Here is a 71703-nt window from a genome sequence, read left to right as displayed (position 1 = left end):
TCTTGATATTTCAACATATTTTAGGAATATATATGATATTTTTCTTATATTAAAGTCCATGGCATTTTGTGAGAATTTCTATAATTTTTACTTTTAATTTAGATATCAATATTTCTTTAAGTCTATTTTATAACAATATTGATCAACTATCTAATTAATTTGGAGAATAAAATTATAATCTAAATCTCTAAAAAATACTAGATATTAAGTCTTTTAAAATTATTAATAGATTATAAAAAAAGAATTATGATTTAGAATTATTTAATTTTAATTATTATAATATATGTACCTTAAAATAAATTATTTCTACAACTAATAGAATTTAATCTTGTGATATTCATTTCTATATATATTTGATTATAGATTTATAAATAATTAGTTATCCTAACTTAAAGAGATATTTTTATCTAATAGAGACAGAAAATATATTTAAAAATAATTTTTTGATGTAAATAAAAACTATAACATCTAAAAATAAATACTTTACTATAACCTAATCTAATTGTGGTAGTCAAATATGTCTTAGAAGAATATTTTAATACATTATTTTATCTTATAAATTATTGAATTATATTAAATAAATTTAAGAAAATATAAGATTAAATTAGATATAAATATTTAATTTTATCATGATCTTAGTACAAAGAAATTTCAACTATGATAAAAAAGTAAAAGAAAAAATTAACAAAGCATTAGAAGCAAGTTTTATTATTCGAATAGAAGAAACTTTATAGCTATCATCTATGGTGGTAGTTCTAAAGAAAAAAAATGAACCAAGGATCTGCACTAATTATTATAAGGTAAAAAGTAAAACCTAGAAGAATCTATCTTTTATACTATATGTTTAGAAGAAACTTAATTTTAAAAAAATCTTTTCTTTCATATTTGGATAGATGGAAATATTGAATACAATATAAATAAATATTTTATAAAATATTTATATATAAAAATGAAATTAAATTTAAAATTATGTTTTTAATTTTTTATGTCTTTTTAATTACAAAATACTATTTCAATGTGTAAAAGATCATCAAAAGGATTTCTTAGAACTATCTTTAGGATTTTATAAAATTTTATTTAAATAGAGTAACATCGTACTCCAAGAATTATTAGAAATGAAATAGTAGTCAAAAAACCTAATACCTATCTATTCTAATTTATTTAAAAGATATCTTAGAATATTTATTTTCTTAAAATCATAAAATAATAAAATTTTAAAAATTCATAAAAAGTTTAAGTATTACTGAGATTCAAAAAAATATATAATAGAATGGCCTAGTTTTATTATTTTTATAATTTCAATAATATTTAAATTATATAATATATAATAAAGTTGTTGCAGAAGTCAAAAGTACTTAATTAAATTAAAATTTTAATAATATGTGACAAATCACTACATAATAGTATTTAGAAATTTCAATTTTATTTTTATTCTATTGAATTTTAGACTTCTATTCGATTATTAAATATTTTTATTGTGTAGTTAGAAAAACATCATCTTAAAATATGGATAATAAAGGAGATCAACTACATATTTATGTACTATATTTCTATTTATTGTAGCCTAGATAAAGTACATCACAACCAAAATAAAATCCTCGAATATAGTATATGCTTCAGAAATATTATATTATTATTTATTATATTAGAATTTTCACTTATATATTATTAGATATTATAATACATAACCTATTAGTTAATATTAGTTTAAAATTAAATATATAAAAATATTATTTAATAAAAATTTAAAAATAAATACTTATGTATTGAGGTAATAATGCGTAAAAAACCTCTAATATGTATCTTGGCCAAAAATAAATTAATATGATTACATTCTACATAAAATCAAAATATATATATATATATATATATATATATATACCTAAAATTTCATAAAGTATCTACAACTATGAAAAAATATGAACATAGTAAAATAGCTAAAAAATCTATATTTTTTTAGATTCTTTAATAGAGCATTATATTTGTGAAATATAAAATTGATTCTATATTAGATATGAGAGTTTATTGAGATAAAATAATCTATTTAAATGATAAATAATAGATTTATTAATTACTATTTATACTTTAATTAATAATCTTTTGATATTCAAAATATATCATATTATAAGTTAATCTTATTTAAAGAAATATATGAATGATGTTGCATATGTGGCTATTGCTTGAAGTTATAAAGAATGATACAAATAAGACTTAATAATTTAATAAAAAAATTATAATAAAAATTATCTATTAAATATAAACCTAAATTTATTCAATCAATTAAATGTACCAAAAGGTATTCTAAAATCTACATATCTTGGTAGCAACTCACTACTTATAAAGTGATTATTGGATGTAGTCTTATAAGCAAATATAGTGGCTAAAATCAAATTTTTGTATGATTACATTCTTACTTGGATTGGATGTCTTTTTCAATAATAGATGATTATAGTGAAAAATGATTAAATTAATTATTTTACAAATTAAAAAATTAACAAAGTACTTTATATTTTTTAATTTTATATATAAATTATGTATTACATAAAAAATATAAAAAACAGATAACTAAGAAGTATATATATATATATATATATATATATATGTATATTTATAAAAAATAATAAGAACCCAATAGATTAAGTTGAGAACTTGCTAAAATTTTAGTTTTTTTACCTAAAAAAGAAAATATTAAAATCAGATGCATGTACAATTTTGATTGACATGTGGATTACATACAAAAATATTATATATATATATATATATATATATTTATATATTCTCAAGTAGTGGTAGAAAAAATAAATTATTTATGAAATAAAAAATTAATTGGACCAATCTGAAAAATTATTATAAAGTCTTTAACTAATATTAAATGATTGAAAATAAAGACATAAAGTAACCAATAGTTGCATAGTTTATTTACTTGTTCATAGTTTTATATAATTTATTTAATTGTAGGTAACATCAAAAGTTTTTTTTAAAAATTTATACCTTTTTATATCTTTTTATACCTTCCAAATTTTTGTACCTTCCAAATTTGTATTATTCTTGTTGTGTGTTGCATAATAAATTATCTATAACTATAAATAAAGTAAATACATAAAATATTTACAACTATGAATAAATAATTACATAAAACAATTAATACTATGTTTTGTAGCATTAAATTAATTATAAATTTAAGATTTTTGTCTTTTAGATCTATATATAGTAGTTTTTGATAAGAAAAAAATAGCACATATGTATAATTAAAAATACGGAAAAAATCCAAATTTGATTTAATATATTAAAATTATAGAAGAAAAATAATAAAATAATAAAATAATAAAATAATTTGAAAAAAAATAATTAGATGATTTTAATGGAATATGATGTCATAAACATACATTTTTATTTTAATAATTATTTAGATAATATAAATAGATGGAAGTGGATAAAAATATATTAATTTAATAATATCTTGTATAGTAGCTTTTTAGAAGCTTTATAGATGTGATTTCACCTTTATACATGTCAAAATATAATTGATAGGTTGGATGCTTGGCCAACAAGTTAACCACATATCACATGAATTGGTAGCTTGTGGTATAAGCTAAACATGTAGCATATATATAAGAAACTTATCTTGCAAGTTAAAACATGTATTTCATAAGTTAGAGACATGTTTGAGGCCCTGTAGAATGCCATTACATAGCTCTTAATTAAATAGTATAGATGAAGCCCTCTTTATTCTTGTCAACTCTTTTTTTTGTTTCAAGAGTCTCTAGAGTTCTAATCTTTGGCAAAAGCCATTCTAGTTTCTTCTTAAGTATATTTATTTTCTTATTATCATATTGTCATTTTTATTTGCTACTTATCTCAATTATTTACATATCTTTATTGAATTTTTATCCTTGATAGATTGATAATAATATACTTATAATATTAGTACTTTGTCTTTTTTTGATTAAGAATGAATAATTTTTTTTTCTTAAAAGTAAATATTACACATGTTCCTAATTTTTTTCAAAATATCAAGAATATCCTTCAATTTTTGATAATATCACACTATGAGTCCCATAAATTGATCTTAATTAGTGGATTAGTTAAAAACATAGTTTTAAATTATTCAATTATATTTGTATTTTTCTTATTGTTAAGTAATTAAGTAGTTAAAAACATAGTTTTAAATTAATTCAATACCTAACTCTTAATACTTAACAATAAGAAAAATACAAATGTTAAGAAAAGAGAGTTTTTTTTTGACTATTTGAGTATTCATTATAATTTAAAAGTATTTATAAGTTGCAAAAGTGTTATTAGAAGAAAAATTATAAAAATGGAGTCTTAGTAAGTCTTGGAAGCAATTATCTTAGTTAGTTTAGTATTTTTCTTATTGTTAAGTATTAAGAGTTAGGTATTGAAACCAATATCTTCATTGACCCCTATCTACATGTACTACTTATAAAATCCTATCAATGATTAGTTAGTAGTTAGAAGCAGCATGAAAAAGAGCTTCATGTCTTTTTAGTTAAATATATAAAAAATAGGATTTTTAGTAGATTTAAATTGATTAAATTACTATAAAAAATCACCAAGATAGGAAAATACAGCCTCATGTGGATACTAGTATTATAGAAATATTATAGGATTTTTTAGAATTTATTTAGAATTTATTTAGAATTTATTATGAATTTTTAGAGAAAATTTTAAGACTTTGGTAAAATTGAGTTTTATCACCTTGAGAGCCATTATGAAGAAATGAAGCAAGATTTGAAGACTATTCAAGGTTTCCAGGCTAATTGGGTATTTTTAAACACTATGGTGAAGTCAAAAATGCAAAAAAAGTATTTTTACTAGTAGAAAATAGGAGGACCAGCAGCTAGTATAGTCCTTGTGGGAAGAGAGGTGCACAATTCCCACATGGGTTGTAGCACCTTGGGTATAGGTAGGAAGATAAGACTAAGTCTTCAAGGCCACTTGGGGGAGAGTATACACTACTTTTGAGCCTTGGTGAGGCTCGAACTCCTGATTTCTTAAGCAAGTTATCCTTGAGGTAAAAATTATTCACTTAACTTTTCTATTATTTACATTCTATCTTTAATCTATCATAACTTATTCATAATAACTTGGAATTGCATGATTTTTATGTCAATGGAAAGATAAAAAAAATTATCTATCTAAAAATATTTTTTAATTTTTTATTTTAATTATTTACTAGGTGAAAATCCAGTGAACGGACTGTGACTTTGTTTTGGATGTTGTGATTACTTGATTGCATCTCTTTTACCTGTATTGTGGTTGTTCCTCCTTGGTATTTTACCAATTGCTTACTTCACTTCACACCACCAATTACAAGCAATTCTTAATTGAGGCCATCTTGTAATTGGGGTTGAGGAGTGAAATTTACACTCACATATACATACCTCCAACTTTGTGATAATTGCAAATTTGTCCTTTGGGCTAATAACCTTTTTTTTCTTGTTCTTTTATAGTTTTGACTTACACCTAAAGCCTTTGTTTTTTTGCCGTATATAAGTTCTGTACAAACTTCTTACTTTTATTCAATTTTAGCAAGTAAAGCTCTTCTTGCAACTCCTCCACTTGCTATTACACCTAATGTTGCTAACTTACCTATTCCAACAACCAACTCTATTGAACAAAGTATTGTATCTTAGGCTCTCAATTGGACCAAAAATTTGACTTAATATCATTTGTACACTAGTATATTGGTAAGAAGAATAGACAAGGATAAATTCTTGTAGGCTTATAAGGAATTGGCAATGTAAGAGAAGGATTTTGATGAGGTGTGTGTCGATTCAATTGAGGTTCAAAATCAGACCTCGAGGCACAAAACCATGCACCTACAATGATTCTAAAGTTCTTTGGTAGATTGGAGGGTGAGATTTGAGAGTAAACTTAAGAAGAAATTTTTGAGCATTAATTTAATGTCAATCGAGTCAATATTCAGTTTTTGAGGAATTTTCAAAGTTAGTAATGTTCTCCATTAGTTTAGATTTTGAAAAATAAAAATATGTTCATAAATTTGAAGGTTTCTTGAATTTTTTAGTGTATGTATAAATATAATTTAGGCAATGTGTTGGTATTTTAATTGTTAATATGTGTGCAAATTTTGAGGTCAATCAAAGATTTAGATCAAAGTGTGAGAAGGTTTTTGTAGGTTAAGGTCTCAAAAATTCGAATTTGAGAGTCAGTGAGTATTTCTTAGATCTTCAGCGATTTATTGATTAGATTGAAGCAATTTTTTTTGTATGGATATTAAACTTGATTTCTAAAATTTTAGGTAAAATTTAAAAGTAATTTAATAATTGAAGAAGGAAATATTGGTACTAGAAGTTTAACATTCAAATTGGAGTAGAAAGCTACTTAACATCGAATTAGATTATCTTGCTTATTTTTCAATTATTAAGTATAATTGATTTCATTGTTTTTGTACTTATTCCTAACTAAGATATTAAAAAGTGTAAAAAATTTGAGTTGACATCAACGACTTAATTATTGGTTTTTAAGATTCTTTTTGCTATAGAGTTTGTTAAGAATTTGTTTAAAATTTAGGGTTTGTCTATGATTTAGGATTTCATTAGGATTTCAATTACGATTTGACCTAAGGTTTGATCCAAAATTTGATTAAATTTAAATTAAGGTTTTAATTAAGATTATAATAAGATTTCTATTTTTAGTATTTAAAAAAGATTCTTTATTATTTCTTTAAATATTTCTATTTTTATTATCTCTTTGGAATTATTGTCATTTATTTAAAAGTTTATTTTTATATTTCTTTAAGATTTCTTGTTATTTTTCTTTCAGGTTAGTTTGAAACTTCTTTGTATTTTTTTATAACTTCTTTTAAATTTATTTTTGATAAATCAAAGTTTAATAAAAAAAAAAAATAAGGTCTACTTATAATTAATTAAGATTCTATTAGATTTGATAGGATTGTCCTTGCATTTCTATTTATCTTCTATAGCTAGGTACTTGGTGCATTTTTAAGCAAGAATACACATTGTCGTATTACGTGCTATCTTGCTTGAGAATGAACAGTGCGTCTAACTATGGAAGATAAAATAATGTTTTGCAAGTATCCAAGTAGTCTAGTGAGTTTCAACCATCTAAATAAAAACTATTTCGGATTTCAATGTAAAAGCTTAATCCCAATACAAAGTGCTTAGAAACACTATTTTAAAAAACTTTAAGCTATTATAAGTAAAAATTCTTTTATTACTTTGTTGGTTTTATTTTATTTTTTTATTAGTATTATTCTCTTTTTTAATTTTTAATTTTTAATTTTTTAATTTTTAAACCCTAACCCTAATCCTAGACAACAAGCTTCGACAAGCTGTAATTTCCAATTTGATCGTCCGATTGTTATAAAACTTCTACCACTAGTGTCTTTACAAGTCTTCTAAATGCTCAAGAAGTTTCAATCCAATCCAACTTATAGATTGCAAGAAAACACCATAAATCTACACTGATGTCCCTTGACTGCCGCCTAGAAAGTTGATGATGAACTTTGAATTGCAATTTCTCCTTTTCCAACCGTTAATTCTCATTCAAACTTTGTGTGCAGCTCCGCCTTTAAGTCCTCGACTTATTAAGCTAAAATTCACCTTATTCCAACTAGTAGGTCTCCAGATATTGCAGAAACTCTAAACAACCCCAATGTGCCAACTTCTAATATCTCTTTACACTAATGATCAAATATCCTCTATCCATATTATTAAATTAATACAAAATTTTGCATGCACTTGGCATACTCAACCATCTAGACATCTCTAAAATTTCAACTGTAGATGTTTCTCCAATTTCACAAAACAGTCAAGAGTACTAGCCCTAACTTTATTGCAAAAAATCCAAATCACCAATACAAACACTGACTTTGAACAATTATTGCAAAGTCTTCCCAAACTCTATGAAACTAAGTCTTACATCTTTGAAAGGAGCTTAAAGCTAGCTCTCCGACCCCAAATCCCGATCTCCAAATGCTCCCCTACAGGTCTAGTTTCGACCCCGATCCACAAATGGTTATCTCCTCGATATCAATCCTACTTATCCTAGAGGTTTTTCAGTACTTTCCTGTCCTCAACTTCACTTTATTATCTACCATATCATTTTTTTACTTCATCTACCTTTTTTTCTAATTTATGGCCTTTCTACAGTGGTAAAATAGTTTCTACAATCTAGAAAGAAAATTTAATGACAATCTTTTATCTACTAGCTATCAAGACAAGAAAATACTCTAAAATCTTTTATAAAGCCTTTCTAAATTGTATTGAGCTTTTATCAACTAAGATGACTAAATATTAATAAAATCTTTTTCATTTATATTTTCACCATATAGTCGTGTTACAATACGACATCCATCCTCTCTGAACTTGTGCATCCTCTAGTATGCACCAAATAACCTAGTTGTTGTTTGATTCATAATATGTTCTCTAAGTCTTCGTCTAAATCTTCTTCATTATTTTTGCTATCCAAGTCAAATTCATCTTTCTATTGAAGAATATCTATATCTTCAACAAAGTCGTCTTTATTTATTTCTCTGTATCTTTGTTTAAATATTTTTACTTGCTTCCTTGTAAATTGTATTTTTAACCTTGTTCCATCTAACTCTTGCAATGAATAAGTTGCATTATCATGAACAATTGTTACTACATACAGTCCAAACCATCATTTAGAAAACTTCCTTAAAGTACTATGTTGATTGTCCAAGCTGCTATCATAGACCAAAACCCAATCACCTTCTTCAATTGCTTTACGCCTCAATCGATGTTGCTTATCAAATTGTGCCTTATTTTGTAACCTTGCTCTTTTTAACCTTTCTAATGCTATTTACACATCTTCCGATCTTTGCTCTAATTGTTGAATTCTAATAGCTAGAAATTCTTCTCTTTTTAATCCATCTTCCCATGGTAGCACACTCTAAGTAAGTACTTTTTTTTCAATTAGCATAATTGGTTTTTGACTTGTCATAAATTCAATAGGCATATATCCCATTAATGAGCTATGAGTTGTTCGATTAGTCCATAATGGAAATGACAAAAATCGTGGCCATTCTCTAACCTTTCCATTACAAGCTTCAACTAATGCTTTCACAATCGGTGGGTGATCATGTTTATTTTTTGCATTTCCTTCAAGATTATAAGCAGTAGTGAGTGATAGTTTAATTCTACATCTTTTATAAAATTCACGAGCTTCTTGTACATTTAATTCTCCACAATCTACAGTGATTTTTCCTACACATCTGTAGCGGCAAATAACGTCTTTAAGCAAAAATCTATAAATTCCTTCCATAGATTTTATTCTCAATGCTCTTCTTTCTACTTAATTTGATAAATCTTCACGAGCTAAGACCAAATATCTCATTTACTATAACCTGATTGAGATAATAACCAAATCAACAATCCATTTAAAATGAATAGCTAGAAGATATGTAAGATGAAGACCATCTCGATGTTGTATATTAGAATACGCTTGAAAAATTTCACATGACTCTACAAATAAGAACACATCTTGATACATATTTCTCTACCAATATCGTTCCTTAAGTTTAGCAAAAGTAGCCCAAATTCTCCTATGTCATGCCTATAAACTATCATGAAATCCCTTTAATAATTTTTGTTTCTCTTCCTTATTGCCTATCACTCTTTGTCGCATTCTAATCCCTTTCTTTGGTCTCTTCTATAAGAATCCTTCTTGAAACGAAAATCCATATGCTTTTTTTCTTATTTGTTTAAATTTTTCTGTAGACCAATTTTCTTGCTTAGTCTAGATATTCAAGTAATGATCAATATCGAATAATTCTCCTTCATAAAATTCTTCAAGAAATAGCTTGTCTTCTTTATTAAGATTTAATATTGAATAGAATTTTGATCCAACATCATCAATGTCTTCAACCATTTCATTTTCTCTTTCATATCTTGCTCAAGATAGCATGTCTGCTACTAAATTGTCTTTTCCAGCAACATGCTTAAATTCCAAATTTAATGACTTAATATAAGCAATCCATCTTAACATTACAATATCTGACGTTGAACAATTAGTAATCATTCCAAGCAATGGCAAGCAATCTGTTTCAATTACTACTACTGCACCAATCAAATAATCCCTTTCAGCTTTCATAGCCAAAACAACTCCTCAAAGTTCTCTTTTGACTTGCAAATATGCACGTTGACGAGTACTGAAAATTTTAGCTCCAAATCGAACTACAAATCTATTTCCACTTAAATCATCTTGATCCACAGCCCATCCAATAGCAATAGGACTAATATCCACAGTAAGAATTACTTGTCTATTATAGTCATAATCAATTCTTCTTAAAATTGGACGTATCATCAATAATACCTTTAGCTTTTGTATTGCTTCAGTATACTTTCTTTCCCATTTAAATCGTTAATCCTTGCATAATAATTCATACAATGGATCTGTTACATAAGCATAATGAGGAATCCATATACGATAAAATACACAAGCCCCTAAAAACCTGCGTACTTCTGTTAAAGAGTCACATGAATCTTTCATCCTTCCAATTGCATCAACTTTGCTTTGATCTGGCTTTCTCTCATAAAATCCACACAAATGTCCAATAATAAGAACTTCTTATACTCCAAATATAGATTTTGCTCTTGAAAGTATAAGATGAACATCTTCAAGTCGAATTAAAATCTTTTCACAATCTTGTATATGATCAACAACATATTTGCAACACCCTCTATCATCTAAAGTTTCATCTTTTTTTCCTTCTTTACATCCTTTGATAGGAACATCATCTAAAAAAGGCATAGTTTTTTTAGGAATGAAGTCTCTTAATACCTTGTTCATCTCATTCATCATATGTGCAATTGAGTTAGTAGCACCTTGTGGGAGAGTACACATTTTATGTAATCCAAGTGGCGTTTTTATTGTTGTTAGATCTCTACTCCCATGCAGAAATTAAAATTGATCATAACTCGAATATAAATCTCTCATTGAATAAATTACCCTTCCTGTAAATACTTCTGCAAACTCATCTACTAAAGGTCTTATATCTATATTTCTTATAATTACTGCATTCATTGGCTGCATATCTTGAATAAAACGTAACAATCCATTTTTCTTAGGCACCATAAATCAATAACTAGAATATGGAGCAAAAAAAGGCTCCAAAATTTTCATTCGCATCTTTTCTTTTAATAATTCCACCAATTTAGGTAAATATGCCCTCAGTATGGAAATTGGCCTTAAGTTCCAAAGCACATGAGATACTATAAAGATAACCATAGGAGCAAAAATATTAGGATCTACACATCTTATTTCACAAGACCCAAAGGCAAATGATTGACCTTGTTTCACAAGTATTTTTTTAAAATATTCAATTTCTGTTGGAAATAAAGAACCATGACATCCAATCTTCAATTCTTCAAAAATCTCCTTTGCAAACTAATGTCCAATCTTCTTTGGATCTCTTAAACTCTCTTCTTTTGATGCTTCTTCCATCTGTTCTTTAGAATCTTCTAGTAAAGGTCCGGCAATAGGTTTTACCTTTTTATCTACTGTTTTATATTTTGTCTCTACAATAACTTTTGGTGCTTGAAGAGATTTAAGTAGAGTATAAACCTCCGTCAAATGAATTTCAACAATTTTATTATTATCCCCTAATCCAATACATGCAATTAATTCTAAAGAATCATCTAATCCATTTTCTTCATAAACACCTAAAATCCTCTCATCATCTTCTAATATCCCTAACTTGCATAATTCCCTTTCAATACTATATAATCTTTTTTTTCTTTTCTTTTAAAATCATCAATTTTCTTATATATAATATTTCCATTCTCAAAAATATCAATAAAACTTGCATCAAAGGCACCTACATCTCACGAGAGTATCTCCTCTTTTGTACTTCCATAATCCTGCTTTATAGTGGTACTTTCTAAAATCTTTAAATTCTTCAACAATCCTTGGCAATGGTTTCTCCCTCAACCTATCTTGATTTCGTTCATGATTAGGAGATATTGTTAGAAATTATATAGCTTTCCTTCCATCTTCACTACGTACCCTTACATAAGGAAAATCATCGTCAAGTACTTTTGTTTCCATCCATGTTGCCGTAATATAAGGTTGTCCTAAAATCAATGGAAAAGTCGTTGTATCTTGAACAAAGAAATGTTGTTCTGTCGCAACATCTCGAATCCGAATTTTGACATCTAGACAAGCTCCATATAATTCACCTCATGTATTATTAGCTGCTTGTATTGCCCATCCATGTTCCATATCAATTGGCCATTTCTGCTTCTTATAAAGATCTTTAGACATAAGATTTATTTCAGAAGCATGGTCAACTAAAGCAACAATTGGTTCTTCCATATCTCTTACTTTCACCAATACTTCAGTAGTTGCCCTTGCCCAATGTTTTCAAGTATAATGGCTTGAAGCTTCCATTTTCTTATTACTATAATCTTCGAAATGTACTCGTTGATTATACCCATTCTTTTCATTTGTTGGTTATTTGTAACCATTATCAACCTCTTCTTCATCTTTATATAATCTTGCATAAATAGCATGACTCATTCCAACTTCATCCATTAATTGCCTCTTTCGCTTAATGTTATCAATGATAACATCATGAAACTCCTTCTTTGCAATTTCCAAAATTTCTTTCAATGTAAATTCCACCTTAGCATTTAATATACGTTCTTCCAACATCCCTTTTAAATTTTTTGCCACTTTAATATCAGAAAGTAGCTTATAAGCAATTATTTTATTCTTATCTTTTGTCTCTTTTGTTTTTTCTTCCAAGGATGCTGAAGTATCTTTTATAGGCAATTCTTGTGAAGCCGCCTCACAAGCCTTGTCTCCTCAAGTTTGCCTCTTAGAAGAATTTCGTTTTCTTGTATCATCAAAATTTTCTCATCTCTTTTCTTCCATCAAAGCTTTATATTAGCTCTTAGCAATATATGCATGAACTGAAAGAGACTCAATAGGATCTTTCTAACCTGTTGCACCTTATATTGTAGCTGCAGTCGTCAATAATGCTTCTCGAGGCATTTTTCCTTTTTAAATTATAGAAATGGCAAAAGCCCAAAATTCACTAGTTTCTATACTTCCACCAAAGTTATCATCTATTCTAGCACCATAACTTGCACTCTCTTATGTTGCTATTCCATATTCTATTAAATAATCTTGAATCAATGCTTTCATACATCCCTTGCCAAAATTGGTTTGAAGGAGACCCTCTGTATCCTTTAATACAATCTTTCTATTTTTCCAGTAAATAACTCCTTTTTGTACCATATTATTAAATTCATTGTAATCCTTCCTAGTATGTGAAGCATCATCACACTAAATACATCTTTGTACATATGCTTTTTTTGAAACATTCTTCAAATTATTTGTAGAAGTATTTTCTTCAAGTCTTGCCAATTTGATTTAAAGATCTCGCATTCCTCGTATAATTTCTTCAATCCTCATATCTCCTTTCTTTGATAAAGATATTGAAGGTTGAACAGTAGGCATTGTTGGTCGTGTTGTATGTACTAGAATTTTAGATGCTTGTACTGTTTTTGGAATATTACTCATATCCTTTCTCCTTTCTCTTTTTGCAAGCAAACCCATTGTATTTTCAACATTTTTTCACTTTGTTGTCAATCCTTCATCTTCTTCTTTGTCTTCAAGAAGCAACTCCAATTTCCCTTGTAATTCTCCATCAGCAGCTTGAAGAAATAATTCAACCTTGTTCGGCTCTAATGTCAATTTTTCTACCTTTGATAATTGAGAATACTGCCTCTCAAATTCCCTTAGTAGATCTATTGCTTATAAATTCTTATTAGGTCGCTCAATCCATTTTAGAAATAATTTCTTAATAACACAATCAGTGTCCTCCAAGAAATATTCATCTTTTAATGTATGTGAGAAAATCTCCCAAGAATTTTTATAATGCTCCATAATTGATGTTTTAGGCTCTCTTATCTCCGGTATCATGGCATGTCCAAATAATTCAATCATCTTCTTCTCAGAAACTAGATTTAATTCTATTTTTTGAACATAACATCTTAAATACTTTGAAATATTCCTTCCATCAAATTCATCAATTTTATTGACCACTGCTTGCAATGCTTTGGTTGCTAAATGTCAAGGACAAGAACTCGATGAAAAAATAGTTCAGACAAGTAAGCCTTCACTCAAAGAAAAGTAACAAAATATGAATAATAAGTATGTATATTGAAAAGAGAAACTAGAATGGCTATTGCCAAAAGACAAGAAAACTAGAGACCCTTGAAACTAGACTAGAAGCAAGAAAGGAGTTGACAAGAGCGAAGAAGCCTTCACTCTTGTCTCTATATATACTATCTAACTAGAGGCTACGTGGCGACGTTCTATAGGACCTCCAATATGTGTTGACTTTGTAGGACACATGCCTTGACTTACAAGGCAAGTTTTTCTACGTATGGCCCACATAGTTAGCTTGATCTTCAAGCTAACAACATGTGTGGCACATGGCCAACTTGTTGACCACGTTTCTAATCCAAAAAGTCAATTAAAGACACCTATGAAGTCAAAGCAGCGTCTAGAAAGTTTCTAGGAAGCTTCTATATTAAATATTATAGAATTAACTTACTTTTATCTACTTTTACTTACTTCTACTTATTTCTATATGTAATTATTAGCTTACATGATTATGGCCGTGACATTACCTCCCCTTCTAGAGATGAGTTCCACGAGGAGCGGTCATCATATGTTGAGGAAATCTATGATGCGACGAATTGTATTCGCCACATACTCTGATCTTTGTTCTCTTTGAAGATGATTGATAGGGCCTCTCAACCATCGGTAGTGTCCCATACCAGGGCGGAAAGACCACCCAGTTATTTGATCATTGTTGAGGCCTTCGTAACTTCCTTCGAATAGAATATTCGGAATACCATTAGGAGTTGTTCCTACCTCTAGTAAAATCACCAAACATCGAGAGTTCCTTCCTAAATCGTGATACCAAACGCGTTGTATCTCACCATCTATTCGAGGAAGAACATGTCGTTCTTGAAGATCTTCATCTCGATTGCGTCATCTTGAAGGTTGTGACAATCGTAATGTCTCGTCCGGCAGGTCAGCAAACGAAGGTTCTTGAGTTGAATCTGCTGGTTGTTGGCTCTCCATCTAATTAGCGTCACAAATGCAAAGAAGTTACAAACAAGGATAGGAAATTGAATGTTATCTTGCCTCAATCTTGTCTCTTTTATAAGAGAGATTTTCATCTTGGTTTTGATGGATGTCGTTGATGAAAAACTTTCACTTTAGCTGATGCATTTGCTAGATTCCTGGATGGCTCCCATGTGCGTTCACTAATATCATATCCGCGCCAATGAACAAGATATTCCAGCTTATTTCGGCGTCGCCTTGAGTCTAATATCTCTTCCACCTCAAATTCTTCATTATTATCTACTTCTATAGGAGGCGGTGGCATTTGTCTTCTTCCTTGTATATCCACTGTCTTATATGGTTCAAGAAGAGACACGTGGAATACAGGATGGATCTTCATTGACTCCGGTAGATGTAACCGATATGCAACTGGGTTGATCTGTTCAGAAACAGAAAAGGGGCCAAGCCTACGATAGTCCAACTTGTCACAAGCTCGAGTAGTCTTGATATTGCAACGAAGTAGCCATACCTTATCACCCACGTTGAGTTGTGGTTGCTCCTTACGATATAGATCTGCATTTATCTTTTGTCGTTCTTGAGCTTCCTTCAATTGCGTCTTTATTATTGCATGTAACTCTGACAACCGATTTGCCATATCTTCTGGTGCAGGATTATCAACTTTTGAAAAATCAAAAGTATCAAGTCGTGGATGATAGCCATAATTGGCAAAGAAAGGTGTTTGTTGCATGGAAGAATGTACCGTATTATTATAAGCAAACTCTGCCAATGGCAGAAGGGTTGTCCAATCATCTTGTTGGTAGTTGATAGTACACCTTAAATATTGCTCTAAGACTTGGTTTACGCGCTCTGTTTGTGCATCAGTTTGAGGATGGAAAGCCGAAGATAGCTTTATGTCCACTTTTAAAATCTTGAAAAGGGTCCTCCAAAATCTTGACACAAATTGACTTCCCCTATCTGATATGATATCTTTAGGTAATCCATGATAGCGATAGATATTATCAATGAAAAGCTTAGCTGTTTCTTCACCTGTGATAGATTTTGTATATGGCACAAAATGTGCCATCTTGGTGAAACGATCTACTATCACAAATATAGAATCATAAGATCTTGAGCTTGGAAGATCTGTGATGAAATCCATAGAAACAGAAGACCATGGTTGTTTTGGTATAGGTAATGGCTGAAGAAGTCCATAAGGTCGATGACGAGGAATTTTTGATCTTGAATAAATATCACATGATTGTACAAAGTCTTTGACTGACTTCCACATTTGTGGCCACCAAAAATCTCTTGATATGAGTTCTAAAGTCTTATTATATCCAAAGTGCCCTGCTGCTGGAAAGTCATGACGTGCTTGAAGAACACGTAAACGTGTTTCTCCTTCTGGAACATATAAGCGTCCTTCAAAATATAATAGATTATTCTTGAACTCGAACTTAGAAGGATCATGAGACTTGGAAGAATTATTCTCGATATCATAAACAAGAGGGTCTGAGGACATACTGGATTGGATTTGCTTGAGAAAAGTTGAATCAACAGTCAATGTTGATTTCATTGCTCGGAGATGAAATTGCTCCGGTTTCAAGAGGACCGTTCTTTGTTGCTCAAAAGCTGCATCTCCTTCTTTTGGTGCAAAATAAGAACGTCTAGATAGGGCATCAGACAAACCTTGTTGTTTTCCTGGCCGATAAGTGATAATGAACTCGAATCTTGACAAAGACATACTCCAACGAGCTTGACGACGATTCAACACGCGTGCTGACATAAAATACTCGAGATTCTTGTGATCTGTATACGCAGTGACTGGACTAGAAGTGCCTTCTAGATAATGACGCCATTCTTGAAAGGAATCCACGATCGCAAGAAGTTCTTTATCGTGGATCTCATAATTGATCTCGGCTGCTGAGAATTTTCTTGAATGAAAAGCTATCGGATGAAGTTTGTCATCTGTTCCCATTTGTGATAAAACTGCACCCAAGGCAAAATCTGATGCATCTGTTTCCATAAAAAATGCCTTGGAAAAGTCAACACGATATAAGATTGGTGCAGAGACAAACGATGTCTTCAAGGCTTCAAATGCTGCTTCCGCTTCTTGATTCCATTGGAATTTATCTTTACTAGTCAAGCGTGTAAGTGGAGCTGTAACTCGTGAGAAATCTTTGATGAAGATCCGATAGTAATTGGCAAATCCCAAGAAACATTGGACATCTCTTATTGTCCTTGGAATCTTCCAATCCATGATTGTTTAGACTTTCTTAGAATCCATCATGAGACCATCATTTGAAATGATGTATCCTAAAAAGTCAACTTGAGTAGTGTGAAATACACACTTTTCCATCTTGGCGTACAATCTTGCATCTCTAAGTTTTTGTAATACTTGACAAACATGTATTTCATGTTCTTCGACGTTCTTAGAATAGATCAGGATATCGTCTAGATAGCAGACGACAAAATTGTCTAAGAATTCATAAAATACATCATTCATGAGATGTTAGAAAGCAGCTGGTGCATTCGTGAGTCCAAAGGGCATGACATTATATTCGAAATGTCCATACCTGGTTCGAAACGCAGTCTTCCATTCATCTCCTTCTTTGATCCGTACTAGATTATATGCTCCTCTTAGATCTATTTTTGTATAGATCTTAGCTTGATTCAACTGGTCAAGGAGTCCTGATATCAAAGGTAATGGATACCTGTTCTTGATTGTGATCTTGTTGAGTCCTCGATAATCAACACACATTCGTAAAGATCCATCTTTTTTCTTTACGAATAGAATTGGAGCTCCTGCTGGAGATTTTGAATGGCGTATGAAATTCTTCGCTAAATTCTCGTCAATATATGTCTTGAGTTCAGCCATCTCATCTTGCGATAAACTGTAAATTGGTCCAAAGGGTGGCGGAGTTCCTTCCTTGAGGTCGATTGAACAATCATATGGGCGATGCTCAGGAAGAATATCTGCATTTTTTTTCTCAAAAACGTCTTGATACTCCTGATATTGACTTGGAATGCCACTTGAAGTCTTTACATTTTCAGAAATAGGTGCAGCATAAATAGCAAAAGTTGATCCTTCTTTTGCTGCATGTATAAATGCTTTTGCACCTATCAGTATGGATTTTACTATACTAGATTTATAATTTTTTACTTGGTTGGTAGAACTATTAATAATGCTCTGGAAAAAGTCAAGTTTACGTGAATTCCAATCTATTCGAGGGTTATATTTTTCTAGCCAGGATAAACCTAAAATAACTGGATTGGACGGGGATTTAATTATGTTAAAAGCTATGTAGCTATCATGACCGTCTATTGTTACTTTTATAGGATGAGTTTCATGAGTGACATCTCCAGAAGACAAGGGACGACCATCTATGACTTCTACATGTACTGGTTTAGGTTTCTGTACAAAGGGTATTTTACGACTTTTAACAAATTGTTCATCTAAAAAACATGCTGAGGCTCCCGAATCTAATAAAGCAGAGGCTTTGTAATTCTTAGGTCCTAAATATAAGTCTATTATAAAACAAGGAGAGGGTTTTGAGGAGAGGATAGGACCTTCATTAGGAATTGTACAAGGTTCCAGCTGCACGGTCCCTATTGTAGCTGGACGAATCCGTTTTCCGACATGTTATCTTCTTTGACCGTCGTACCCCTCATTTTATAGTTGCGTCGTTTCTTTGGACAATGTTGAGTAGTGTGCTTAGGTTCTCTGCAATATAAACATAATCCTTCTTGACGACGACGAATCTTTTCTTGCTCAATTAGGGGTTTAAAACGTATCGCGTCAATTTGCATGTCTTCTACTTCCGAATGTACGTTTGGCAAAGATGTTGATGTTGCCATTGAGTAATAACATTGAGGTTCCCATGAATGATTCTCGGATCAAAATACGAAAAGTCGATTATCACATTTTATCGCAAAATCGATTGCTTGACTCAAAGTTTGAGGATCAGGTAAGTTGAGCATCAATTTCTTTACTTCGTATTGCAATCCATAAAGAAATTGACTGATGAGTGCAGCATCATCCCACTTGATGTCAATTGCAAGTTGTCGAAATTGTGAAGCATACACTGTTACTGAGCGATTTCTTTGTCACAGAATTTGGATCTTATTTGTTGCAACACAAGTTGCATCGTGTTCACCATACATAGATCGAAACTCCGCCAAAAAAGCTTCCAAATTGTCTAATATTGGATTTCGTTGTTCAAGAAAAGACGAAAACCACGATAATGCAGAACCAAAAAGTAGAGTGCCAATAAACCTGACTTGTGATCCTGGAGTTGGATAGCTTTGTGGTTGAAGTTCAATTACTAATTGTACTTGATTGATGAACCCTCGAAACTTTGATCTCGTACCATCAAATTTCTCGGGTAAGGCAATTCTTGGTTCTCTAGTGCTTATAGGGTGTTGTACAATTGGAGAAGAAACGTGATTTGTTGTAGATGTTGAAGCAGCTCCGATCATCTCTATATCTCCACTTTCTGCTATTCTTGTTCTTTCATGTGTTGGTGAATTGAGTTGATGCATCGCAAGCATTAACTCCCTCATTTGCTCTTACATTTGTACCATTGCACTCTTCATTTCAACAAGCTCTGCCATAATGACACTAAGAAGAAAAATTTGTTTGATACTTCTCAAGACAAAAGAAAAGAAAGATTTGATAACAAAGAAGATACTAAGAACAATATCAGTTTAGAAGTGGGTAATCCGCAAACTTCTAATACGCTTATGCCTTGTCAAGAGAAAGGAGTAATCCACTCTTACTCAAGAAAAACAGAGCTCTGATATTGTAAGTACACTCTTGTCAATCTGTCAAGGACAAGAACTCGATGAAAAAACAGTTCAGACAAGTAAGCCTTCACTCAAAGAAAAGTAACAAAATATGAATAATAAGTATGTATATTGAAAAGAGAAACTAGAATGGCTATTGCCAAAAGACAAGAAAACTAGAGACCCTTGAAACTAGACTAGAAGCAAGAAAGGAGTTGACAAGAGCGAAGAAGCCTTCACTCTTGTCTCTATATATACTATCTAACTAGAGGCTACGTGGCGACGTTCTATAGGACCTCCAATATGTGTTGACTTTGTAGGACACATGCCTTGACTTACAAGGTAAGTTTTTCTACGTATGGCCCACATAGTTAGCTTGATCTTCAAGCTAACAACATGTGTGGCACATGGCCAACTTGTTGACCACGTTTCTAATCCAAAAAGTCAATTAAAGACACCTATGAAGTCAAAGCAGCATCTAGGAAGTTTCTAGGAAGCTTCTATATTAAATATTATAGAATTAACTTATTTTTATCTACTTTTACTTACTTCTACCTATTTCTATATGTAATTATTAGCTTACATGATTATGGCCGTGACACTAAAGCTTCTTCGCAATCATTGCTTTGGTGTTGCTGCATAGGTAATGATAAGCCTTGAAACATACTAGCAATGGATGGATCCATGTACATACCTTGTCCTTCAGAAGAAACTCTACTAGAAGCTCCACTTGAAGCTCCTCCCAAAACTCCTTCAAAATTTTTATTCTCGTTCTCCATAAAATAAAAATAAAAATAAACGAATTCCAATACTTTCAACTCAAGCCTTCACGTTGAGTTCACCACTTATATTTTATTACATACTATCTTGCTTGAGAACGCACCGAGCATCTGGCTGTGGAAGATAAAATAATGTTTTGCAAGTATCCAAGTAATCTAGTGGGTTTCAACCATCTAAATACAAACTATTTCGGATTTCAATGCAAAAGCTTAATCCCAATACAAAGTGCTTAGAAATACTATTTTAAAAAACTTTAAGCTATTATAAGTAAAAATTCTTTTATTACTTTGTTGGTTTTATTTTATTTTTTTATTAGTATTATTCTCTTTTTTAATTTTTAATTTTTAATTTTTTAATTTTTAAACCCTAACCCTAATCCTAGACAACAAGCTTCGACAAGCTGTAATTTCCAATCTGATCGTCGGATTGTTATAAAACTTCTACCACTAGTGTCTTTACAAGTCTTCTAAATGCTCAAGAAGTTTCAATCCAATCCAACTTATAGATTGCAAGAAAACACCATAAATCTACACTGATGTCCCTTGACTGCCGCCTAGAAAGTTGATGATGAACTTTGAATTGCAATTTCTCCTTTTCCAACCGTTAATTCTCTTTCAAACTTTGTGTGCAGCTTCGCCTTTAAGTCCTCGACTTATTAAGCTAAAATTCACCTTATTCCAACTAGTAGGTCTCCAGATATTGCAGAAACTCTAAACAACCCCAATGTGCCAACTTCTAATACCTCTTTACACTAATGATCAAATATCCTCTATCCATATTATTAGATTAATACAAAATTTTGCATGCACTTAGCATACTCAACCATCTAGACATCTCTAAAATTTCAACTGTAGATGTTTCTCCAATTTCACAAAACAGTCAAGAGTACTAGCTCTAACTTTATTGCAAAAAATCCAAATCACCAATACAAACACTGACTTTGAACAATTATTGCAAAGTCTTCCCAAACTCTATGAAACTAAGTCTTACATCTTTGAAAGGAGCTTAAAGCTAGCTCTCCGACCCCAAATCCCGATCTCCAAATGCTCCCCTACTTTGCCCTAAGCAGCCGTTTTAGTGGCTAGAAGTCTGGTTTCGACCCCGACCCACAAATGGTTATCTCCTCGATATCAATCCTACTTATCCTAGAGGTTTTTCAGTACTTTCCTGTCCTCAACTTCACTTTATTATCTACCATATCATTTTTTTACTTCATCTACCTTTTTTTTCTAATTTATGGCCTTTCTACAGTGGTAAAATAGTTTCTACAATCTAGAAAGAAAATTTAATGACAATCTTTTATCTACTAGCTATCAAGACAAGAAAATACTCTAAAATCTTTTATAAAGCCTTTCTAAATTGTATTGAGCTTTTATCAACTAAGATGACTAAATATTAATAAAATCTTTTTCATTTATATTTTCACCATATAGTTGTGTTACAATACGATAATGTAATACAACAATAATAGCTTTAGGCATAATCTATTGAGGAAGTCTTAGTTATTTAATTTAGTATACACTACTGTAATTCCCTTCAAATCACCTTGCATTAATATTTTTAGACATATTAAACAATGTTTTAAATTGCAAGGTAGTTTTAATAGGCTATTTTGATGTTCTTTATATACTTGAGATTATATAAGAAAATTTGAAAACTATAATTCATGTGGTAATTGAAATAAAGAGGTGTATAAGATTGGCTTCATTTATATTCAAATCTTTAAGGAGGATATTCATAGGCAGTTCTATATGTGGACTAAAAGTAACGATATTACACTTGCATTACCACTGAAATGGAAGATTCTTCTTTCTTCTCTTCCTTTACTTCGACCTTCTTTTTCATTGTGTCTTCTTTCTTTTCTTTTATCTTAACATCTTCTTTTTTTTTCTTCAAATTTAAGATCTTTATTTTTTTTGTCTTTCTTCAACAATGATGATATGTATAACCATCTAATAAGTAGACCACAAATACAGCATGTAAATGACTTACACAATGAATACTTTAATCTTCTTACTTGATATTGAGGTTGTACTTAAAATTAGATAAAGAATGTTTATTACTTGTATTCTTTTTAAAATCTTAGATGTAATAATTTGTTCAATAGAATTGGTGTTTGGAGTAGGTGAGTTGATAACATGGAGTATTGTAGCATGTGTTGCAAAGGATACAACAATAAGTGAAGAAGTTATAAGAGGAGCTTTGATTATTAAAATTGAGTGAAGGTAAGAGGTTCTTGCAAGTCTTTGATAATACAAAAGAACATTGACTTTGAACCTCATTTAAAACTAAAAAAAATAAGAAAATATATATTATTAGCCCAAAAGATAAATTTGTAATTATTACAAAGTTGATGGATACGTGCAATATCATCAAAACTTAAGGAATATTCTTGATATTTTGAAAAATATTTTAAAGGACATGTGTGATATTTTTTCTTTTTTTGATAAGTGTGAGTATAATTAAAAGCATCAATGGTTATTTATAATTCTTTTTGTAACTTTTAACATATTTTTATTAATTTTAATACAAATATAACTAATTAATAGATGTAAATTAGTTTTTTTAGTTAATTATGACTTTAATCATATCTTTACATTATTAATTAGATGAATACTTCTAATTAGTAGATTGATTAACTATTTTAAAACTCAAAAGAAAATATAATAAATTTAGAAGGTCTATAATTTTTTTTCTTGAATTACTTTAAATCTTTTTTTTTAGTGATAGAACTACAATTTTAATAGAATTTTTCTTTTATATCTTTGGAATTACATCTTAAATTAATCCACAATCTTAATTTTTAATTCAAATAATAATTTCTAATTTGACTATGATTAGAAAGTCCCTTAAACCTAATTACTCTATCTTCTTAATTAATATCAAGATTTTTAAGCTTAAATTTTATTTTGCAATTTAATTGGATTAAAACTATAAAGTCTAATTGTTAAATTAATGATGATCTTAAAAGGATGGAGACAAGCTAAATTTTTTGGTGGAGTTTCCTCTCATTGTGATTTTAATCACTACTTGAAATTGAAAAAAAAGAAAATTAGAAAAAATCACAAGCGTATTAATTCAAAGCCAATTTGTAATTAGATTTTGGATTTGGCAAGAGTTCATGCTTAAGGGAGTTTAAATTGAAGAATGGTGATTATGAAGGCTTTGATGGCAAGAACCCTTGCTGATTTCCAAGTGGGCTAATTAGAATTAGAATTGTAATTGAAATTTACAACTAAATTAGCAAATTAATTGGTTCTTATGATTTAGAAGTCCGATTTGGGCTTGTGGATAGTTGATCTTAGGATAAAAATATGTTTTAGAGACATTAGTGGTGTTAGTTTCACCAAAAAGGTATTAGTTCTTGAGTTATAGGCATTTCCAGCCTTGAAATCAGGGTTAGGCTGAAAGTTATTGAGGACCCTTGATATTGTTTAGGAATTTTCCGATTTTGATGGTGGAGATGTGTCCGCCCCTTTTGGGCCCCCTTCCACCTAGTTAAGAGGGATTGGGTGGCCAAGCTCCCTCTCTCTCTCCATCTTCTTGTGGTGAAGCCATGGTAAAATGTCCCCCCACCTTGTGAATGCAAATCTTCTTCTTTAAACTTATATGGCCTTGGTTTTAACTTGCTCAGTCTATCTCTTTTTATTTTCTTTTTGTGAAACTTTGTAAGCAGATTTTACTCACTCTAATCTTTATAACGGCATAAGGCACGCTTGATTTGAAGTTATGATGAATTTTTTGCGAGTTTTCAAGGTGGCAAGGATCTATTGCCTTGGCAAAGTAGGAGCATCGGCTTAAAAAATCTATAACTTGGCGACCTCTGACTCAACTTTGATGTAGATTATTGAAATGAATGCACTCTAAAGTTTAGTTTACCACAAAATCTAAATCACGAATTCCCAAGCTATATCAAATTTTTAATAAATTTTTAAATGCTAAAGAATTTGCTGCTTTGGCAGTTTTGAACAACCATCTTTGAAAAAATTTATCTTAGTATTTACCTACAGTTTTGTACTGAAATTTATTGTAGAAGGAAGTCTACTAAGTTTGGTTTTAGGAAAAATTATATTTGTCAATTTTAAAGTATTATCCAATTTTTAGTGAATTCTTAAGTAAAAAAGGGTCTACTACCTAAGTAGCTCAAGTCATCTTGCTTTGAAAACACATATCTCGGACGTCAAATCTTGGATCACCATGAAATTTGGTAGATAGGAGCAACTCTAAGTCGACCTCAGCCACAAAAAATTTCAAACACATAGGACCTGTAGGAGAATGTTGGCAAATTTCTGAACAACAAGTAATCTAATGCCTTCAACTGGACATACTCTAAGTAAGTTTTCCTTCCCTAATCACCCTCTAATCACATCCTTTAGCACCTAAATTACTATATTATCACTCATTCGTCTTTTATCATTAATTAATATTATTTAATAATTTCAAAGTACTTTTTACCTTACTCTAGAAATTAATCTTGAATTCTTATCTTTCCATCCATTTTTACACTTTAAGGATAAAACAAAAAATAAAATAAAAATTAATATGATCTTTTATTTTTTTTTATTTCTTTTAATCTTAACCTTTAAACTTTTAGTTTTAATCTTCAACTTTAAACTTTTACTTTTAACCTTTATCTTTAAATTTTTACTTTTAATCTTCAATTTTTACTTTTGTTACTTTTGAACTTTCACTTAACTTTTAATTATTAATTATAACTTCAATTTTAATTTTATTTTTTACTTTTTACTTTTAATTTTTTAATCTTCCAACTTTCATCTTTTATCTTTAAAATCTTAACATCATGTTAGTAGTGAACTTAAATATTTAAGGCTATTTATTACTGAATTTCCAATTCTAAATGAAGTTTTGTCATCAAAACATCATCCGTAGATAATTTTTTATATAGAACTCCGATTTATATGGTTAATACCATCTTAGAAAGCCCTAGATTATCACTCTAGCGTGGTATTCATTGTTTTTTATTTTATTTTATTCTAATTTATAATTTTCAGAGTTTAAATTTGATGGAATAAGTCTTGGAAGGTACTTAACTAAATGAACTACAAATGCTAAAAATCAAATCATAAAAATGTGTAACTAACTTGTTGTGTTATTGGATTAATCTTGATTATTATATCATTTTGGTTTTTATTTTTCTTATATATGATCTGCATCTCTACATCAATTAATATTGAGCTTTAATCTAAGTTATAATCTAATTTAATCAAATTTAAGTGAGAGGAGAAAAATCCACTCACAATAAAACATAAGGATATTAGAAGTTGTGAATTACCTACTTTTAAACTGATATTGTTATTAGAATTTCTTTTATTCTCTAATCTTCTCTTTTATTTATCTTAAGAGATATCAGACATCTTTTTTTTTTTATTATATAATTATGGTAGAGCTTATTGAAATGAAGGATACAATGGTATAAATACAAGTGCAGTTGAAAGAGTTAGTACTTACTATACATCAATTCAATTTTCTACCATAAGCAGCAACAAGATTGGCAATAAGTAAAGATATAGAGATAATTAGAATTTCTTCAATATCTATACCAAATCATATTATTCCTCCTATGGTGGAACACCATTCAAGTATTTAAAAATCAATAATAGTCTTCCTCAAGAATTTTGATGGTACATGATTTGAGTTTTAAGGATTCATCAATCAAGTATAATTAGCAATTAAACTTCAACTCCAAAGCTATCCAATTTAAAGACCACAAATTAGGTTTATTAAAATATTACTTTTATGTTCTATATTATTATGATTTTAATCTTTTTTAAATGACATGAACTAATACTTAATAATTTGGAGACTTTTTTAATAGATATTTAATACATGTATTGAAAACATGATGCAATTTATGTTGCAACCAACAAGATTTGTATTGTGTGACAAAGCCATCAAACTATAATGTTGTATGCTTCATAGTTTTAATAACTTATAAGTAATATCAAGTAAGATAATATTGCATTCATTACCTAATTTCTTTATAAATTATAATATGAGATAAAAAATAAAAAATAAAAATTGATACTCAATTTACTTAATCCTTAAACATTGAATCAAGCAATTGACTTTGTTATAAAGTGTGACAACTAATTTTTTGAAATTTGATCTAAGAGTTGCATAAGTAGGCCTCAACGTTATTATATTTTAATATCAACACTAACTTCTTTTCAACACATATATTTGAAAATAGAAGATATGTAAATTAATATAATATATTTTAAATCTTTTATTGAGTAAAAAAATATTTATTATTGACAAGAAGGATTGTGCTTATATTATAGAAAATCTAAATATATTACATGACATTATTCAAAAAATTAATATATCCACAAAATGAGAAATATAACTATCAAAGAAGATAATATGTCAAAAAAAAATTTATCTAGCTATAATAAGGACATGTAGGTGGAAACTTTTACAACATCTAATGAATATCATATTCCCTCTTTAAAACCCTCTTTTTGTTTTACATAAGATATTAGTTTAAGACTTAAAAATTATAAAGCTTTTCTTTAAATAGATTCAAGAGTTTTAGCTTATTTTTTAGATAAAGAGTTTGTTAAAAGACATAACTTATCTTTAGTAAAGAAAACTAAACATGTTCATATAGAAGTCATGGATGGTCTTTTGTTGTTTTTTAGAGATATTACTCATGAAATTTTTCCTATAGAAATAGCAACTAGTGTTACTAATTAAGTAAAAAATCATAAGTCTAATGCAATCAAACGTGTATTTATAACTATAATAACTTTCTTATATGCTATAATAGAAGGATAACCTTAAGTTATTTATGGCATACTTATTTCTAATGATAAAAAAAACTTCAAGTAATATTTTAAGCTTATATCAAGATTATCAAGATATTTTTAAAAAAAATAAAATATGGATATACTTTAATAATATTTTCTTATGATTACTCAATTGACCTTCAAGAGAGAATTCAAATGCCATTTAAACCAATCTATAGTTTATTGCAAAATGAATTGATTGAATTCAAAGAGTATATTGAAGAAAATTGGTCAAAAAATTCATACATCATTTCAAATCTCCAACAAGAACTCTAATCTTGTTCAAAAGAAAAAAGATTGATCATTACAAATGTGTATCAATTATCAAGGAGTCAATAAGATCACCATCAAGAATAGTTGCCTTCTATTTTTGATATTTGGACTTTTTGATTAATTAAATCAAATTAAGCTCTATACAAAAATAAATCTACAAAGAACAAACAATCTAGTAAAATCAAAGAAGGAGATGGATATAAGATTTCATTTCAAATCAAGTATGGATATTTTGAATATAATGTCATCCCTTTTAGATTCATAAATATATCAATAGTTTTTCAACATCTAATGAATGATGTCTTTTAAAAAAATTTAGAAAATTTTGTTATTTGTTATTTAGGTGACATCTTAATCTATTTTAAAAATAAAAAAATATATAAGTTTTATATTCATTATGTGTTCCAAAAACTAAGAAATGTAAAACTTTATGCTAAGATTAAAAAAAAAAAAAAAAAAAAAAAAAAAAATGTATATTTTATACTACTTATGTTGACCTTTTAAAATTCATCAATTCAAATGATGGATTTATAATTGATTCTAAAAATAATTCAAACCATTATGGATTGGAAGATTCCAAAAATAATAAAAAATATATAAAATATTTTTTGAATTAGCCAATTACTATTAAATATTTATCAAGAAATTTTTGTAAGTTGTAGCTCTACTTACAGATTTGACTTATAAAGACAAACTTAAGTAGAATCAAGAAGTAGAAGTAGCATTTGAAGCTTTGAAGATGGTCTTTGTTTTTGAACCAATATTATATTGTGTCAACTTCTCAAGGCCATTCTTTGTGGAAATAGATGCATTGGACTTTGCTTTGGATATTGTATTATCAGAAATAGAAGCAAATGATAAATTTTACTTAGTAGCTTTTCATTAAAGTAGATTTTCAATAATTGAGATTAAGTATAAGATCCATAGTAAAGAATTTCTTGTAATTAAAGATTCATTTTAAGAATGACACCATTATCTAAAAAGCACTTTTAGTCTAGTCACAGTATATATGAATCACAAGAACTTTAAGTATTTTAAGTCAATACATATTTTGAATTCTTGCCAAATCCATTGGAGCATGTTTTTGTCAAGATTTGAATTCAAGATTACTTATTGGCCAAAAAAAAGATTTGTTATATATCTTTTCTAAATAATTTCATCATATATCAAAAAAAAAGATGTATCTTTTAATCAATAATAGATATTTTTCTTGAATCTAAGGCAATTTCATCTTTGAATAATGAAATAAATATTAATTATTGATTCTACTTTTTTAAAGTAAGTTCAATTAAACATGTCTTCTAATCCTCTTATTTGTGATATTAAGAATAATTCTTCAAAATCTCTTAATACATCTAAATTTGAATTCAAGAAAAATCTATTTTATTTTAAAAGGTGCTTATATGATCCAAAAGATAAAATATAATTACAAGCTTTTTAAGCTTGCCACAACTTTTTAACAATATAACATTTTGAATACAACAAAACCTTAGAATTAATCTCAAGATGCTTTTGGTGTCTTCAAATATGGAAGGCAATCAAATACTTTGTACAATCATATGATATTTATTCAAGTTAAAAAAAACTCCTTGTCATCCACCTTATAGACTTTTATAATCACTACTTATACTAAAATAATCATGGTCCTCTAATTATATAGATTTTATCATAGATCTTCCGACTTCAAGTACATATGATTATATATTTGTGATAATAGACCTTTTTACTAAGATAGCATATTTTGTATCATGAATAAAATCTATCATTGGTGAAAAAATAGCTAAATTATTTGTTAATAATAGTTATTGTTATCATAGATTATCAAAGGATATTATATTTTATAAAAAAATATAATTTTTATCAAGATTTTAAAGATATTTTTTTAAAATATTGAAGGTGAATATAAAAATATTCTTGACTTTTCATCTTTAAATTGATAGATAAACCAAATAGGTGAATTAAGTATTAAAGCAGTACTTGTAATGTACCATCAACTACTATCAAAATTATTAAACAACTCTTTTGCCATTGGCAAAGTTTTCTTATAATATCACAATATATTCTTTTATTCAACAAATATGATTATGGTTATCATCTATAATTTAATATTTTTGATATTTTAAAAATCAATAATCGTATATAGAAGATTTGAAAAATTGTTTATTAGAATTATATATAAGAATGAAGGTACAATTAAAGGAAGCTCAAGAAAAATAAAAGACCAATGTAAATGACTATTATAAGAAATAACCTCAATTCCATGTTAGTAACAAAATATGATTACTTTATTATAATATCAAAACTAAATGCCTTTGTGACAAGTTGGATTATTCTAGACTTTAATCATCTTATTTGTAAACAAATTAATCCAATTGCATATCAATTAAATCTATTGGAATTTATAAAGATTAATCTGATATTTCATATGTCTCTTTTTGAGTCATATAATACAATGAATATTCTAAGAAAAAAACAAATGCCACCTCATTCTATAAAAGTAGATAATAATCAAGAGTTTGAAGTAGAACAAGTCTTAGATTCAAGGCGGTGTCAAAATAGGTGGGAATATCTTATTTATTGGTATAGATATGATTCTAATGAACTTACATAGAAATTATTCAAGAATCATACAAATGCAATGAAAAAAATCAAAGCTTTTCATCAACATCCACAAAAATCAAGATAAAGAGTCAAGTAATTTTTTGTTATTAAAAAAAAGATCTTCAATAAAGATTACATTCCATTTTCTATCTTTTATTACAATTTCTTTATATTAGTGGGACTAACAAGATGGAGAACCAATATCCAACAAATTCAATTCAAGAATGATCATTTGTTAACTTATTATATGAGACATTGTAATTGCCACAACCTTCAAGATGACATAATAGAGATAAAGACCTTCAAGAACCTTAGGTTCTTCTTCAAATAGATAGGAAGATATAACACATTTAGTATCATGATCTTGGAAGAGATTTATGATGTTTAGTGATTTTATTGGAGGTAAAAACAACTTCTGATGGTTGTATAAATGTTTTATTTGAAGGAAGTTATAAAGGCATTAACAATGATTGAATATGAGGGTGGTCTTTTCTTCCTAGAATAGATCATTATTAATAGCTAGAAGGACCTATGAACTACCTTCAAAGGTAAGAAAGATAAAAATCTATAGTAAATACAATTCATTACATCTTGGACTTTTTAATCATCTAATTGCAGATCCTTGTAGAATTCATTCTTAGAAGGAAGAATAATATCAAACATACATGTTGACTCTAATAATTATTTAGATAATATGAATAAATAGAAATAGATAAAAAAAATATATTAATTTGATAATATCTTATACATAAGCTTTGTATAAGCTTTATAGATGTAATTTCACTTTTATACATATCTATAGGTGATTGATAGGTTGAACATTTGGCCAACAAATTAGCCATGTATTGGTAGCTTGTGATACAAGTTAACTCTTGCCAATTTCTTTCTTGCTTCTAGTTCAGTTTCAAGAGTCTCTAGTTTTTTAATCTTGAACTATAGCCATTCTAGTTTCTTCTTCAATATATATATTTTTTATTATCATTTTGTCATCTGTCATTGATACTTATATCAATTGTTTATATATCTTCCTTGAACTATTGTCTTTAATACATGATAAAACTACAAACTACTAAGTATAAATATCTAATTTTAGCAAAAATAGTGATACAATTCTTAGCAATGATATGCCACTACCTTAGAACAAAAATAATATAAATTTGAAAGGTATAAAAAAGTTTCTCAAAGTTTCTAAAGCAATCAATTAGCTCAAAATATAAGAACTAAAGAACATTATTGAATGTCTTAATTTAATGCCAAAAAGAAAACATATTTATCAAATCTTAATCTTTAAAAATATTTTTTTCAAAATATAAAAATATAAAAAATTTAAATCTTTCAAGCAACTTCTTTTATTAATAAAAAAATATATATACATATACAATATATACAAAGAATCAAGTTAAATCCTATGTATTTATTAAATTATTTAATAATATAAATTAAGTTTATTATTGTATATATACTTGAGTATTAAAATATATATTATATTATATTATATTATATATTAATAATATAATTAATTATTAAATTTTCAAAAGTCATACATATTTTTTAATAGAAAATTACTTGTAATATGTTTTAAATGACTATTTTGTGGTTTTAATGGTCTTATATTATTTTTACTAATAAATATTTATTTTTTTAATATATCAGACTTATATAAATATGTCAAATAGGATAATACATATTAAACTTGTTTTAATAAATAATCTATTTTTAAAACATGTAAATTTGATCTTATTTAGAATTGTAAATAAGAAAAATTTACTCATATGTTTGGAGAATGTACGTTGATTAAACAGTAAAAGATCGATGTCTTTGTTGAAATTGTCTAGAAGGCTCAATTAATCTTCGTGTGTTACGTATAACATCACTTTGGAATTTTACAACTAAACAAACGTATAGAGTGATGAAACAGATGAGGGAAATTGAGTGCTACAAAACAGATTATGTAATTGAGCATTAGCACATCTCAGCTTCGCTTTTCCTTGTTCATTTGGACAAAGCTGACAACCAACAAGGTCATTAACTTGTCGTTGGTTGTACAAGATAAATCTTAGAAGTGGATGATAAGCTGTAGTTTACTGTTAGATGGTTTGATGAACACATGCACCACTTCATTGAGTCCAGAGGCAAGCATCCGTCACACTACACAGTCCATGTAAACATGCGAAAAGTTAAGATGTGAGATGGTCGTTGAAGAAGTGACGAATTCCATATCGTAGAAGGGCCTTGCGGGTGCTTCTCACAACAAACTAGACTCGTCCGTTGCACACGTGATCATGTAATGTTCCAAAGGTTTCCAGAAATATGGGTGATAAAAAGGTTATAAATCAAGTATCTTTGCTACATCAACATTCTTACAACAGAAGTTAAATATGCGATGAATGGTTAACTCAAAAATTTACATGTACTCAGACGTTACACAGAGCACAATGATCAGCAACTTCTACGTGGACGATCGACTTCCCGACTTGCTCGCTACTGATTGAAAAGGGCCAAGGAAAAGATTCAGTCTCACAGGTAATATATTCAGATTACCCTAATTGAATATTGATAGCTTATGAAGGGATGCTAAAGCCTTCGTTGAAAGTTCTACACTTGAAAAGTTAACATCAGAATACTTCTATTCACATCACGGAGGCTTTGGCAACGGGCTGGGCTCCGGTCGACAAGTCTGTCGAACCTAATTGAAAGTCCTTCAACCAACCTGGTTTGGCGTTGTTAAGAAACACTCGGACGCCAAAATTCAACGCTGCTGAAGGGTTGGTTTCAATGTTTGAACCGTTCCTTGGAAGGTGTTCTCAAGGGCCTGTAGTCAATCAGCCACAAATGTTAGATTTTCAATTGTCATTCTGTATTTATTAGTAACTCATCCTTTCCCTAGAGTGAATAATTACTTTACTATCGTTCATCTATTTTCATTTTGAATATTATGATTATTATTCTCTTATTGGGGGGGGGGGGGGGACGAAGGCAACTTGGTAGAAAGTAAGGCTCATAATATGTACACAGCTCATTGTACAACATCTCCTGTAATAGACACAACATACTGAGTTCTTTTGATCATCCAATATGTTCAATGACCATCGACTTCTCGTCCTTTGGGTGCCCTGTGGCAAAATGCAACACTGATTTTGGGCGTAGTGTGCAAGAATGAAGTTATACCTTGGGTGGACCCCAGGGGTTCAGTAAACGCATAGGTCTTCGATTCCGAGCTAGCACACCTTTAGTGACCGGGGATACAAGGGAATCGGTTGGACTCATATACCTGCACAAATTCCCAAGCAAACATTGTTAAAATATTATGTATAGACATACTTTAAGCTGCCACAAGAGCACACACTCCAGTATGGCCTGAGCACTGCTGGCATTAGAGCACAGAAACACCTCTGCATTTAAACCGGGTTCAGCGAAGCCATTCAGGGATTCAGCAGACTTTCCAGTGATGCATCCTCAACAAGAACTACTAAATACTGAGACCCATGGACGCCTGGACCAGCGGTGCAACAAAAGAACGGAATGACAATGTGAATACTGCCAAAGTAGGCTTTGGTTAGTAGCTGTGAACGAGGCGATCGACATAAACGAATCAATCAGGCACCTGGTGAATGCACACGCGGAGAACGTGCACAGGGTCGAGACAGCGAGTTCTAATTGTGAAAACAGGGAGTAGGGAATTAAAAACATGGCGCACGCCCGCACCTCTCTGTGGTACTCAAAGGGCTGGACTTGGGAGGAACACTAACTGGACTTGGAGCCATTCTGGGCTTTGAATTTGCTTTCTTCGAACCGCGCCCCTTTCGAATGGGCGGGAAAGGGGTGGGTGCTTCGAACGATTTCGCCACCGCCTGGTGCCGGTCCTTGGGGCTCAGCGCAGAGGTTACACAACTACGCTTGAGGTTACCAACCGCAGGCGCCCCACTGACACCAATCTGGTTCTCCGAAGGCACCTGGTTCTCCATCTCTCCGAGCTAAAATCAAGAATACCACTCCCGTGTAGCCGACAGAAATCCAAGAAAAACAATCTCAGTCCTAAACTCTCCGGAACACACAACCAAGACACTCAAATCTGAGCATATACGCAAAACCTTAGCTTCTCAAAGCCACATCACCACGATCAACCAACCGTCATCGGTCCATTCACCTTCATGAGCAAAGACCGAAGTGACAGGCAGGCCGGATTACTAATATGACCTTCCACTCAGAAATTCTAACACGGTAAACAATGGATCGACAGATTTTTAGAGCGAGTAAACAATGGGCAAGAGATGGAAGAGGTTGGGGTAAGGAAGGCAAGTCCGGTGAGCGCAGGAGCGGCTCTATTGAAAGCAAGTGCGTGAACTGCCGTGGCGGGAAATGATCGTTGAGCCATCTTCTCGGTGAACGTTCAACGGACACACGATGACGTGGATACCGAAACCGCCATTCTCTGGCCACGTCAGTTCACACCTCCTTTCTGCTGGTGCGAGCACCCGCATATTCGTGGAGTGAATTCCTCTGCCTCGCCACGCCAGCATGCTAAGTCGTCATCAGAAATATCTCCTTCCCGCGAATGAGCTTCTTCTTTTTTTTCTTCTTCTTCTGTTTGCCTTTCATATTTTAGGTGGAATTTTACTTTTTCTTTCTGAGCGAAGCGATTTGATGAGTCAATTTGAGGACCTACATTCGTTCATCTGCCATGTTGGACAAATTGAAGATGAGAGTTCATGCTGACGTGGAGTGACACCGTGGTTGAGGACTTATTGCTAATGGACATCATGTGAGGTAATTTGTATGAATTATTAATATGAATTAACAAATATAATTTACCAATATATTGGCCAAGTAGCAATGAAAATGAGTGGTTGTCTTAGTTTGATGTGTAAGGTAGATAACCTATTTCTAATAACTTAAATATTATAGCATATTTGCACTAAGTGTAAAAATAAAATAATAAATACCCACATGTAGGGAAATAGAAATGAGTGGGATTTGAAGTATTTTCACACAATTTTACCCAAAAATGGATTTTAATTGAATATTTTAGCTGAATATTTTCTTCAACCTGTTTTCAACAAGTAAGCCAATCTAATTCAAATCATAGGCTATCCTAATTTTGATTAGTGGTGGATTACAAAACTGAGAATCCAATTTTTACAAAACTAAGAAGTTTGATATCTAATTATATTATTATTCCATCCCAACCAATCAATAAATGCCACCTATTGATAATTCACTCATATCCATTTCAAGTGCAATAAATTTTATTTATTGCTTGTAGCTTAATATCATTTTAATCAACCCCTGACCTATTTCCAATCAATGTGGATGTTAGACCTAGTGTCCAAACTAACAGAAATAGAACATCTTATACGTTGAAAATAGAGAGATAGCCAATGATGGATTGGCTACCTTAATAGACAATTTTATCCAAATTTGGAGCTTAAAGTACATAATATGTATACATATTATTAAAATCCATAGAAACTTTAAAATGTATAATATATATAAAGATCAAGTTGAAAGTATCAAGTAATAGGGAAATTTGGCTAATGCAAAACAAATATGGTGACTTAAGCTACTATTATTTGATATTCAAAAGAATCAAATGTAAAATTATCACTAATAATTCTACCAAATAATTAATAAAAGAAGGCATAATACTACGTAGTTAGAAAAGCCATAAATTTTGGTATAACATAAACACACATACACTAATAAATATAATAAAATTTATAATCCAATATTAAAATCTTTAAATCTAGGAGTTTGAGATATTTTAGTAATAAAAATGGTGTAAATGTAGTTATATTATTTCTAAAAATATTAGGCTTTCACAAACATAGTTGAAGGATGTGCTTTCTCTCTCATATTCTTTTTCAATATATATTTGTGCATATATATATGTATATATATATATGCTCTATGTACACTGTGTGGATTTGTGCAAATGAGTTAGTTATTGAAAACGGGCTTATGCTTTTGATGTTAGTAATAAGTTTTGAGAACAACAATGATGCGTTGTCCAGTTCTAAGCAACTTACGAAAGGTAGTCAATGCCTCATTTATGTTGGAATTCTCTTGGACTGCACACAGACAACGATGCATACATCCACCAGCCACCAGGCTATTAAACCTATAAACGCTCCAAATATTTAAAAAAATCGATAGTTATGCCATTTAAGTATCCTTGTATCCACTTGTCATTTCCAAAGTTGACGAATATAAGGTGTTAGAATCCTATTTTCGCACATACACATACACCTTTAGTTATGATACAATGTCTAGGAATCCTCATCAATATAGGTATTTTGTTGATGAGCATTGCTTGATGTCAAAATGTCAAAATAGGGTAATGTCAAAATATCTTAAATCCAGTCAGGCCCCTGAACCAACCTGCAAACCTCACCTAAATTGCCCTAGCACTAAGGATGTGGTTTAGTGTGATTAAAGTAGACGATTTTGCTCAAGTCTATGCATTGGTTCAGGGGTCAAATGCAAAAACGACTTTTGTTAATTTTTGTCAACTAAACCACTGCAACAATTCATTTTTTTTTTTTTTTTTTGTAGCACATCATAATCTCATCTCTCCTCTCAAGGCCGCGGTGGAAGATGGCAGGCAACGCCGCGTCATGGGGGAGGGGGGGACAATCCGTCCCGTCCTCCACCGCATTCCCGTTCGGCTGTCTGGCTCGACATCGCGGAAGGAAAGAAACATCGACGTGCTCTGCTCTGCTCTCTGCTCTCTCTCGATGTTTTATTATTATATTATCGGAATGAATGATACGGCCCTTCCCTGCAGGTCTGTTCTTCTACTGCGTCACGCCTGTTCCTGCTTCTCTTGTCGAGTTCGTTGCCAACGTTCTGTGACAAGTCGATCATTCCGGTACGATGCAGGGCTGTGTGGATTTCCTTCTCTCCGTCGAGTTTGAGATTTTTGTGCTTCCGTTCATGATTCGGGGTTTATATTTTGCATTTGTGGTTGGTATTGTTAGTGGTGATGCTCATCGAGCATGAAGGGTTTATGTGAGTAGGATAATTCATACTCTGGATTGTGGTTTTGCTTCTGTGTTGATGGAAGGTTAGTTGTGAATTTTTTAGAATTCTGATTATTCATTTGGTTATTTGTTAATTTGGTTGACTTTCCTGTTTTGAAGAGCGACGGCCTTAGTGAAGGCGCTCATGAGATCGAGGTGGAGTAGGTGCGCGGATTCGGCATGTGGAATTAAGGATTGGCTATGGACAGGGCAGGCAAGAAGGCTAGCGGGAGGAAGAGATTGAGGGCTAGCTTTTAGGGTTTCAGTTATCTTGTCACAACGCTATAGAGCTTTGGAGGTTTGCGCAGTGCCGCTGAGGATCAGTGACGGTGCAGCCATGGGTAGAATCGCCTGGTCTGCATGTGGTCTTATTCTCTTCGTTCAGGTACGCTTATGATGAGTTCACGATTATTACTTCTTTTTTGAATCGCCGTGATTCATGGAGCCCCATATCAGTAATTATATCGGTAACTTTAAAGGGCTGTGCAAGGAAATTCTGGAAGAAGGTGGTGGAGAGTTTTATTTTTTATTTTTTATACTTGAAATAATAACTTTGGTAGCTTTCGGTTGCTCCATCGCTACTGCGGTAAATTGGATCAATAGTTCCAAATGTTTACACTTGACCAGCTTCTTTGAGATGCAGAATTTAACTGCCTGTTGCAAGATTCAGTAAGCGTTCACCCTGGTTCAGTCTTGTTTGATTGTACTTTACTTGTTTAATCTGAAGTGAGCTGGATTAGTATGTCAACAATAACAAAATAAAGTTAACTAAAACTAGTCCATGGATGTCATAATACTTTTTTATTTTTAGTTGTGTGTTGTCAAGAGTGCTGGAATAATTTCCATACGATGTAGTCGGATCGAGAGAATATTCTTAATTTTGAATTTGGACAATGTCGCATTCGGCAAAGAGTATTTTAACTTACAACGAACTAGCCAAAGTTTTCCTTGCCTTTTCCTGGGATTTACTTTCCTACTCCTTACATTTTTTTAATACATTCCATCCGTTTTATTCCTAACGATTTGCGAGTTGTGAAGATTAGCATCTATTTAGACAAAAAACCCTAAGAATTAATCGAACCCCCTCCGGAGGTATTTCTAATATTGCTGATAACACTAGCTAGGGAGATGATTGAGGAGAACCTGAGTCACCTTTGGGGTTCTTGTCTCGACGAAGAGCTGGTTTAATGAACGGTTACAACTTATGGTTGTCCATGTAAATCGGGGAACAATGATTTTCGACTGATGTATAGTGGATTACGGAATCCTCAAAGAAATTCTTTTTGTCTCTCTCAGTGAACTTTTCATTATCAAATACTGCAGACATCGTTTGTCATATGAGCCCGACCCCAGGAAACATAATCTTGTTTCTGATTATTTTCTCATACTATTTTTGTCGTAGAGCACAATATTTCTTCTTCTCAAAATTTCGACAACATACCAATTCCCTCACTTTGCATTTTTTTTATGACTAACATACTTCAGTCGAAAGCATAGCCTAATGGCTGGTGCATGAAAAGTTTAAGTTAGTATGCGAACCACTCCTATTTAGAAAAGTTTGTATTCATCCCACGAACAGTTGAGGCGGCATTGAGGAAGTGTATTGTCATTCAACATCGATTTATGTGCCTTGGGAAGGATATCAAACGGAGCTTTGGTGCCAGTTGTGTTGTTAATGTGATATGTTTTATAACGGTTGTTATGGAATGGCTGGGTTACAGGCTGCGATTTTGGCGGGTGGATTTGAACTAAAAATATCCACTGAATATTATCCACAATTGTAAGTGATTCTAATGATGTGTAATTCTCATGCTTTCTTATATTATCCTACCGTCTGTTGTTGATAATTATTAGAGAAGATCGGATCACTCACTCAATGTTGTACAACCGGCATATCTACAGAGAATCGAAGCATGGGGGGAAAATGTGTGCGATGTATGATCTTTGTGGAAGTCGATCCGATGGAAAAGAACTCAATTGTCCAGACCCGACCCCGGTTGTCACTGTAAGACCCCTTATTCACCTTATTAAATTACTATTCAACTGCTGCAGAATAACGTACAGTATAGGTGTAGTGTTACATTTCTTGCGCCTTGTATGCGTGAATGCCTATTGTTGCCAGTGCAGAGAATCGATTTTCGATATTAGTGTTCTCTGTAAGATACTTTTATTTTCAAGCTAGTTTTCGATATTGTGTTTATTTCAGCCAGATGAAGCATTCTCATTGAAGATTCAGAGCCTTTGTCCTACGATCACTGGTGACGTCTGTTGCACTCCAACCCAATTTGGCCTATTACGGGCTCAAGTTCAGCAGGTTTTTTTTTTTTTTTTTTTTTTTTTTTTTTTTTTTCTTTCTTTCTTTCCTTCTTGATTTTAACTTGGAGACACGGGTTCTGTTGTTTACTAGGTGTGCTGTTGTCTCGTATACAATGTGTTAAGTTCTTTCATATATCATAGGCAATATATAAGTCATCCTTCTGCATTCAGGTATGCAGCTACATCTTTGGTATGTTGTATGCGTTTATAATGAATGTATTCATAGATAAACTTTTAATTTTAAGCTGTTTAGATAAACATGCTGAGTCCTATTGCTTTTTGCAGGCTGTCCCCTTTCTTACTGGATGTCCTGCGTGTTTGCGGAATTTTCTCAATCTTTTCTGTGAGCTTGCTTGCTCCCCCGACCAAGGTCTCTTCATCAATGTTACTGCTGTCAACGAAGTGAGTCCAGTTCCTTGTCCTAATACTCAAATTCAATGCAGTGCATGCCAGTATCATTTGTAGTAGTGATAGACATCTAGTAAATATAGGTCATTGATACGACATTCTAGACCACATTGATGTAGAAGTAGAACTAATTTTACTATTGTGCTTGGATTCTCTTGTTACAGCAAGGATCCAACAGAACAGTTGCGGCTGTTGACTTGTTCGTGACTGAAGAATATGGACAGCGGATTTATGATTCCTGTAAGGATGTTAAATTTGCTGCCATGAACACTCGTGCCATGGACTTCATTGGAGGAGGTGCTAGAAACTACACGGGTACATTTCAACTCTTTCAATGTAGTTGAAAAATGCTTAGTTTATGTGTCCTTTATAACTAGTTTGTGTGGTCCGATAGCTGAATGACATGTGTTGGCGCATTCAGAATGGTTCACATTTATGGGTCATGAGGCTGGTCCCTACGAACCGGGCTCCCCATTTGCTATCAATTTTCGCACGGATGTTAAGGAGGGCACTTCTGTGGTGCCTATTAATTCTTCTGTTTCCGCCTGCTTCGATCCCTCCCTAGCGTGTTCCTGTGGAGACTGTCCTGCAGCAAGCACCTGTGCTGAGCCAAATCCTCCTGCTCCCCCTCAAAATAGAGGATGTTTTGTACGAATTGTTGGACTTGAGGTACTTTTTGAGGGTTTCGCTTCTTGTGTTATATCTACGCTTGACCATGCGACTTTGATTCGTTGTGATGGTAATTTTTGTTTACTTAAAAGGTTACCTGTGAAAATGTGTAGGATTGATAGGACATATCACTCTGTTGTACGTCATTGTTCCACAGGATGTACTTGCTCTTTCCGCTCGCTTTCAAATTTTAACCTTTGCTTTTCAGTGTGGCATTGTTGCCGATTAATCCTGGATTGTTACCCATACAGATTAGGTGTTTGACTGCGGCCATGATCGCTTTGTATGTATGCCTTCTGTTCGTCATATTTGGCTGGTGGTGGACATACTATGCGCCAGAGGAGCAGTTGAGTTCTGAAGAGCCCCTTTTACAAAATCGTGAAGATAGTGAATTAGAGCGACCTGACACAGATTCTGAAATTCTTCCAGCTCAGGTGCATATCTACTGCTTTTCTTGCCTTTTGTTTTTATCTTGATGTCCGACCAAGTTTATTTTCAGATGGTCCTCTTATAACTTTCATGTACGACTCTCGTCTCCAACTTAGTCTTCAACATGTTTACAGGAAAATCAAGTTATTGATCGACCCAAAGACCCAGCTGGAACCCCATTTATGGAAGCCTTCCTCTCCGATAGATTCAGGTGCTTCTTGCCTTTGCAGCTGTATCAGAACCTCTGATGCATCTCCGACTTCTCTCTAGCACTGATTTATTGTGGAGATTTCTTGCAACTGTCTTGAAAATCCTCTTTATTTTAATTATGTAGCAAAGTGTGTGGATAAGTGCAGAATACATGGGGAGTGGGTGGCCTACAATGTGAAGAAAGTTTTGGCAGTGTCTATTTTAATTACTGTAGTCCTTTGTCTGGGCTTAATCCGCCTCAACGTCGAGACACGCCCAGAGAAGGTAATTTATCAATTTCACCTTATTAAATATATGTTGATTTCACCATAAAATGTTTACATGTTGGTTGTGAAGAAGATTATGAACTTATTACTAAGACTTTGGGATTGTGGTTTCCAGCTTTGGGTGAGTCCTGGAAGTAAAGCTGCAGAAGAAAAAGAGTTTTTCGACAGTCACCTAGCGCCCTTCTACCGAATTGAGCAGGTATGGTTGGCCCTCTAGATATATGTTTCAATGCAATGTACGTTTGGGTTTTAAAGTAACAGCGTGCAGAAGCTGATATCTTTACGATATCCATATTCTGTAATCATTTTTACGAGTAGATGAAGTGGGTATTTAATCAAACATACTGCATGAAGAAGCTGGTTGGGGGCTTTTGATTGATTGCATTGAATTATAGTGTTTTGAAGATACGATTACTACTCAAATACGGAATTATAATAAACATATTTTGAATTGAATTATTTAAGAAGAGCTGCTGATTCTTGTAACAATTCTTCTGTACAGATCATTCTAGCAACTATTCCAGCAAATAAGGGTTCTTCCGCACCGAGTGTTGTGACTGATGAAAATTTGCAGCTCCTCTTTGACATCCAAGCGAAGGTATTATTTGGGCAGTTACTTACTTTGTCCTGTACCGTAATTGTTTTTTGTTAAGTAAGCGAAAGTCAGCATTACTTTAAGATGAAGAGGGCGTCAAATTTGAACAATATTTTGGAATTTCTTTTACTATAATTGCAATAGCAAGTTAACACCATAATTTCTACATATAGATATAAACTTACAGTCTTTTGCATCTATAAAACGTGATATACAGTGTCTATTTTATTGGTTATAAAATTCTAAGATTTCCTTGTGTAGCCTGTCAACTGTATCAGAATTTCTTGCTTGATCGTTTGAACGTGTGCAGGTGCTGTAGGTGTCAATTATGGTGGAGACGTAGTTGCTAATGTGCTGCGTGAATATTCATTTTGGAAGCGAAGCTCCGTAAGAATCGTTTTGAGACTCTATTTTATGTCCCTGTGTGCAGGTTGATAGCCTGCGAGGGAACTATTCTGGCAAATTGATTTCTCTTCAGGATATCTGTCTGAAGCCTTTAGGAACACCGTGTGCAACTCAAAGTGTCCTGCAGGTTTGAATCTTTTTCTTTTCTTGTTGAACAGCTGTTTTCTACTATTATTTTTCACTATTTAAAAACGGACTCACTTTGGTTTCCTTGTGCAGTACTTCAAAATGGATGCTGATTTATTTCTAGATTATGAGGGTGCAGATCATGCAGAGTTCTGTTTTGAGGTAGCTAAAAGACACAGTTTTTCAATTTCTTCTTCACCTTTGAACTCCTGCTTTAGCGATGTAGGGTGCATGGACTAATTTGATATCAATACATTCTTCAATTATATTTATCAGAAATTGCAAAATCACGATTTGCGGTTCGCATCATTTAACTTAGTGTATGTCTAATTGTGAAACAATTATGTCTGATTACTGTCATTCAAACGCACTTTTTGTGACAGCATTATTCCTCATCAGAGGCTTGTCTCAGCGCTTTCGGTGGACCAGTGGATCCCACCACTATTTTGGGTGGATTTTCAGGCAACAATTATACTCAGGTCAGTGACATGTTTTTAAAAAATAATTGTATTTTAATTGCTCATGCCTCCACTTATAATGGTAGGGGTTGAATTCAAATCTATTCTGCCGACTTTAATAAAATCAATGATGCATAGTTCGTTTCAAGTCCACATAATGATGATGTGATGCTCGATTAGTTTTAGATATCATTTCACTACTTCACATTTGTTTGTGTAATTTATTTGCGCTTGGAACAGGCCACAGCTTTGGTGGTGACCTACCCAGTCGTAAATGCAATTTCAGACGAAGGGAATGCGGCTGCTATTGCTTGGGAAAAAGAATTTATTCGCCTTGTTAAGGTATTTCATTGATTTTGTTGAAGATGAATTTCCTTGTATCTTATTTATATATATGCTTTCTCGTTTTTGGTGATTTGAATTTTTCTTTATTGAAGCTGAAGTTGAAGCTGATTGTTTAGAACGGCATTTGATTTCCTCTTTGCTTGAATTTTCTGTACTGTTGACTGAAGAAACCTAGTTAGTTTTGTCTTTTGGCTCACTAGCATAAATGCTGTGAGCAATATGAGACCGAGCAGCATAATGGAGCAGACGGAATTACTGCTGCTGGTCTTGTATCTTTGCGCTATTAAAGCAGTAAAAGGACTTAAGAAATTGTCTGGTTGTGCAGGAAGAGCTTGTGGGAATGGTCATGCCTTACAATTTGACAGTTTCCTTTTCGTCTGAAAGTTCGATAGAGGCAGAGTTGCAGAGAGAAAGTACTGCAGATGTCTTGACAATCGCGGTAAGTTGGTTCTTGCAGTTTCACTCCAAGTGAGGTCTAACTGCATGAAGCTGGGTTGTTTTTTGTACTTGATGAACATGCAATATTTCTGAAGTATTGTCATTTTCTATTGGATCTTGTAAATCATAGGGCTTTACATTTGCAGGACATACTTTTCGCAAATTTATTCCCTGCAATTCTCTTTTAAGTTGAATTAAATTATTTTTACTTCTGAAAATTTGAATGTTCATTTTGAGTGGATTGGCAGGTAAGCTACCTTGTAATGTTCGTATACATTTCGGTCACATTGGGAGACTATACTCCCTCTGTTTCTCCATTTTATGTGACTTCTAAGGTACATTTTTCAAGCCCCAACATTTCTGCCGTTGTAGTGAGATTGCCTCTTAAACCTGAAACCCAACTTGGGAAATTAGGTCGTGGGAATAGTTACCTCTTCAATATTCGATGTTAGAGAGGCACTTTTCTTTAGATCCTGCAGGTCACATAAACCTATGCTGTTGTTATCAAGTTCTTGTGAAGTAAACTTTTGTTAAAAGGTCATGCGTAAGCTTTGTCAAGATTTGAGTTAAACAATTTGGCAGTACTAAGGCAATAGAAGTTCAGGTGGATACAACTAGAGGAGTTCTATTAAGTTAGAATGAACACCTTCCCACAGTCGTATTTGTTGAGTGTCGTCGCAGGTACTACTAGGCTTGTCAGGAGTGATCATCGTGGCTCTCTCCGTGCTTGGATCCATGGGTTTTTGTAGCTTCTTTGGAGTGAAATCGACACTTATCATCGTGGAGGTTATTCCGTTTCTTGTTCTTGCGGTACGTGACCATTTATTTCCCTTCGTGGATTGTTAATACGTACTTGTGCGAGTGAATGCTATTTTTCTATGCTCGGGTTTGAACTAAGGAGAGCTGTGCTATAGTTGAAAGAAACATAAAGTTCTCACCTGTTTTGAGAGTATTCGTCCTTTCACTATCAACTCAAACTGCATGAAACTAAATCGTAATTCACATTCTCTCTTTTATTGGCAGGTTGGTGTAGACAATATGTGCATTTTGGTAAATGCTTTGAAACGTCAAGATCTGAGCTTACAGCTGGAATCTCGTGTAGGGCTTGCCTTAGCTGAAGTGGGACCTTCCATCACACTTGCAAGCTTAGCTGAGGTTCTGGCTTTCGCTGTGGGGTCCTTTACACCTATGCCTGCTTGCAGAGTCTTCTCCCTCTTTGCTGGTATTCAAAGTGTTTCAAACTATCAAATCAAAATTTCGGGTCATTGCATATTTTCAAAGTTTTCTATCTTGAGAGCTTTTTGTTGCTTAATGCAGCAAATGCAGCATTGTGTCAAGAAAAGAGTATTTTAAAGTCTACTTGTTTTCCAAGTTGGCAGCAGTGTGGTTTTGCATGATTTGAAGTTGGTTCTACAAATTTCTGTGTTTCTTTGTAAACATCATTTTCAGAAACTTCACTGACGGCAATCTGAACATGAATTGCAGCGGTAGCGGTGTTACTGGATTATCTGCTTCAAATCACCGCATTCGTGGCTCTCCTCACCCTTGACTTCCGCAGGAGTGAAAGTGGTCGTGTAGATTGCATTCCTTGTATGTCTGGTGGAACAGAAGAAATTGATGACACCTCGTATGGTAAGATTCTTTGGCAATGGAGCATCTAATTAGCACTTACAAGTGTTTTACTCTAGTTCATATGAGTAAGAATACATGTCTAGTCGAAGAAGCAACTTCTAAGTGGAATTGTGTTTTGTTTCAGGGTCATCAACAAGGCAACAACGCGAGCCTGGTATTCTTCTCCGCTACATGAAGGTACATTGTTCAGAAAACAGTGATTCGTGTAACGTCTGTACTTTTGAAGTTAGTGTCTTGATATTATAGCGAGGACAAGCATAGAACTATTGTGGTAGTAATGTAAGCACGAGTATACATGTCTCGATTGATGGTGTTCTCCCTGAAAGTGACTGGTTTTTGGATTTAACTGTATTAAAGGGCTTGTGTAACATGTAACTTGCAGAATTATCACGCTCCATTCTTGAGGATTCCAGCTGTAAAAGCGTGTGTGGTGGCAATTTTCTTTGGCCTCCTGTTCGCGAGTATTGTAAGCTCCTGCCATCTTACATCCCTCTGTAAGAAGGCATATTGTGAACAGCTTTGGATATGTTATGGAAAGGTTCTTTGCGCGATCTGATGCTGTTTGTGTTGTCGGTTGCAGGCACTTATACCAAATATTTCTGTTGGATTGGATCAGAAGATTGTTTTGCCACGTGATTCATACCTTCAGGTTTGTTCATGTTTACTACACGTTTTCAATTATCTTCTCGCATGATATGTTGCTTGAAATCGTCTACATACAATGAAGTACAAGCAATTGCTGGGGATAGTTTATCACCGTGAATTATCTTAACATTTCGAATTGTAGTCATGACTGAAGCGCCCCAACTGTCTCGCAGGGCTATTTTGATAATATAACAGAGCATCTTCGGGTTGGGCCACCGGTGTACTTTGTTGTGAAGAACTACAACTACAGGTTCTTGAAATTCACTTTCATCGATTTACTTTACGCTGGATTTTTAAGCCGATCTTAATGTCGATGCCCGATGCACTATGTCAACTTCAATTTCGGAGACATGCTATATTCCAAGTCTGTCACGGAACGTTGAGATTTACTGAGTGTACTATTGCAATGCGTGCGAGCACTTCTCACCCGTCTAGTTTTTGCAGCATTGAGAGCAACCAAACAAATAAGTTATGCTCCATCAGCCAGTGTGATCCGGACTCCTTGCTCAATGAGGTAATCCTGTCAATATTGATGTAGAAATTCAAATGCAAAGGTGTTGGCCCATAGTTACATGGTTTATATTCAAAGTCAAAACCGTCTGCTACTGCCGGACTTTTACTGAGCAGATGAAGTTTTCACTTTTTCCAGGTCACAAGAGCAGCTTTGTCACCTGAAACTAGTTACATTTCTCGACCAGCTGCGTCATGGTTGGATGATTTCCTTGTATGGTTGTCACCAAACGCTTTCGGGTGCTGCCGTAAGTTCCCAGAAGGGAATTATTGCCCACCAGACGATCAGGTAGACTCTCTTGCAATGCATCATATGAGTTAGAGTCTTGTCTGAGAATTATCTGGCATTCGTGTAACATTTGTTAGATCACTGGAAATTTTATGGTTCAAGTAGGACATGCACCCAGAAGGGAATTATTTGTCATTCAATGTGTTTCGTCTTCGTCGTCTAGTTAGAAATTAGATTCAGGTTGTACGTTTCAGGTACCCCTTACACGAATTGGTGAGTGGATAGAAATTCCTTTGGTAATCATCATTCTAATATCAAATTCGGCGTAATGTGTGTAGCCGCCGTGCTGTCCTGAAGGCGAAGAGTGTGGATTCGGAGATACATGCAGTGAATGCACAACGGTATCTGAACCAACTTGTTTCTTGTCATTGGTAACCCAAACTTAGGGTTTTTAAAAGCATGCATAGAACCATCTAGTTTCTAGTTCAGAGTTTCCTGGGTGTTCACGACTAAGAACTCATTTCTATTGATACTTTTGTATTACTCGGTTGTTTTTCACCCCATTTTGCAGGGATGCATTGTTGGTATTCAGCATATGACATTTCTGCTTCCTCCAATTCACACCTCTGTCTGTGTACCCTTGAGATTGGGTATTCCTAATATTTAGATGTTTGTGCAGTGTTTTTTGCAATCAGATCTTCTGGAAGGAAGACCATCAACTGAACAGTTTCAGGCCAAATTACCATGGTTTCTGGCCGCTCTTCCATCCGCGGACTGTGCCAAGGGTGGCCATGGAGCATACACAACCAGTCTTAACCTTACGGGTATCATAATAGCTTTTTTATCACCAATATGTTGATTTTATGATTAATGATGCCGATGTAAGAAGCTGTGATGTGAAAACTGGTTAAGCTATTCATATTTAAGCACCGTGACTCTCTGCGCTTGGGTACTCATTGATTTCCTGATTATGTGGAAAAATAATCAGGAAATCAATGAGTTTTTATGTTCAACTTTGTCTAACCAACAGCCCTTCCGAGTACTCTCAGGACGTGAAATGTAATGTAGCTTCTTTCACGTGGCCTTGCTTCAGGGTACGAAAGTGGTGTAATCAGAGCGTCAGAATTTCGTTCATACCACACGCCTTTGAACAAGCAGGTATGAGATTCAGTTTTCTCTTACCCTTGTACCGGCTCTTTGCATTGGACAAATAGTTTCATCTGAATATTGTTATCCTTTCCACTTTTGTCTGTAGTAATGAGCTTAGTTTGTCTAGAGGCCAGATGTTGGTTAGAATAAGTCCACAATTGCAGTGTACCTGAAAGGATAACGTAAAAAGAAAATGCACTAATCTGCAGCCGAAGCACTGTCAATACCATTGAATTTAATCCTTGTTGGATGTGTTGCAGAGCGACTTTATTGATGCACTGAAAGCAGCGAAGGACTTTACCAACAAAGTTTCCAAATCTTTAAATGTGCGTGATCGAAAAGCAGCTTAAATTTTTTGTTTTTGTTTCACGTATTCTATGTGTATGCGCACGTCGGGACTTGAGTTTTTGTTCGGGTACTGATATCCGAATGTAAATATTCTTGTTTTCTGACAAGTATGTGGCTGATATTGCAGATTGAAGTGTTTCCTTATTCAGTATTTTATATATTCTTTGAGCAATATCTGGACATAATGAACACTACCGTGGTCAGCCTCTCCTCGGCCTTGGGTAAGATGATGTTTCTTTTCTATGAGGAGTCTCTTTACACTTGCATTTATAACTCCCTTTCAAGTAATCTTTACAGTGTTAACCGCACCAGGTAGGAATGTAGTGCTTTAGTTACAAATTTCTTGCAGTCTACTTGCCTGGAGTCATACCCAATTGGATGTACGAATGTCTTCTTGTGAGGTCCTTTTCATTTTCCTCGAAGGTCGTGTTGAGAAATTGACATGCTGCTGTTTTTTTCTCTTTGTTTTGCAGCGGCTGTTTTCTTCGTCTGCCTTCTAACTACCACAAGGTTTGTTATTTTCTCTTCTTTCGTTTAACTGTGCACAAACTTTCTCGATTAATGGCAAGCAACATAATACTTCTTAAAAACTTGATGGGGAACTCAGCCTCAGGCGTACATAGTTTTAGTATCCCTAACAATACGTGAGTTTGTGTTGCAGTATTTCAACGGCTTTTACTATCATATTTGTTATTGCAATGATCGTTATTGATTTGATGGTGAGTTTGTGCCTGTTAAAATTACTTTTATTGTCTTCATTATGGGGGTGCTGCATATATTTCTGAAGACCGTTTTGTCGAACTTATCTCTTGAAAGAGTAGACTTAAAGCTTCCACTAATTGACATGATTTGAAGTTAGATACGATGAAGCTCGGTTATCATTGTTTTTCTTAGATTCGTATGTGCCGTCTGTATCGGGTTATGTGCAGGGCCTCATGGTCTTGTGGAACATTCAACTCAACGCAGTCTCGGTAGTGAACTTGGTCATGTCCATCGGCATCGCAGTTGAATTCTGTGTTCATATCACTCATGCATTCACCGTAAGCAATTTCTCAATCTCAATAAAGCTGTTGTAAGCGAGTTTCCTTTTGATTATCAATAACCAAATGTCAAGTTCTGCAGATGACAGTACCCGCTTTGAGAAGCATCTCTGATGTCGAGAGTAAGAACCCGTTTAAGGCTCACATGTGATCCGTGAAAGCCATAGGCTAGTAGCAATGATAGGTTCCAATGGGACTTCTTGTTAGTCCAACTCAATACTATGTGGGGGGCTTCTCAAGGATGTTATGGTGAGTTCATATAATTAAGTGAACAACTACATTTTATGCAGATGACTACGGGATACAAGCAAGACAGAGCAAGCAAGGCTCTTGTCATCATGGGAGCTTCAGTCTTCAGGTACGAAGTGTAGAAGGTACGGCGCTTATTTGACAAATATTCATGAATAATTTACAAGTTCGTGTCTAACTACGGACGTTTCAATTTTTGCAGTGGTATCACCCTCACCAAATTTGCAGGAGTCTTGGTGCTGTATTTTTCGCAGTCTGAGATTTTTGAGGTCAGTCATCATCCACAGCCCTCTTTATTTTTCGCTGTAACTTGGCAGATATTCCTGCATCAGGATGCATAATAATGATCAGTATATACTCCTCTTTAAGGATGTAATCGTGGGTCTATTGGTGGTTGACATTGACATTCAACTCTTACTACTCAGGTATACTACTTCCGAATGTATTTTGGGCTCGTGATATTAGGCGCTCTACACGGGCTCGTCTTCTTACCTGTCTGGTTGAGCTTAGCTGGTCCCAAGACTATGCTAAAACAAGAACATGCGATCAACGGGGAGTCTCTCTACTACGATGAAGACCTGGATCACCATTTTAGCTATAAGGCAGAGATCGTAAAAGCAGAGTCGCCTATTGCTTCTCCTCCCTCAAGGGACTGGTGATTGTAAACTCCATCAGTTTGTATGTAGATAGCTCTTGTATTCTTCAGTACAAAGAATAGCAGTGTTGGTTAGTGTTGATGGTTTTAGTATGCAGTTCTTGATACACAGTACGATATTAGTTCTACTCATTGTTAGCACTTTTTGAAAAAAGCTGAATATTTTTTCATTTTCGTCGCATTGATTTAATATATCGTCCTTTATTTTAGTGAGATTATTTATGCCACCCTGTTTTTACACTTGACTTATTTTGGGGGTGTTTTTGATACTTGCATTGCCGTACAGTGCAATGTTTTTTCGTTTGGGAGTTGGACGATTATGTGCTACGCATGGGATGAATGAGAAATATATTTATTATGGCAGGTTAGGAAGCTCAATAGTATCAAAAGAGTAGATTGAGACATGGTCAGAAACAACTGACGCAAACTTTAGTGGTCTTCCCTCAAGAGAGAGGGCCAATGCTCGTACTTGTAATCGGTGTGGAGGACGACTACTGCACGCACATAGACAACAGAACCGCATTCAGCCACTAAAAATTTACAACATAATGGTCAGAAGTGTGGCAAGATACCAAGAAAGTTAAAAGAAAGGGTTTACCAGACCTTGTAGTGCACAAGCTGAAAGCAGGAAGACCAGGATTTGATTTCTTGAAACGCGCGTTTGGAAGATGTACATCGTACATCAGCTTCATTTCTGAACTGCTTTCACTACCTTGCAGCTCTGTGTTAACCTCAAAACCGGGTGCACTTTTAGAATCAACCAACTGCGAACACGCAGTGTTGGTCTCCTGTGTACCTTCTGACGTTTTCACAGCAGCAAATTGGCTGGTTATACTCTCCACTTCATCTGCCGGCATTGGAGGTCGCTTTTTCGACACAGTCCATGGTACATTGTGACGTCCCACGATGTACCCTAGTTTTTTCAGATAAGAATAAACTTGGTAGTTGTTCCAGGAGCACCCGTACGAAGGTGTTGATACCAGGCTATAAGCTTCAAGGAGATCTACCACCCTTTCTCCTTCTCGCAACAGGAGGCTTCCTTGTTCAACCATAAATCTGCAAACCTTAAACTGAATGAACCCTCAAATAGAAACATATACTATCACAGAATAATCTCCTCGATCGAACGTGTCATTAGAACTCGAATCCTCCCTAGAATATAACCACGACATTGTACACGAAACTGCCAACCATGAACGATCAACTCCCAACCACGCCGGGGCTAAAATGTAGGGTTTAGAGTTTATGTCAACACACGTGAAAGCTCAAAAATCTGGGAATTCAACTTACACTGCCTCCTCAATAAAAATCGCGTGCCGGCTACCTCTCGTAAATCCAGTCACAATCCAAGCCTTTCCTTTCTTCACTACCACTTCAGCTATTCCTCTTTCAGCATCCCATTGCGCCACAGACAAGTCCTTGCTGACGAATCAAAAACCCAAAGCCCAAAGTAAAGTACTGTTTATATCCTCATCAAACGACAACCTAGCCACTGGAAGCAACCACACACATGTCCCTTCGATCAAAACGAACGACCGGATAGAAATCAACGGAGGATCATACAATTTACTTACCGAAAACGTAGCCGAGTATCGTCCACGCCTCCATAGTCATAAGAATCATCGTCAGAGAGCTCGCTCGCTCCACTTCCATCACTACCATAATCGACGTCAGCTCGCCTCATCTCTCGTGAAAATGAGATGATGGAATCGAGCAGGTAAGCTGAAATCCAAGTGATTTTGGAGCAGATAATCGGCACACTATCCCTCAAGACGGATTGCCAACCATGCGGTTTGGAATTCTGCAATCCGGAATCGATGTTTTACTGTCTACCGAGAGCGTTTGGGATGGGATGGACGAGTAGGGTTTCTGCACATGTTTCCAAACTTGTTCCCTCTGTTCTCATTGTGCCAGTTTAGTTTAGTTTATTTTATTTTATTTTTCCAACTTTGAATGAGTTTTTCGTTCACAATTATTCCATAATATGTAACTATGATATGGAGAGGTATAAACATTGGATATTTTATTTTTTGGAAGCAATGTAAAAAAGAAAGAAAAATAGAAAAATAGAAAAAGTTACCAATGACACAATTGTGACATTTCAATAAGAAAGATTATAAATATTTACAAAACTACAACTAAGAATGCTTAGGAGCTTATGAGCTTTGGCTTATGAGCTTTGGCTTAGAGTATACCACTAAAGTACACCATTAAAGTACAATACATATGGATTAGAATTATATTAGAATAAGTCATATTTTCATAGTTAAAACATCTATAAATGTTTTTCTGCAAACAAACAAAAAAAAAAAAAATTATCTATGCACTTGACAGTAGATGATGTTTTGGCTATCTAAGATACAACTGACTAGGCAAATACATCTAAACAATTCTTTTTCTTTCTAAAACCAGTTTTAAAAGAATTACTTCTTTAGCATATTATTCCATTATTTTGATTTAAAAAATGCTTAATATTACTATTTAAGGTGGTATCAAAACTAAAAGACTTAATGCTATTGATTGTTTATAGAACTTGGAGAAACAAATTATAAGTCAATATACATACAAATCCACACTAATACTACAAAAAATAAGAAAATAGTACACTTACAATGGCATTCCTCCTTAAATAATTTAACCTAGCATTTGGACTTGAAATCCATTGGTCTAAATTTGCACCATATTAGCAATACAAGAGAACAATAAAACCATAATAGACCAATGAATTTGGTTGGATCTAGACTTCTTCTAAAATTTTTAATAAACTTGTTAGTACTTTGTGTAGGTTGTTCTTACAAATCTAAGTCATTTATTAATTTTTAATTTATAGAATAAAATAAATCTTTGTAGATATCACATAATAGAATTTAATATAGTAAGAAGAATCATCTTTAGTTAAAAGTATCATTCTTCTTTTTATATTATATGGATAATTTTTAAAAATTGTATATGTCAACTTAAAATATTAATAAGGAATTTTTTATAGAGAAATATACAATAATCATCAAGATCCAAAATCTCATAGTGAATTCTTTTCCAAATCTAAGAAAAAAAGAGAATTAGAAATTATTAATTTCATAAAAGCTATAAGAACTTTCTTAGCCAAATGAGTTTTTAAGGCTCTATACTTAAGAAATTCAAATATTAAAAGAAAAATTAGATATAAAATGATGTATGCTAAATCAAAAGCCAAAGGTAATTAGAAACTTGATTATGTATGGACTTTAATACATAACCATAAATTAATAATATGCTAAGAAAATTGGAATAAAATTAGAAAATTTTGTACTTCTTTGAAATTATTTATTTGCTTATATTAATTTAAATATTTTTATGAAGTATAAAATAGGTTCCTTTATGGAAATCTAGATTTTCTTCTCACATATAGACATGTTAATTTGGATGAGTTGATATTCTATATTTATATAGATTACAAAGAATCAAAAACTTTTTTAAAGATTCAAATTATCTCATTTCTAAGAGAGATGTAAAATATCTATAAAATTAAACTATAAGATATTTATTTTCAATAAATCTTTACTTATATTTTTTTAAAAGTTGCATAATATAATAAGCAATAAAATTTCACGTCCACAAATTCTATGATTAAATTGGATTCTACAAATCAAAAAATAATTTTCTCTTTGAGATGGTATTTGAATATAGAGGTTAACATATTCATAGGAGTTAAGACAAATCCTATTATATAGGAGTTAAGACAAGTCCTATTATATTATATAGGAGTTAAGGCAAAAATATATTTCAAATATAGATACTTGTATATATATAAGAAACCATACTACACATGTTTTAGAAATGTTTGCAAACTTTAAGGATATAGAACTAAGCTATCTCACACTTAAAAAGATGTATATATATATATATATAGATTAAGTATGCTTCGTCTCTCCACTTTGAATTCGAATCTCATCGTGCTTTGCTCGCTCCTGCGAATTGCCGTCGCTTGTGTCCCAATTCTTAATCGTCCATTGTGTCTGGCACCAACAGGAATGCATGGCCAATCCCCTGTGTACTCTTTATTCTTTTCTGATGGTTTTTCGGAATTTTCCTCCATGGTAGGTTAGTTGCTCTGGTTTGAATTGGACGGGAAAACGAGGAACTACGCATTTGGCTGTGAGCGATGGAGCGCTCCACTAACGAGACCAGTTGTGGAAGTGGCGCCTCACTTACTGGAGTTCAGTTTGGAAAGGATCTTGGAGAGCTTGTTAAGCGCATGGATGTTTGGAGCTCTCAGGTTGAAAATGTGTTACGTGACTCTACTGCGACTACAGCTTTTATTCGGGCTTCTGCGCAAGGTTAGGTCACCTCGAGAACTCATCCAGTTTTTGGCGTCTGCACGAGGTTCTTTTTAGTTTTTAATATTGTGAACCGATTCTCGGTAGTGTAGTAGGTCTTTGCAATTGGGAATGGTGAAGGCATGTCGGCAATCTGGATTAGAGTTCTGGGATTCAAGGAAGAGCAACGCTTATTTATCTGGGAGTAATGCTGTGTGTACATGATCTTACATAAATTTCGCTCTCATCATCATGCTGAGATTGTTTTAAAGAGGTGTATATGTGGTGATATTTTGTTGTAGAGGACGTGAAGGAGGTGATGGGCCGTTTAACGAACTTGGATGCCGAAGATCATTTCATCAGAAAAGGTACTGTAAGCCTCCGATGTTGTTGTTTTGAAGAGTGCCATATTTTCTTAGTATTAATTCGATAGGATTTCGCTTTCTTACACGGGATGAAATGTTGGTTTGTTGTTTTCGTAGAAACAGGCTCGAGTAATGGATATTTACATTGTGCTGTAGTCTTGATAATTTGAGTTGGAGTACTTTAAAATGGTGAATAATCTTGTGACTGGGATGCAGTAAGGGACGCGCAGCAAGAAGAGATCATCAAGTGCGAGCAACAAACTAATGAGATATACAGGACTCTAGAAGACCTTCATGAGCATACAACTAAGTTGTTTCAGCTGAAAGCGGATCGAGAAGCACTTATTTCCAAGTCTTTGTCAGGTAAGATTTTCCAGAAGAACCTTCAAAAATTGCCCGTTTAGTAAGCACTTAGAATCTTAAAACTTCTTGTCTCCATCTCACGTTATCTTGTTCCACTGTATACAATGAACGTTGGTGTGAAGGGACCACCCATAAACTGGCTGAGAGTTTGGAGTTGAGTTAATGCTCGCAGATATCACAGATAAGCTGAGTCTCAGGAAGCAAAAAGTGAAGGCATTGCATGAAGCTACTGGATGGTACAAACGACTACTGAGTTTGCGTTGCGAGTACTCGGATGGTATGCACAAAAGTTTAAGTTAGATATCAACGTTAGGATCTGTGGATTCCGTTGTCTGAGTGATGTTCATGGAAATTCGTATCTTTCGCTTTATTACATATCAAATAAATGTCATCTTATTTTATTTTATTTCTTTGTTTTTTTTGTTTTTTCGCGCAAATGAATCTGAAGTTAGACTGGGTTTGATGGCAGCTGTAAAGTTCATCTTCACCAATGTGGATCCCCGTGACCCTGATCGAGTGTTCAGTTTCTCCATCCGCTTGCACAAAAGTACAGGCTCTTGGACGAGTAAGTGACTCTTGCTAATGTTAGTTTTTCTCCTGCGTCTAAATCATTTCTTTACCCTCTCACTGCTTCTCGTGTGCTTCTTCACATCTTTTTGGAGGGTCATTTTTGGGTTTGACAAATACAAATCGAGCACTATGTGTGAGAATCTGCAGAAGTCGGGAACAATAATAAAAGGTTTGTAGCTTGTCGGGCTTGGTAAACTATGTTTCTTATTGATGTAATATGTGCTGCAGTGGTTGATTGTAACCCCTGGGTGGGAGCATCGGCGAGTTTTGTTGAAACGCTGAACAAGAACAATGAATTGTCACGGTTCGTGAGGTCCATGCGTCGGGAATTTGAAGTACTTGCTGTTAGATTTAGGTTTTTAGTGAAATGATACGTCCTCTCTTTTTTTTTTTCTTTTCTTTTTTTCTTTTTTTGACGCCGTATCAATTGTGTACGCCTCACTCATTATGTCACAGTTATGTCTCTGATCATTTTGTAGCATTTCATTGTAGGATTGAATTGCTGTGCGTAGTTCTACTAGAAGTGTGTTATGGGAGGGTATACAATAGATTTTTTCTCGTCACTGCTCTTGTAAATATTGAGTCTACAGAGATACATTTTCATCTGTAACCACAAGCTCTGTTCAACGTTCGTGAAAGAATTCTTCAGTTTGGTTGATTGATACTTCCTTACGACGGAACTGTTGATTGTAATCAGTTTCTCAGTTCACTGATTTCACGAAGATGTTCCGTACACATATCAAACGAGCAAAGACTGAATGAGTATATCGAATGTGCATCGTTGTGAAAAACATGTACTTTCCTCTGTTTCTGTCACACACGTTTCAAGAACTTAAGGAATCACAGAACTGAAAGTCGCTTATGAAATGATACATCAAAACCACATGGACTAAGAGCCTGCGTAAGGACAATGTCTTTGTGTGAACCTTACAGCTTCTACTGTGATCTGCCAGACAAATGAAAATATAATGTGCTCAGTCGCAGAACTTTAAGACCATGCCTGTCCAAGAATAAGCTATCCACGCATTAAAATCAAGCTCGAAGCATGATAAAAACGTCGTAATACAGATTCGGGTGCAGAAACTTTTCCTAAGTTTCTATGAAGATACTTAAAACTGGAACACAGTGGTACCACCGGAGTATCTTGAACCTAATAAGTGCACTCCTGGGTTTGATTACACAAGGCACGCATGGTGTTGCTAGCAACATCCATTAGCTGAAGGTATTCGTCTGCCCCGTCAATGAGACACTGATATATCAACACGAGATTGTAAGATTGGCAGATTCCAAAAGACAACAAAATTCGACTAGATGAATCAATGTCAGAGTACATTCAGACGAATTCATTTAGTAAAGCGTAAATTTAACAGAAGATAAAAAAAAAACATTAATACAGAAAATTGGAACAGAGTGAAGTTTGACACTAGTTGAGCAAGAGGACAAGGGATTACCTTGTCAGTTTCAGCAAGCCTCTCTGTGATTCTAGCTTTTTGAATGTCGCTAATATTTGGAGATTGTACAACAAAATCGAATAGCTGCAGAACATATCAATGCTAGTATCAGATTTGATTTAAGGCATCTAAAACCATTTAAATGCACGAAACCAAAGTCACACTTTACTTTCTCAGATGTGCATCCTGAGGAAAACTTAAACGGAACTAATTGACCTCCTAAACGCTACAACACAAAACATATGAAATACTGACAAGGATGAGCACAATAAGACTAAAAAGAATAATCTGAGAAGTACCTGAGAAAGAATTTGAGATACAGGGTGGCCTTCCGCAATAATATCTCTAACCTCTTGGTGCGCCAAATCAAATTGCCCGCTTTGGCAAGCTTTCAGAAGTCCTTCGAGGACACTATCAGGCACGATCTACAAGATGGACGGACGATGCCCAGTTAGTCCTTCAAAGTGTATAAATTAGAATATGACCAGTCATTAGAAACCAAGAATCGAGTCGACACTTCAACATGCCAAATCGCTACCTCAAGCAATGATTATAATAAAATCTGGCACGTAGTTCATGCAATACATACAGAACCAAGATTGTGTGAATTCCTTACACCTCAAAAGATGCAAAGAGGTAACTTCGCCTATAGATACGACTATACCCATTCACCCGTGTGAGTTTCTTACAAAACCAAAATAACTTGACAACTAACGATACTTGATAATATTCGTCCTCCACAACCAGATTGTATCTGGGGGCATACAGCTCAACTACCCGAGGCTGCAAACCTTCAGTGTTGAACAGAGGAATACAACACTGAACAGAACGGTCGACTGTGATGGTCAGAGCAATACCCCAGAGACACTGATAATCTCTTTGCTAGAAATATTGGAACCATACAGACGAACGGCACACTGAAGGCACGTGATAGCCCGCCGCAAATCACCTTCAGAGACTCTGCTTAAAGTAGATAAAGCCTACACACCCACGCAGGTAACAAAAACATCAACTTCGTAAGTTGCTTCTTGCCACGAAGGAAAAAAAACAAGTATCTTTGAATCAAGCACGAAAGTGGTTCAAGGTTGAAACACACACCTCCTGATCTAGCTTCAAACCTTCCTCTTGACAAATGTACTGGATACGGTTTTGCATGACATTTTCTAGAAGTGGTTTGAAACGGAATTTAGCGCACCGTGATGCCAATGGCTCAATGATTCTGGAACCCCAATATACAGATAAGAACTTATTCCCGGCAAATAATACTGAAACTTGCAAGAAGTCACTATTCCAAGAAAATAATTCTAGAAACTTCTTCTGTACAGATAACAAAACCACATCTACAGAGACGCTCGACTTTGTCAGAGAAAAAAATTGTGAAAATTTCACAAAAGTAGACATTTGATTTGAAAGAACTCTCACCGACTAACGTAATTGCAGATAAAACAAAAACGAGTGACTTTTGAGTAATTTTCCATTGTGCGCCGCAGAGCATTCTATTCGAACACAACCCAATAGTTTGTTAGTAAAAGGTGAAGTAATGAATATATATATATATATATATATATATATATATATATAGAGAGAGAGAGAGAGAGAGAGAGATCTGTGTGTATGTTGTGGCAATAATAAACTGAATACCAAATCAGCCTTCAACCAATGGATGATAACTGATACTAACACCAGCTCAATAACTTTTGATCCATAAAGGCCTCGCAAACGATTACCTGTGCATCTTCAGTCATTGAGTCGGCTTCGTCCAGTATAAGAACTTTGAAAGGAGGACACGGATAACCGCTGCAAAACAAAAATGCCAGTTTGTGTCATTTATTCGCGTTTATATTGCAGATTTCATCATTAACATATTCACCACACAAGCAAAATGGTGTTAGTGTCAAAGGAATTTGGCTTCTTTGCGCTATGCAACTTCGATTCCAAACTATGCTTCTGGAAAGGTTGTTAAGTCTTGGCCTTGCCAAATTTGGAATTTGTAGAGAGTCCTTCGACTACGCTCATGACATAAAAATGAGATGCAACCATTTGTACATAACTGTAGTGTTGAGATGAATACCTCACACCGGCACCAACGGCAACACCAGCGAAATCCTTGATCTTCGTCCGGACCACATTGATTCCACGGTCATCACTAGCGTTAAGCTCCAGCACTCTTGTTTTATAAAGCTCTGGCCTGTTCCCAATACAAAGAAAAGCGAAGAACATTCTCAACCGTGAACTAATATACCAAAAATCATTTCCATTCCTAAAATAAAACTTCTTGAACAAGACATGAACAACCAAGGTACATTATCAAAAAGCATAAAACCCTAAACCCTAACGCCTTGATACAAGAGCAAGGGACACAAAAGGAACTTTCATGCTACACCAAAGAAATGACTTACCCAAAAAGCTGGTGGCAGATCGCAAGTGCTGTTGTGGTCTTCCCTGTGCCTGGAGGTCCATAAAATAGGAGGTGCGGCAACTGCAACCAACATTCATCTTTTCCATGATAACCTGTTCTCCTAATACAGTCAACAAAATAAAAATGAAACACAGAAAAAATGATTCACCAATTCCTTCCAGATACTTACATTTCCCGTTTCGAGTGTGTTGGTGAGAGTGCGGACGACCTCCTCCTGATGGGCGACATCCTTCACCTTCCGGGGCCGACTGAGCAAGCGTAACAACATTTTATCGTTATTTCAAGTCACATTGTTTATGAGCTGATAAAAATGAGGGATCGAAAATCAATAAAAGCTCCCCACCAGAATCATGGGGCAATCCAATGATAAAACCCGCCCAAAACACCAGTCAATGTCCAACCGAAACAAACTCAAACTCAATTCGAAAACATACTATTTCTCCACCCATTGCTGCGTGCTCTGCATCACGGGCGCCATTGGTCCGGATCCCTTGAAAACAATCCCTTCGCAAACTAAAACACCACCCTAAGCGCTATCTCCTCATTAGCTATTCCCTCCCATGACCTCAAATGACTTCAATGTCTTGTCAACGGTTTAGCTTCGAACGTAAACGAGATCAGCACCACCAACCAATTACCACATCACTATTCCAAATGCCACAAATTTGCGTGCAAAACCACAAGAAACAAACCTTCGATCGACACAGAAAAACGGGGGTTGCAAAACCAGACAGGGCGGGAGTCCGGTCACCAGCATTTTTGATGACGTGGAATTGACGGGTCGGTTTCGGATCCCACGGTTGCGTTGCAGAGTTCCACGTCTTCATCAGCCCTGCCCACGGTTTTGCACATGGTTGTGGTGATAGGGGCGCCAGACCCAGCTGAAAACCTCACAATGTTTGTGTTTTTTATGTTGTTTTGGGAACAGTTAGTTAGATATCCCTCTTTTGTTGCATGGGCACATTTATGCTATGCATTTATTTATAGGAAATTATTTAAATGTACTCCTTAAGTATCCTGAAATATCAAGAATGTTCCTTCATTTTTGATAATTTCAAATGTATCCCTTACATTGTACATGAATGGGTATCACTAGCAACTTCACTCAATGATCATGCTAACAAGTACCACCAAAGCTCAAATTTATGATCAAATATCATCTTCCATGTCGTGCCAACTCTAGATTGATGATTTGCATAAATATAGATTTCATCACATGTTTGCACAAAAGTTGGTACCAAATGAGCTTATGTTGAAACATGCTTGAATATTTTTAGTGATTCTTTTTTTTGTAGATAAAGAGAATGGATTTACCAATAGCAATAGAATTAGTATATATAATCATGCTAATAGCAACCTCTATAGTTGCCAATATGAAATGCCTAGTATACTTATGGCACCTAGTGCATATTCAAACATGATCCAATAAGTTCATATTCTAACTCACTGAAGACTTATTTCTAATATTCACTATTTGTATTAGAAAAAAAAATCAAAGCTAGTATCAAATTTGAACAGTCATAGAGATTGGTAATGAAAAAGCTTTATGAATGATTAATAGTATTAGTTCTTTTGCTTGTTTGCATGTTTGTAGTCTTTGTATGGTGGCATTATGTGAGGGATAAAACTCAAAGAACTTATGTAAACAAGTGAAATATGTATCAAAGAGAGATGGAAAAAATAAATAAATAAAAAAAAAAAAAATAAACAAACAAACAAACAAGAAAGTAAATACATTAAAGCAGAAATTGGAACAACTATTGCCAAAGATTAGAAATCTAAAGACTCTTGAAACTAAACTAGAAGCAAAAAAGGAATTGACAAGAGTGAAGAAGATTTCAATCTTATCTTTATATATACTATCTAATTAGGAGCTACATAGTGATGCTTTATAAGACCTCCGACACGTGTCCAACTTGCATAATATATATCTAACTTGCAAAAAAAGTTTCTTATATGTGTGTCACATGTCTAACTTTTATTATAAGTCACCAATATGTGTGATATGTGGTCAACTTGTTGACCTAGTTTTCAATCTATCAATTACATATAGACATGTATAAAACCAAAGTCAGGTCTATGAAGCTTCTAAAAAGCTTCTATACAAGTTATTATCAAATTTGTCTCCTTTAATATACTTCTACCTACTCATATTATTTAAGTAATTATTAGGGCAAATATATATGTCCATGACATATTGCTATTGATGGAATGGATCCAAAGTTGGTTTTTTTGTTCACAATTTTTACAACTCTCTAAGTCATCTACACAAGGATATTTGCTTTGCTCTATATAGATATGCATTCAATTTCATTTGAATCCACATACACATCCATTTAAAGTAAATAAATTTAATTATACCACATTGAGTTTTAGCAATAGTCTCATTGACATCACATTAGCAGCTAACAAGGTTAAGAACTTGAATAATGTAAATAAAAAAGTGAAATTTTTTTAAAGAAAGATGATAAAAAATAAATAAATAAATAAATAAAAAATGTACATTCAAAAAGAAATTGGAATGGCTTTTTGCTAAAGACTAAGAAACTTAAAATTCGTAAAACTAGTCTAGAAGTAAAAAATGAATTGACAAAAGTAAAGAAGGATTCATTCTTGCTTCTATATATACTATCTAACTAGGAATTTTGTGGCAATATTTTATAGGATCTCAACCATATATCAAACTTCCAAAACACATGTCTAATTTGCAAAATAAGCTTCCTATATGTATGACACAAGTCCAACTTGTACTATAAGTGGTCAATATATATAATACATAGCCAACTTTTTGGTCAAGTCTTCAACCTATTAATCACATATAGACATATATAAAGGCAAAGATGCATTTATAAAGCTTTTAAAAAGTTTTTTATAAGATAATATCAAATTTATTTATTTTTATTTATTTCTATCTACTCTTATTATCTAAGTAATTATTGGGATAAATATACATTTGTAACAATGATACTTCAACAATAGAATCAAATTGGTTTCTTACATGTTAAGCAATTATGTCTAATATTCTTGTATTAATTGCATCTAAATATTTGTTTAATTTTTTTTATATCCTCCATATGGATGCAATACTTTTTTAGGGGATTAAGTACACATTGTGTCAAGGGTAGTAAGATCAAAGCAACAACAATTTTATGTCATTTCATTTAGTCCAATACTCAATAGATGGAATTGACGTGATGGTTGCTACATAAATTGCTTGTTGGACTTCAATAATATGAAAATAAATAATATATTTGATAATTTATTATTGCATTAAAAAAAAAACTAATTGCATGCATATATGGGATTCTAGATAGCTACCATCAATTGTAAGTGCATATCTGGTTTTATAAATACATGTGATTGTTTGTTCTTTGTTTTGCATTTATTGATAATGGTCTAGTAATTATGTTTGCAATGGTAAGTCAGGCATTACACCATGCTATGAGCCATTGCCAAATTGTTTCTAGTACTAGAATTAATAACATTCCATGTACTTTTAAGATCTAATAATTAAGAGATATTACAATATTTGAAGTCATGTGGCTAAATTAGTTTTTGTCAAACCGTAATAATATCTAATATTGTATTCTACTCTTTATTAAGTATTGTAGAGCTTTTATAGATATAAGCCAATTCTTTCAAAATTCAATGTTGAAATTTGCAACAATTGATGTCTATCTTACTATCTCAAGATGTCATACAAGCATTGAACTTTTGATTTATTACTATAAATGTTCAACTAAATAATGCATATAAAATACATATTTACATGATAGAAATGCATGATTGACAATACCAATGAGATATTTTTAGCAATAAGATAAAAAATATGAATTTTAGAAGTTTACAATTTAATAGATAAGATGCAAGAACTATTGTTTTTAATTATTCTAAGAATCACAACTAGTTATTATTATTTTTAGAATTCACAATATTAGATATAATAAAAAATATTTGTTCCTCCACATTAATTGTTGTAACATTAAGGAGTATTTTATTTTATTATTCTTTTAAATATATGCAATCTATGCCAAAGATAAGTCAAGAATATTGCAAGCTATGTAAATGTACATTATAGACAAAAAAAAAAGGATTTTGTTTATCAATTTATCATTTTACAAAGCTCTCAAGATTTTTTTATTTTATTTGGTAATAATATGCTTTGAAATTGATGTAGTTGTCTTTATAGGAGTCAATTAGGTCAAAAATAACTTATTTTCTTCTATACTATGATATTAAGTAGGACACCATAATGCCTTCATTATATAGAATATCTTCTTGGATATCTATATTTCTTTTCTATAGCAAGTTATCTCATTTTTTTTCTCATATTATCTCCTATCCAATTGCCACTAGTATATCAATTTTCTAAGTATTTTTTACTAATAAATATGTATTCAAAGATAAATGTTTAAATAATAAATTTACTTGTATTTGTTAATTAAGATTATGAAGTATTCAATCTCCATTTACAAGTATTAGTGGAACACTTCAAATTGTATCTTATTTGATTGGACTCAATAATTTTCTTTTTGTAATAGTTGTTGATTGCATCATAACAAATAGCTTCTTTTAATACATTATTACTTGTGACAACATCATCCAAAGTAAGAAACTTGGTCATTTTGAATCCAAAGATTGTACACTTATACTAGTACATATCTATTTGTCAATAAAATCTAGTTATGAATGACTATCACATAATTTTCACTAAATCACTAACATATAGATATTTAAATTTAATTTTTAATATAAAAGTAATAAAAATTTATTAATTTTAGTATTTAATTTTTAATTATCTTAATTCAACTTATATCTTTGTTGCACAACTATGACATGAGAGCCTTAGGCTTAAAAACATTATTGTCTATTCAAATGCTAAAATCATGATTTTAAGAATCTAACATATTACTTTTAAGATAAAAGTTTACGTGATTTGTATACATCAATAATTTGTTGTTATGATTTTATTGATAAATGATTGACAATGACTTTGATGTAAAGTACCAATGCTATCATCTATCTTTATCATCTACTAGCCTTGGCTTCACCTATTTTTTGGATTAGGTTTATATCCCTCTCTTTCAAATCCTTACATTTTAGCCATGTTATACTATTCTATAAAATTATCAATCAATAATTCCAATACAAATATACAACCATATCCATAATTATACACAAAGAGCTAGCACGAAACAAAAGATGATATTTGATCATAAATTTGAGCATTAGTAGTACTCATTAATATGATCATTGAGTAGAACTAGTAGTAATATCTATTAATATATAATGTAAAAAATATATTTGAAATTATAAAAAATAAAGAGATATTCTTGATATTTCATGGTAGTCAAAGAATATATTGAATTATATATATATATATATATATATATATATATATATTATTTTTATTAAATTATTTTGTAAAAATTAGTTATTGAGCCTTTCAAATTTTAAATTAGATTATTTTTACTTGTAATTTATTTTTTATAATTTATATTTAATTTTAATTTTAGAAAATTATGTATAATAAAAAAATAACTTTATAATATTAAATGTATATTTTTTAATGTTAAAATATTTTTTATTATAATTATGTATAAAATTATGTCACTTGATAAAATAAAATAATGACATGATAATGATATTATTATGTATGTGCAAGGATATGCAATATAAAAGTGTCTACCTAGAAATTTCATTTTTTTTATAATAAAATGTGGTATAACTTATAGTTTAAAGTAAAGAGTCGATTTCTACAAAGATTACTATAAAAAAGTTTAGATTATTGTCTATGGAGAACCATTTATAAGACATAGTTAAAATTAGATTCCAAAGTATAAAAAAAGAGATTTATAGGGATCAAAAAGTAGTATTTGAAAGAAGACTTTAAGCAAGTTTTAGATTGAGTTTGAAATGAATTTTTATGAGCTAATCAAAATTAGGATTTTGGTTTTTACAATCATGTTTTGAATAATATAATTAAAGTGGGTATCTTTAGCCATTTTGTAAAATTTATACTAAATCCATAATTTATCTTTTATACATTAGTGGATATGTATATATATGTATATACTAAGTGTGTGTCAAACATTTAGCTTATTTTTCTGGTTAGATAAAAATCTATTTAAATTTAAATATTATATAATAATTATATTTGGTAGTTTAAAGATCAACAATGGTATTATTTTTATGTATAGATATATTTTTCGAATTGAGCTACAAATTATTGTAATATTAGACAACTTAAATTTCAATATGAATACTAATTTTAAGTACAAATTCATAGTAGAGAGAAGAGATTTTATTGCTAAAAGATCAGCATCAAAATTAAAGAAGGATGTTGTCCAGTATCTAGAATATTCTTTTGTCATTTGTTTTAATGAGTTACTTATATATTTTATAAAATTTATAAATTTAATTAAAACTAGCATATTTCACAAATTAAAAAATTAAGGTTAATTCAATAATAAAACTAAAAATTACAGATCATTGAAGTTTAATGCTAGGTATTTAGGATTTATTTAGAAAATTTTAGAACTTTATTAAAATAATGTTTAATTTTTTAAAGATTTTATTAGAAATTTTAGTATTTATAATATTTATTATTATTTGATAGGATTTAATATGATTTATTTTGGACTTTTTAGATTGTTTAGAACCTTTAGAACTTTTAGAAATTAAAATTAATAATTAATAGAGTTTAGGATTGCTTAGGTTTGGAATTTCTTAGACTAGTATGGCTTAGATTTAAGATTGCTTAGATTGAAGATTTATAAAAGAATCAAGGATATTAAAGAAAATGTTTCTAAATATTTCATTCTTTTTTATATTATAGTAGAATTTTAATCTTTAAATAAACAAGGTTTTCAATCAAATGCTCAGCACATTTTCAAGCCATAATAGATACAAAAAAACTAAAAAAATTGCATAATTTTTTTATTATTTTTTATTATTTTTTTAGAATATTATATATAATCATATCAAATTATGGTACTTAAAATTTCCATAAAATGATCATATTGGATCTAGATCCAATCATTTTTTTTGGCATCTATATTTTATTCTACTATTTAAGAAAGATTAACTTATATTTGAAATTTCTTTTAAAGTATTTGTTCATATCCAAACTCAAGTAGTAGTTATAACATTTAAATTTCTTAGTTAAGAAAAAAATCTATATCTCAAATCTAAAAATAAAATTATTATATTAAATTAAAATTATATAGATATGTAATCTTTTTAATATTAAAATAATATAAGATATAGGTTGTACAAAAATATTTTTTTTCATGTAAATACTTTTTAGAGATTCTATTTTTTAGGACTAAGTATTAACTTATACATAAATAAGGTAGCATAATTTTAAATTTTCTTGCTTGAATATACTCTCAAAATTTATGTAATATAGCTTTTTATTGTAAAGGATGTAAACTAAAATAAAGCCCTACTAATTGAAAGTCTATCCTAGTTCACAAGATTTTAATTATCTAAAAATTTATAATGAGTTTCTATTAGCATTTGATTAAGTGTCCAAAAAGTCCTATTATATTCTAATTGTGAATTAAAATAAACCACTCTAATATGTGATTTGTTCTAATTCTTAATTATTTATTAAGTTATGAATTAATTATATAGTTGTTTTACTTACTTCTTACTAAAAATCCTTAAACTTCTAACTTATTAAATGGCATACGTTTACATTCATTATACCATAATATAATCATTTAATAACTCAAAAATATATTCTTTGTGAGTCATGAAATCAACTCACTAATTGTTTTAAGACAATAAGATGCATTTAGAGTGCTCAAAATCACAATATATGTTGAGTAGTGTATAAATTCTTAGACAAATAAAAAATTAGAAAATTAATTATAGAAATAGTATCTTAATAAGTTTTGAAAGCAATTATCTTAGTTGATTTAGTATTTTTATTCATTATTAAATATTAAAGATTATTTATTAAGATAAATATTTACATTGGCTTTCTATCTATATGTATTATTTATAAAAAATTATAAATATTAGTTAGTAGTTAAAAAAAAATATGAAAAAAAACTCATATCTTTTTAAATGTTCATATAAAAAGTAAGATTTATAATGGATTTAAATTAATTTTATTATTATAAATAATAAAAAAGATAGAAAATTATAGTCTTAAATTGATATTAGTATTATAAAACTATCATAAGAATTTATTTATAATTTATTTAGAATTTATTTAGAATTTTTAAAACAATTTTTAAGATTTTGGTAAAAATAAATTTTACTACTTTGGGAGTCATTCTGAAGAAATAGAGCAAGATTTGAAAACCATGTAACGTTCTTAGCCTAATTGGATGTTTTTAAAGACCATAGTAAACTCAAAAATGTAAAAATGTTGGATCTACTAGTAGAAAATAAGAGGACCAACAACGAGTACAGTCTTTATAAGAAGGGAGGAGCACAAGTCTAATATGGATTGTAGCACCTTGAATGTAGTTAAGAAGATAAGACTAAGGCCTTGTAGCCTGTCTTAGATACTCATATATAGTACACATAAACCTTGGTGAGGCTCAAATCCTTGATCTATGAACAAGTTATCTTTTGAGGTAAAATATTTTCACTTAATTTTTTTATTTATTTCTATGTCATTTTTAAACTTTTATAACTTATTCATAATAACTTGGATATATATTTCTTATATTATTGCAAAATTTTAAAATTATCTTTTTAAAAATGTTTTTTTTTTTTTACTTTTTATTTTTTATTGGATAAAAATTTAATAAACATATTGTAACCAAGTTTTGAATTGTATAATTACTTGATTTCATTTATTTCAATTGTTTTGTATTTGTTCTCATTTTGTTCTTGCTATTTGCCTTCTTTTTTTCACACCATGAAATATAAGTACCTCTTAATTGAGGTCATCTTGTAATTTGAATTGAGAGGTGAAATTTCCCTTCACACACTAAATTTTCCTTCATACACTAAATTTTTTTATATGATTTTATCTTATTTTAATATATTTTTACTTTTTAACTATTTCTAGTATTAATTTTCACCGAACATTAAGTTTTTATCCAAGGCAAAATTTCATCTGTAGATAATTTTTCATCCAAGAAAATTCTCATCTACAAATGAATTTTCATTCAACTTAGCCAAATCCAAATCAAGAGATTTAAATTGTACCATTAATTTTTGTTTAGTCTATATTTCAATAGTAACAAATTGATAGTCTTTCCTATTTCTGAACTTCGTCCTTGCCTTGACTTTTGGCCTACATTTAAAGGATGCTGAGGACGCACTCTGCCCTCCATGCTTGTTGCTGCTACCTTCACTCTTAAGTTCTTCAAAGCTGACCTAGAGAGGAAGGGATACAACGCTTGCTCCACAGTACGAATGAACTGATCGAGGTCGTAGCCTCAAAACTCCAAACAACAGCACGGATATCGATCAGTATTACAATTTGAGTAACAGTAGTAAAAAATCAATATTACTACTACTTTTAGACGCAGATAATGTGTAATCTCTAAACTCAGAGCCCTCCTGGTGTGGCCCCGCAGGGTGATCTAGCACACCAACATCTGTAGCCTACATGCACCTCACAAGCACTACTTACACGATGATAACAAAAGTTTAAAAGCTTCTACGATTCATGTGCTTGGAAATTTTATTAATGGCAACAATGGAGTTGTAAACATAGAGTGGATCGTGATGCTGCAGTAACGTCGAGTGGCACCAAAAAGAGAAGCAAGACAAAAAAATTAGTCGGCATTGCTAGCACCGCTACCTAGAGCTCATCCTTGCCAACTTAAGCCTTCAGGCTTGCAACATTAAAGAGCGGCACCAACCTCCATCGAGCACTTCCAAAAAAACCTGTATCTGCTGTGAAAATGCTATGCCCACATTTGGCAACCGCCGAGCTTGCTGGAGCCAACTTCAACCTTTGGCCAGTGACTGCCTACGCTTGAAATTGCCTCCGCGAACTTCCTCTAGGATTTTGAAACCAATCCTCTCACCGGAAGCTATCACAACCAAAGGTCCAGGGAAAGAAGAATCACGGAAGGGTGCGGACTTCCGACTGAGTATCTCAACTCCACCCAACCACAAGGCGCATTGGAACAAGAGAGACAGATTCACGGATTCAAGAACATCTCATCCGAAAGAAGGCAGATTAAACCGCAAAAAAATTAGAACAATGCTGCAATGCAGCTCTTCAACGAGGAAGGAAAAAATGTTGGAGAAAGTCGGTCCATGCATAAAGTCAACGCTGCAACCAGGTGGAGCTCCTCAACACAGTCCAGGGTTAGGAAAAAAAGAGAAATGAATTCTTTTGACACCAACGGCATCGCCAACAACCGCAATACCAAGGAGCTTGCAAGTTACCGCTCTAGGCTGATCTGCCCAACCGTGCTTCAACCGTTGTCGGGAAAGAGTAAAACGGAAGGCTATTACAGTCTTTGGAACGGAAAAAGGGTGCTGCTCCGCAGCAACTCTACAACAAAAACAAACCGAATTTAATCAGTTGAATACGCGCAATCACCCCGCTTGCAACCACGTACACAAGGAAGCACATGAAAACACAAAATCTGTCTATGTTGAAATTGGAGCCCATGAACAAAATCAGGAAAAATTAAGAAGAAGAAGAAGAAGAAGAAGCAGAGAGAGGGTCTCGGTTCAAGCTAGACCCTTATCAATAGCGCCTCCGGCCCGAAGCTGGAGGTCACACATACCCGTCGCTCGAGACCTTGATAAATCTCCACATATACCTGCCGATAACCAGATAATTACCTGTTCGTGGTTGATACCCGGGTGACTGCTCCCATACTGTAAACATGACCTCGTATTCATTTTGTAGCTGTTAACATATTGGTATTGTATATGTTGAGATCATTAAATGAAGCCGGCGCTCTCCATAATATTTACTGTAGACTACAGTAAATACCATAGCTATAGTATTTAGAGTCTAGTGGAGAAGTACTGTTTATCCTCTCCCCTTTTCTCTTCTTGTATACAAGACACAACCAAATCAATAGATTTTTATGTGTGAAGCTCTCTCTCCTTAAAAACCCTTTTGTGTATATAAACTTACTACTACTCTTGTGTGTGTGTATGACTTACTCTTGTGTCTTTCTAAACATTCTCAACATGTTATCACCACGACTCTCTTCTACACACTATCACAATTTTTTTTTGCTCTAGTATTGACTCTTCAAACCTGTTGCTACTCTTGCTCAATGTTTTTCAAATTCAAGTTTATCATTTTATTTGACTTTATATTTTAAGGTACGTTTTACTCAAATTTTCTACTTGATCTTGTATTTTCTTTACAGTTTTATTTATAATGAGTGCTTCAACATCTTCAACTACTTCTACTATAGTTCCAACTATTACCAGTGCATCCCAATATTTTCAAGCTCTTTTATTTCCACCATTGACTATGGATGGAAATAATTATCCATTATGGACAAAAATGGCAAAAGTAAATTTATTTGCAGAACAACTCTCAGATGCCATTATATTTGAAGAATCTCCTACAATAAGTATTTCTATACCTCATGCTATTTGTTGGAAAGTACTTCTTTTCCTTCGTCGTCATTTTGTACTTGCATTACAACATCAATATTTGGAAATGGAAGATCCTACAAAACTTTGGAAGAATCTTAAATCCATGTTTGATTATCAAAAGACCATTTTTCTTCCACGTTCACGTCATAATTGGACACATTTATGTGTCTTAGATTTTCCAAATTTAAAT

General features: G+C 32.5%; 5 protein-coding genes and 1 long non-coding RNA gene across 8 annotated transcripts; 2 read left to right on the top strand and 4 right to left on the bottom strand.

Annotated features, from left to right (window-relative positions):
* Positions 1 to 32728: 32728 nt before the first annotated feature.
* Positions 32729 to 34704, bottom strand: LOC112279576 (uncharacterized). Its single transcript, XM_024514167.3, has 3 exons — positions 34062 to 34704; positions 33525 to 33627; positions 32729 to 33168 (listed from the first exon to the last, which is right to left on the bottom strand). Exons 1-3 carry the CDS (start codon positions 34319 to 34321, stop codon positions 33106 to 33108), a joined length of 426 nt encoding a protein of 141 aa, XP_024369935.1. The 5' UTR covers positions 34322 to 34704; the 3' UTR covers positions 32729 to 33105.
* A 2379-nt stretch (positions 34705 to 37083) lies between these two features.
* On the top strand, positions 37084 to 50710 carry LOC112279972 (uncharacterized). Its single transcript, XM_024514807.3, has 39 exons — positions 37084 to 37224; positions 37496 to 37760; positions 39097 to 39155; positions 39278 to 39380; positions 39582 to 39689; positions 39977 to 40093; positions 40264 to 40414; positions 40521 to 40768; positions 41020 to 41202; positions 41332 to 41408; positions 41554 to 41671; positions 41789 to 41872; positions 42176 to 42271; positions 42699 to 42800; positions 42893 to 42961; positions 43183 to 43278; positions 43498 to 43599; positions 43928 to 44041; positions 44289 to 44375; positions 44722 to 44850; positions 45064 to 45262; positions 45526 to 45672; positions 45797 to 45849; positions 46055 to 46138; positions 46253 to 46321; positions 46491 to 46567; positions 46762 to 46831; positions 46967 to 47116; positions 47395 to 47457; positions 47736 to 47880; positions 48150 to 48214; positions 48466 to 48531; positions 48681 to 48774; positions 49027 to 49063; positions 49215 to 49272; positions 49483 to 49593; positions 49884 to 49951; positions 50045 to 50111; positions 50268 to 50710. Exons 2-39 carry the CDS (start codon positions 37713 to 37715, stop codon positions 50499 to 50501), a joined length of 3948 nt encoding a protein of 1315 aa, XP_024370575.1. The 5' UTR covers positions 37084 to 37224; positions 37496 to 37712; the 3' UTR covers positions 50502 to 50710.
* LOC112279973 (uncharacterized) lies at positions 49622 to 52347 on the bottom strand. Of its 3 annotated transcripts, XM_024514810.3 has the most exons (5): positions 52072 to 52347; positions 51788 to 51919; positions 51101 to 51553; positions 50920 to 50991; positions 49622 to 50165 (listed from the first exon to the last, which is right to left on the bottom strand). In XM_024514810.3, exons 1-5 carry the CDS (start codon positions 52179 to 52181, stop codon positions 50120 to 50122), a joined length of 813 nt encoding a protein of 270 aa, XP_024370578.1. In that variant the 5' UTR covers positions 52182 to 52347; the 3' UTR covers positions 49622 to 50119. The 3 variants fall into 3 exon arrangements, with proteins under 3 accessions (XP_024370578.1, XP_024370579.1, XP_024370577.1); XM_024514811.3 differs by lacking the exon at positions 50920 to 50991; XM_024514809.3 differs by lacking the exon at positions 49622 to 50165 and having other exon boundaries at positions 50834 to 50991.
* A 2066-nt stretch (positions 52348 to 54413) lies between these two features.
* On the top strand, positions 54414 to 56754 carry LOC112279379 (kinetochore protein SPC25 homolog). Its single transcript, XM_024513765.3, has 6 exons — positions 54414 to 54813; positions 55095 to 55160; positions 55374 to 55520; positions 55693 to 55797; positions 55990 to 56085; positions 56319 to 56754. Exons 1-6 carry the CDS (start codon positions 54639 to 54641, stop codon positions 56459 to 56461), a joined length of 732 nt encoding a protein of 243 aa, XP_024369533.1. The 5' UTR covers positions 54414 to 54638; the 3' UTR covers positions 56462 to 56754.
* A 158-nt stretch (positions 56755 to 56912) lies between these two features.
* LOC112279378 (replication factor C subunit 2) lies at positions 56913 to 60683 on the bottom strand. Its single transcript, XM_024513764.3, has 11 exons — positions 60395 to 60683; positions 60130 to 60208; positions 59941 to 60020; positions 59613 to 59729; positions 59269 to 59338; positions 58964 to 59037; positions 58640 to 58760; positions 58399 to 58521; positions 57841 to 57966; positions 57542 to 57625; positions 56913 to 57339 (listed from the first exon to the last, which is right to left on the bottom strand). The coding sequence occupies exons 1-11, from the start codon at positions 60436 to 60438 to the stop codon at positions 57241 to 57243; spliced, it is 1017 nt and encodes a 338-aa protein (XP_024369532.1). The 5' UTR covers positions 60439 to 60683; the 3' UTR covers positions 56913 to 57240.
* Positions 60684 to 69099: 8416 nt separating this feature from the next.
* On the bottom strand, positions 69100 to 70549 carry LOC112279601 (uncharacterized). The gene is made up of 2 exons (XR_002969070.3): positions 69736 to 70549; positions 69100 to 69373 (listed from the first exon to the last, which is right to left on the bottom strand). It is a non-coding gene; the product is annotated as an uncharacterized LOC112279601 (long non-coding RNA).
* Between the last annotated feature and the right edge of the window lie 1154 nt (positions 70550 to 71703).

This window comes from Physcomitrium patens, chromosome 3 (assembly GCF_059467195.1).
Source record: "Physcomitrium patens ecotype Gransden chromosome 3, ASM5946719v1, whole genome shotgun sequence".
NCBI classification, from domain to species: Eukaryota; Viridiplantae; Streptophyta; class Bryopsida; order Funariales; family Funariaceae; genus Physcomitrium; species Physcomitrium patens.
This window is presented reverse-complemented; position numbering and strand designations above follow the sequence as displayed.

What these genes read in the sequence shown, in the direction of transcription:
- LOC112279576 (XM_024514167.3), bottom strand. Translation starts at nt 34,321, where the DNA reads ATGGAGAACCAGGTGCCTTCGGAGAACCAGATTGGTGTCAGTGGGGCG. An exon ending in CCTTTGAGTACCACAGAGAG is followed by an intron (nt 33,628 to 34,061) that starts GTGCGGGCGTGC and finishes GAATTTGTGCAG; the next exon opens with GTATATGAGTCCAACCGATT. An exon ending in ACCCCTGGGGTCCACCCAAG is followed by an intron (nt 33,169 to 33,524) that starts GTATAACTTCAT and finishes GATTGACTACAG; the next exon opens with GCCCTTGAGAACACCTTCCA.
- LOC112279972 (XM_024514807.3), top strand. Translation starts at nt 37,713, where the DNA reads ATGGGTAGAATCGCCTGGTCTGCATGTGGTCTTATTCTCTTCGTTCAG. An exon ending in CGGACTCCTTGCTCAATGAG is followed by an intron (nt 46,832 to 46,966) that starts GTAATCCTGTCA and finishes CACTTTTTCCAG; the next exon opens with GTCACAAGAGCAGCTTTGTC. An exon ending in TGATCGTTATTGATTTGATG is followed by an intron (nt 49,273 to 49,482) that starts GTGAGTTTGTGC and finishes GGTTATGTGCAG; the next exon opens with GGCCTCATGGTCTTGTGGAA.
- LOC112279973 (XM_024514809.3), bottom strand. Translation starts at nt 52,181, where the DNA reads ATGAGGCGAGCTGACGTCGATTATGGTAGTGATGGAAGTGGAGCGAGC. An exon ending in ATTTTTATTGAGGAGGCAGT is followed by an intron (nt 51,554 to 51,787) that starts GTAAGTTGAATT and finishes TAAGGTTTGCAG; the next exon opens with ATTTATGGTTGAACAAGGAA. An exon ending in TTCAGCTTGTGCACTACAAG is followed by an intron (nt 50,992 to 51,100) that starts GTCTGGTAAACC and finishes ATGTGCGTGCAG; the next exon opens with TAGTCGTCCTCCACACCGAT.
- LOC112279379 (XM_024513765.3), top strand. Translation starts at nt 54,639, where the DNA reads ATGGAGCGCTCCACTAACGAGACCAGTTGTGGAAGTGGCGCCTCACTT. An exon ending in AGATCATTTCATCAGAAAAG is followed by an intron (nt 55,161 to 55,373) that starts GTACTGTAAGCC and finishes ACTGGGATGCAG; the next exon opens with TAAGGGACGCGCAGCAAGAA. An exon ending in GCGTTGCGAGTACTCGGATG is followed by an intron (nt 55,798 to 55,989) that starts GTATGCACAAAA and finishes GTTTGATGGCAG; the next exon opens with CTGTAAAGTTCATCTTCACC.
- LOC112279378 (XM_024513764.3), bottom strand. Translation starts at nt 60,438, where the DNA reads ATGGCGCCCGTGATGCAGAGCACGCAGCAATGGGTGGAGAAATA. An exon ending in CAATGACTGAAGATGCACAG is followed by an intron (nt 59,038 to 59,268) that starts GTAATCGTTTGC and finishes GTGTTCGAATAG; the next exon opens with AATGCTCTGCGGCGCACAAT. An exon ending in GTTTGAAGCTAGATCAGGAG is followed by an intron (nt 58,522 to 58,639) that starts GTGTGTGTTTCA and finishes GTGGGTGTGTAG; the next exon opens with GCTTTATCTACTTTAAGCAG.